The sequence below is a fragment of the Sarcophilus harrisii genome, chromosome 2 (assembly GCF_902635505.1).
Source record: "Sarcophilus harrisii chromosome 2, mSarHar1.11, whole genome shotgun sequence".
Lineage (NCBI taxonomy): Eukaryota > Metazoa > Chordata > Mammalia > Dasyuromorphia > Dasyuridae > Sarcophilus > Sarcophilus harrisii.
This window is the reverse complement of record NC_045427.1, coordinates 111,961,974-112,034,062: the sequence shown is the minus strand read 5'-3', so window position 1 is coordinate 112,034,062 and position 72,089 is coordinate 111,961,974. Positions and strand designations below refer to the sequence as shown.

The following is a 72,089-nucleotide window of genomic DNA, read 5'->3' as shown; positions in this document are numbered from 1 at the left end:
TATATTTGTAAGTCATTGTTATTGTTTCTGAGAGCTATGTGGAGTCAGGAAAAATGAAATGTTATTTTTATATCAAAAATTTATTTAATATATCAGCATTTATTAAATGTCAAACACTGTATTAATTGCTGGAGAAACAAAAATAAAACATTATTTGTCCTCAAAGAGCTTGTATTCCACTGGAGAAGACACAAATATGTGTATTTTATATGTACACATACACACACACGTAGTTCTAATATAGTTATTTGAAAATGAAGGCACTGGTACTAAAGGGAATCAGAAAAGTTGCCATATAACAGGTATAGCCCAGGTTGAGATTTGAAGGAAAAGAGAACATATTAGGAATAGCAATGAGGAAGGAGTGCAATCTAGGCATGGGGAAAAGCTGGTGCAAAGTTGTGGAGGTGGGAGATAAGTGATAGTCATTGGTTGCACAATTTTGTATCTGCACTTTTTGTCAAGTAATCATTACAAATATTTCCAGGAGAAATGAGCTGGCACAGAGAATAGGGATATCTCTCCTAAAAAGTGCAAGACTTTTGCAAAGAACTATGAGAAGGCTAGTTAATGTGAAAGGAATAATATATATAGCAAGGCTACAAAAGAAGGCAATGAGAGCTGCAGTAGGAAATTATATCTGATTTCTGATCATTATTCAGAGCCATCATATAGAGAAGAATGGCCACAATGAGGATAAAATACTATAAAATTGAGACTTTAGCCATGTAAATAAGTAACAAATTGCAGGCCTACTGCCAGAGAGGGATTGAAATGGGCTTAAAATTCCCTCAAACTAGATGTTTATAAATAAGAAGGTGCATTTTATAACTGACCCACTTCCCTAGATTTGAGAACATTCCCCAGTTTCAAATAGATCAGTCTGTTAGGAATTTAGGGTATTACAGAGATGGGAGGTGGAGTAATACAGACATATTCCCATGAATAGGAGGAAGGGGAGTTCCCTTCTATTATTCTCCCTCTTATGAGTTCTGCTGAAACAGAGTAGCTACTTGGACTGACATTTTCACCATGATATTTTAAGGATTTCTGTTAGTAAGAAGGATACTGGTTGACAAATGGTAAATATTTGGTTTGGGGTGAATCTCTTATTTGGTTCTTGTAGTCTACAGAAATGAATTTGGGTATTTGTGTTGGTCTAAATTCATGACTTGTGGTTCTTTTATATCCATACATGGCTTGTATCAAATTTGGGGAAAAAAGTGGTAGGATAACAACAATCATATGTAGTCTTGCATTGCCTGTTTGAATTGAGCCTGCCTTGGGTTTCCTGTCCATATTGAATTTACTCACATAAAGAAAGATACTCACAACCCCAGGCAAATAAAATAATGTCATGACATTAGAGACCCCTGGAAAGACTAGAGATAGTTTTGTAGCCTGGGTATTTCTTAGAATGAGTTTAAGCATTTGTTCTCTAGTCCTACAGCTAGGAATAAAAACAACAAAAATGGTAACAATGGCTAGAATTTACATAGCTCTTTAAGATTTGCAACATGCTTTACATATGGTGTCTCATTTGATTCACCCAACAATATTGTGAAGTAGGTGCAATATCCCATTCGAGGCAATATGTCGGCTATACTCCATATCCCATCTCTGTAATACCCCAACTTCCTGACAGACTGATTCATTTGAAACGGGGGAATGTCCTCAAACTAGGGAAGTGGGTCAGTTATAAAATGTAACTTCTTATCTATAAACATCCAGTTTGAGGGAATTTTAAGCCCATTCTAATCCCTCTCAGGCAGTAGGCCTGTTCTTTACTTACATGGCTAAAGTCTCAATTTTAATGTATTTATCTTCACTATAGTCATTCTCCTTTATATGACCATTCTGAATAATAATAAGAAATCAGGAATAATTTCCTACCACAGTTATACTGTGAAATAGGTACAAATATTTTGTAGATGAGGAATGAGATGAAACTCAAAGAGTTAAATAATTTGCTCAACTAGTAAATATCTGTGTATGGGAATGTGTGTATGTATATATGTACAATACATATATACATCTATCTATACATACATATGTACATATATGTATGCATAAGTATATTTATGTATGTATGTGTGTATATATATATATATCTCCAACTGCTTTTTATACATTTCAAACTGAATATATCATAAGCACCTCAACCTCAACTTGTCTAAAAGAGAACTTATTATCTTTCTGTCTCCCAAAATACCTCATTTCAATTTTCATCAATATTCTCCTGATCACCGAGGTGTACTTCATCATTGTCAAACTAGCCTCCTTATTCATGGTCACCATATAGCCAGCTTATTGCCAAATTTTATCTTTTATCCTTTCACAACATCTCTTATATCCATCCACTCGTGTAGACACCATCCTGATACGGACCCAATAATATCATGACGTCAATATTCCAAATATCCTGCTAGATGGTTTCCCTGCCTCAAGTCTCTCCCCATCATTTCAATCTATTCTATACTCAGCTGCCAAAGTGATTTTCCTAAAGCACAGCTCTGACCATGATACCCCCTATTCAATAAACTTCAGTGGCTCCCTCTTCACTCAAGGATAAAATATAAAATCCTTAGTTTTGTATTTAAAGTCCTTCACAACCTAGTTCCTTCCTACTTTTTCAGTCTTCTTACACTTTATTCTTCTCTGTGTACTTCACATTTTTTGATACTGGTCTTTGTATCCACTGTATTCTATCTCCAAACTGTTTGTTGTAGCACTACCTGCCCTCCATACCTGTATTGATCTCCATCTTAACCTCTTCTTTCTGGCTTCCTTTATGAAATTTCCAACCGCACCTTTGGGAAGATACTTTGGTTGATCTTCTACAACTCTTTTTCTTCCCCAATGCTACTCTCAGCACTCTGAAATGATCTTACATTTACATTGTATATATTTTGTTGTGTATATGTGTGTATATATACACACACATACAAATATATAATATTTATGCATTGCCTCTCTCATTAGAATGTGGACCTTTTGCATCTATGTTTTTGCTTTTCTTTGTATCCTTATCACTTAGCACAGTGCCTGACATATAATAGAAAGTCCTTAATAAATGTTTATTGTATGACTGACTCCCTGGTTATATGATCTAGTTTTACAAACCGGGGACATGTAGATAAAAGATAAGTAAGATGGAAGTATAACTGGAGAGCTGATTTCTCTTGCCTAGGAAATACTGTGAAATGCCAGTCTGAATGACAAGGGAGAAGACGAAATGAATCTTGCAGATACATGAGAAATAAAGTGGGTCTTTCATTAGGACTAGCATTCAAACCAAATCTTAAGGTTAAATGACCCTAGGGTACTTTAAAGGTAGAACAAAGAAAAGATGAAGAAAGACAGCCAGTGGATTCCCGTGCCTAGAACTGAAGAGAAAACCTAGATTGCTTTAGCAGGCAGGCTTTGAAGAGAGGAGACAGAGGCTTCCCTGAGGAGAAATGAAGAAGATTAATCAGAGCAGTGATGAAGCTCCTGAAAATGAGTTATATACTAGGAGATAAAATCACTAGTCAGAGGCAAGAGAAGGTACCAAATAAGAAATTGGATAAGGAGCCTAAAGGAGTCAAGGAAAGAAGTGAAGAATCAAAGAATAATAATTAAACCATGTACAAAGGGGGCACTTGGGAATGTCGAGGAAGAGAAATTGAAGAATAGGAGTAACACACAAAATACCTGGTTGAGTATAGTTTATTGTGAGGTGATCCCTACATCAGACATGTGATTTGATATGATTTTCTCCTCTATTCAAAATTAGCTTTTTGATGAAGTAGTTTTGCTCTGCTTCTCCTGTACAAAGAACATCTGGAAGGGGAATGGATCATCCTCAGGAAGTGAGGCAAGCCTGGAGTTTTGGAGTGTGAAGAAAAACATAAATTCAAATTTAAATTTACAGTCCACCTAGTATGTAACCTTAGGTGCTGTATAATTTCTCTGGTGTGTGTGTGTGTGTGTGTGTGTGTGTACCCATTATAACAGTCTATCAAATAGCACAGATGCTCAGTAATCTATCTTCAAAAACAGAGCTTTCTGTTTTTATTTCAGATCAACATTGAATCATATTTATTATAACTACTTCCAGCATAGGGTGCATTTCCTGATCCTGGGGAAACAGACACTATCCCTGCCCTCAAGGCATTTATATTCCAATTGGGAAAATAATATAATTGGCCAATTTAGATACAAGCTAGCCATCTCAGGCTAAGTCCATATAATGGCAAGCACTTGGCTAAGAAATGAAATCAGAATCAGTCAGAAATTAGAATTGCTAAATGTTCCTATTTAACTGAATTTTAAATCTTATATAGACAATATTTCTATGACTTTTTGTGGGAAGTTGTGATGTCAAGTAAATGTAGCTTTAAAATATGAATAATACAGAGTAACCATAAGGCAATTTGGTACAGTAGAAAGAATGCTGGATTTGGAATCAGAGATTCTATCTTGGCCACTTTCTACCTAGGTAGCATTGCATAACTACCTTTAGTTATAGTGTTAGTTCTTTCATCTGTAAGGTGGGAATAATTCATACAATTCAACAAACACATAGTAAGCATCTACTGTGTAAAGTGCATTAGCCTAGGTACATGGATACATTATAAGTTTAAATGAGGTCTGTTCTGACAATTCAAAGATAAAGTCTAAGAAGAAACGATGATATATTAATAGATAATCATAATGCAAAATAATACCTGAAGAATGTCTTATAAAGGAAAAAACAAAGTGCAATGTGAGGTTTGAGGGGGAAAATGAATATAAATTTTATAGATTAATAGAGGCTTCCTGGAAGAACCAGTATTTTATTTGAAATGAATTCCACAGTGAAGTTGAGGTTTTGAGGCTTAGGAGAAAAAAAAGCATGTGTGTGTGTGTGTGTGTGTGTGTGTGTGTGTAGAATAAGATGAGTTAATTAAATTAACAGTGTTTAGGGATTTTAATAATAGTAATGGTTAGAATTCTTATAGCACTTTAACTACATAGGATCTCATTTGAAGTAGATGCTATGAGTAGCCTCATTTACAGATAAGGAAAATGGGTCAACAGAGGTTAAATGCCTTGCCCATGGTCATACCAGTGTCTGTGAGGTGGAATTTTTACTCAAGTCTTTATGACTCAAAATCCAGCAGTCTATCCACTATGCCCTATTTTCCCCCTCCTTTAATTTTCTGGTTCATGTTGGCCACAGCTTAGAGTGTAAGGGTGGGGTTTATAATGAACTGTGGCTAGAAAGATGCCAGATTGTGGAGGGCTTGTTGTGAAGAAAGTGCTTTGTAAATGATGATGTGCTATAGAAATATGGAATATTGTTATGGAGACTAGTATGCAGAGTAATCATAGTCATTGAAACAAACCAAAAAAACAACCTTGAACTTTAGATGGTAGGTAACAAAATGCCACTGAAGATGTTTGAGAGAGGAAAATGGCTTTATATAAGGAAAATACCTGGCAGCAATATGGAAAAGGATTGTACAGTGGAATCAACAATGGAATTTGGTAAAATTATTAAATGGTAATAATAATATGAGATAATATTTATATAAAATACTTAGAGATTTCCAAAGCATTTGACAAATATTATCTCATTTGATCCTTGCAATAACCCTGTGAAGTATGAATTATGATTACTCCTGTGTAGAAAAGAGGAAATGACAGGCCTCTATAATTCATCCAGAATCCACAGTAATTTTCTGAGATTGGATTTGAATTCAAGTCTTTCTGATTCTGGATCCAGTACTGTCTGCAATGCACTATAAGAAATCATGAAGACAGAGAAGAATGGGAAAACATATAAGCCAATGGAAAATGAAATAAGCAAAATCTGAAAAACAATATATAAAATTGTTGCCGCAATATAAATGGGAAGAGCACCAACAATAATTGAAACTGAATACAGACAATTAGAGTAAGTTGTACCCTAAAAGAGAGATCCAGAGATGCATTTCCTTCCCACTTGCAGAGGTGGGGAGACTATAAATGTGGAACACTGCATATATTGGCAAACTTGATTGCTGTGTTGTTTCTTCCTTGCTGAACTTTTCTACTCCTCTCTCTATTTTATTCATTTTTACAAAGCTGAGGATGGGAGAATAGTCTGTTTAGAAATAAAAAAATGTGATAAAAAAGAAGGAAAGAAAAATGGAAGATATGAAAGGAAGGAAGGAAAGAGAAAAAGAAGGAAAGAGGGAGGAAAAAAGAAGAAAGGAAGGAAGGAAGGAAAGAAAGAAAGAAAAAGGAAGGAGAGAGAGGAAGGAAGGAAGAAGGAGAAGAAGCAAGGAGGGAGAGGAAGAAATGAAGGAAGGAGGAAAAGGAAGGAGAGAAGGAAGGGAAGGGAAGAAAAGAGAGAAAAGACCTAAAAAGAAGGAAAAGAAAGGAAAGGGAAGAAAGAAAAAAATATCAATATTATAAATATAAATAGCAATAAGAATACACATAAGAATCTTCCAGGCAAATTGACATCAAGGATGTATGGTCATAAGAACAAGGTAGGGCACACATCCCAAACAGTGGGAGTATGGTTAAATCCACCCAAATCTGAAGCTGATGAAAAATTAGAAGTGAGATAGAAGGAAAAAAGTGAAAACCTAAGGTTTCAAAAAGGGGAGATGTGCTGAAAAGTGGTCACAGAGTTTGCAAAAATAGTGAAGTCAGAGGAGGAACAAATGTTGGAAGGAAGATAATATGCTGGGCTTTTGACATGTTGGGTTTCAGGTGAAACCCAACCCAGGTGAGTGAGCAATCAAACTAGAGTCACCTCCCTCAGCTGGGTTTTTGTGAGTCTGAGCTAGAGCATGCCGTGCTGCTTCATCTCTGAAAGGGATGCTACCTGTACATTTCTGTAGGTGTCTCAAGAGAATAGAGCAAGGGATGCTCTCTGCCCTCCGCTTCCATCCCTTGCCTGGCACTAACAAAGCACCCACAAGCAATCCCTAATGAATCTGGAAGCTGAATTGAATCAGAACTCCCCTGGATCCCCTTGGAATAAAAGTGTAGCCTGGGACTCTGGGTATGATCTTCCTTTTCTCTCCTTAGCTGCTTGAAGGAGGCCATTTGGTGTTATGCAGAGAAAGGCACAGCTTGAAGACAGCCATGAAACATTCTTTCCAGGGCACACAGCAATACACCTGCTGAGTTATGAACCTGATGAATCATTTGCCTAGTTATCTTGCTAGTCATGCCGAACTGGAGGCCACTTTTCAAACCAGGCACATCCAGCCCATTCCCATTCCTGTTTTTTTTTTTTTTTTTTCATATGGAACCCATGTTTTCTATGAAGCTCCTTTTCCTTCCTCTTCAGAAAGGCTGACCTTGCCCTTCCTTGTAATAATCTTGCAAATACAGTCATCAGAGAGAAGGACTCTTCTTCCTTCTCCACTGCCCTTATATTGTTTCTAATGTGATTTACTGTATGTTCAGTAAATGAGATTGGGCCACTTGTTTTATTTACATAATAAAACAAAGCACAGATATTACCCACAGGAAAAGTTAATCACAGGGCACAGCCTCACCATTTCTTTCCTTTGGGAAAACAAAGAAACAAAATCCCAAATACCTCTTATTCATCATTTCATTACACCTTTTTGGCAAGTCTCAATAACCTGCTTGTTTAACTAGTCTGACAGTTTGTTTTTGAATTTGCTACTTGCAAAAGCAAACATCCTTTCTTTTTTTTTTTCTTTGGGCTCTCTTACTTCATTCCTCAAATGAGGGCTTGCAAAGGTCACTGAAATTAATGAAAATCAAAATCATAACTACATGAAACTAGAGGCCTATTTTGGCTCCAAAGGGCTCTATTTGGCTGTATCACATTGCATTTTGGCATTATATGATGTAAGGGCTTCACTTAGGTTAATCAAAATGTAACCCCAACCCTTACTCAAAACACCTGTTGAAGCTCTATTTACCCAAGAGAATATAAATTTCTTTTGGCTCCGGGTCCATAGCACATTTGGGTAATAATAATTTCCTAAGTCTGAAAAGTGCTTTATACTTTCCTACAAATGATAATGTTCAAAAAAATCTTTTCAAATCTTCAAACCTATTTAAATGTGAGATACTTCATAGCAATGAAAACAGCTTTGGATTGGAAGTCTCAATATGTGCTCTAGTTCTTACTCTATCATTGGCAAGCAAGTCATTTGTTTTCTCTTTCATGGATAAATTAATGAAAAAAAAATTTGCCATCTCATCTGCCCACTATTCCCCCAAATGAATAATTAAATTAAATTAAATAATCAAATTAATTAAAAGAAAATACACTTCTCATTACAAAAATGTAGAATCCAGCAGAAAATAAAAACATCCCACATTGGTCATGTCCAAAAATTAATACATCATTCTGCATTTTAAGTTTGTCACATGTCTGGCAGAAGGTAGGATTCTTTGGTCCTCTAAACTTGTAGTTTATCATTGCCTTAGCCAGAATTCTAGAGAGTTTAAAGTTACTTTTATTTATGTCACATAAATTTTTCTTCTTGTTCTACTCAATTCTACAAGAGTACATAGAGTTCTTCCCGGTTTTCTCTGAAACTGTCCTATTTGTCATCTTTTATGACACAATATATTTCATTAATTCACATACCAGAATCTTTCTAGATATTTCCCAATGGGTAGGAAACACGCTTTGCTTCTAATTTTGAGGCTGATACAAAAAAGTGTGCTATAAACATAAATATATATGTACATGTAAGTTCTCCAATTTAAATTTTATTCTTTAAATCTCTTTTGGCTAAAGACCTAGTAATGGGGAAAAAAATAATTCATTTTCTCAGCATAGTATAAGGCAATAGAATGCTATGCTTGGATTCAGAAAGATTTTGCTTCAAAAACTACTTTAGTCTCTTAAAGGCTATGTGACTATGGACAAATCAACTAACTAGCAAACCTTTACTAAGCATTTATTATGGACCAGACATTATGTTTAGCACTGGGGATATAAAGACAAAAAAAAAAAATTAGACCCTTTAACTCTCCAACCCTCTTTCCTAATATGTATAATAAGGTATAGTACCTACAATCTTGGAAATTGTGAGCTTCAAATGGGATTATGCACACACACATATATAAATGCATTTTCACAAATATATGTATGCATACATGTGTATCCAGTATGTAATCATGCATATATCACACATGGGTATGTATATGTATGTACACACACACACAAATATGTGTATCATGGTCAGTCATGGAGCAGTGGCTAGAGGACTAGACCTAGAATCAGGAAGATCTGAATTCAAATCCAAACTCAGATACTTATTAGTTGTATGATCCTGTTTGCCTCATATGTAAAATGGGCTGAAAGAATTACCAAACTACTCTCAGTCCAAAAGGAGTCATACAGAGTGGGACATAAATGAAAATGATCATACATACATATGCACATACAAACACAATGCCACTACAATTTTAAAAGAAATTTTAAATTCTCTATCGGAGAATTTCTCAATTCATTTCCCTGTATTTTAGGAAACATAGAATAAAAAGGGAAAAGTACAGAGGCAATAAAGTATAAGAGTATCCCCTTTTTAGATCTTGACTGACCCATTTGCATATGAAAATATAAAGAAATATTTGAGGGAGGACTGGCCAAAAAAGATTGGGGGGGGGGAGCTGTATCGATTCTCTTTTTTCTGGTTAATTTTTAATCAACTACTCATGGATGTTGTGAATTTGAGGAACTGAGAGCTTGAAAGAAGAAAATACAACCTTTATAGCTCCAGAGCCCATCAACAAATGTTCATTAGATAACTATTGTTTACTAGGTATTGGGGATACAAAAAAGGTCAAAAAACAGTCCATGCTCTTGAGGAGTCTAATAGAAGAAATCTTAGTCAATTGAGAAAAAGACAGCTATGGAGAATGAACCTGAATTTTAAGAATTCATTATTTACCTTCTCTTTTATGTTCTTTTTTTGAGAATTCAACAAGAGGGAAAAGGGGGGGATTTCTTTCTCCTCCCCTTATCATAGGCAGTGGTATCTCAAAGCAAAAGAAGACATATTATACCATGCAGTCTGAGAGGAGAGGCCACCTGAGAAATCTGGCACCTGAATCTGGGATTCTACTTGGAAGATGGCCCCAGAGGTAATAGTATAGATGGTCCTACCATATGGATCCTATTTGTTCTGAAAGTGCATAAACACACCTAAGCCAGAATGTCATCTGAGTCCCAAAGTGGAGATGCTAATTACTACATAGTGAAGTAGCACCATCAAAACTGTATTTAGTGGTGTTCAGTGGAATGATCTCTAAGAGATTATGATACCAAGATCCACACAGTCATTACCATTCTTGAAGTATCTTTGAAGTATATAAGACATAAATTTCCTTACTTGCCTTGGACATGTGTTCCTTATATATGGGCTTCTCTAATTTATCAGGTGTGTGTGTTTTTACAAAAGTCCATTCCAGATTAGTGGCAATGTCTAGTTGCCGTGGTTCTTATTATGTCATTCTAGCAAATGACTTTGTTTTTAGCTAAATGTGTCCTCTGAGTGACCAGAAACAAGACAGACACTGGTGGGGGCTAATGAATTATATAGTTTAGGACTCACAAAGTACTTTGAATCTGGAGCTGACATTCCATCAAAAGATCTAATCTGTGATTTGGGGGGAGGTGACCCTAGAGTGCCATATATAAATGTTAATTGCTATTTACTACCACCATCACCATCATCATTTCTGTGCCTTAGGATCCACATGTATAAAATCAGTGAATAATACATTTTCTACATTCCTCACTGGGCTGCTGGGAAAATCAAATGAGTTAATGAATATAGAAACGTACTCAAACTCTATATCTCACACAACATTAGTGGCTCTATTTAACAATACTCAACAAATTTTATTTTAATTATTAGTCCCTCATTTTATATTAGGAGAGGAAATAGAATCTATTTTTCTTATACTTAAGGCTCAATAAGATGTAGGACTGAGAAGAGATAGCTATTAGGCAATACCAATATGAAAGAAAGCGTATGACCCTTTTTTGGCTCAAGAATTCTTTCAATTCATTGGAATTTGAGTCACGTAAAACTGTGGTCAAGTCACTTAAAATCTCTGAGTCTCAGTTACCTCATCTGTCAAATGGACATAATATTATATAACATTACATAATATTATAAACTCACTAGTGTATAAACTCTTTTGTAAACTTCAAGTTCTAGTAAATTGTTATTGTTATTTCCAGGTGCACCTGACATAACCAGCTTGAACTAAATATCTCAAGGTAACTACAAACTAGCTTTCCTACTATCTTCCTACATTGGGAAGTCATTTTTTAAAAGTTCAATTTCATTTTAGTTGATCAGAACTCAACCCAGTTAGTGATCACATGGGCAGTAAAGGTCCTTGTTCGTTAATTTATCTAATAATTATTAAGTCCCTAATATGCACAAAGCATCCAACTAGGAATACAAGAACAAAGCTGCCTTCATGAACTTACAGTCAAATAAGAGAGTTCATGATATGCCAGCTCATTGATATCATTGATATAGTATTTTTTTTAAAAAAACTTTATTATAAATGATAATATGTATATGAAATTAAAAGGCCTATTCTATGATCTGAGGACTGTAAATGACTTTTCAATTTTGCATTTCCTGTTAGAAATTACAAGAAGATATACAGTCAGCTACTAGAAAACAAATCACTATCTAGTATGAATTCACACATTAGTCCTTTCAGAAATTAGATGGAATTAAAACCAGAATTAACAGAACTAAAATCTTTTCGGTGATGTTGCCTTGCTTATATTAAATAATTGACAATTATGTTGATAATTCTGTAGAAAGAAGTGGGAAAATGGCAGCATTGGATAATTAAAATAGATAGCTTCACTAGTATGAGCAGAATGATAGAGTTTTAGTGATTGATTTACAATGTTCTGGAATTTTAACCAGAACATACCAACTCTTTATAATTACTTTTTATTTAGATAGTAATATTATGGAAAGAAGACTGTGTTGGAAGATAGGAGATGTGAAGTTCAATCCTGGTTCAATCATTAATTATCATAGTATACTTTTGGGCAAGTCCTTAAAAGGTCTTCATTTGCTCCTCTGTAAAATAATATGTTTGGATTAGTTAATATCTAACTTCTTTTTAATCTATAAAATGATCCTAAAATTAATTTTGTTTTAGGAATCTTTGATACTTTTGCAATATTATTTAAGATCATTGAAGACACATTTGTACATTTATAGAGTAATAACACTGAAAGGTACCTTAAGGACCATCTGATCTCTCTCATTTTTCAGATAAAAAAAAAAAAACTAAGACATGGAGAAGTTAAGTGAGTAAGATCTAGAAACAGAATCTGATCCAGGTTTTCAAGACCCAAAAGCCAGTGATATTTCCAATCTACCACAGGTATTATGAAACTAAAGTTGAGGATTTATATTATGCAGTAAGTGATATTTTATAAATACACATTTTCTTTTCCCTTGGTTTTCCTTGCTACTTTTAACTAGTGAATTATGTATTTTTTTAACTAAACATTTAATTTTACAGAGAAATGGAATGGCCTAAAAGATTACAATTATTCTGATGGGGTAGACCAATGAGACTGAGAAACAGACTTTGTTACAAGTCATGAAAAACATTGATTTTTTTTTTATTCCCATGTGACAAGAATAAGCCATGCTATCTTTTTGCTGAGTGGTGTTGAGTCATTTGATTCACCAAAAGCACAAAATGTCACACTATCAGCTAGACTAAGAGGATGGGATAGCTATATATAAGCCCTTCACAACATCACTCCATTTAGAGACACATCCTACAACACAGCTGGTAAGAATAACTTAAGCAAAGTGTTCCTTTGCCTCCAAGGGAAAATCTATCTTTTAATAACTGAATAATTCATCTGTTCTTGATTCCCAGGACCAGATTATGACCTGAAGTTACTGCAATCCTACAGGAAATCAAGTTTGATTTTGTAATATAGTCAAATGAGTACTTTAGAGTGCCATGTCTGAGATCAATAAGGAAGCAGTAACTACATTTACTGTCATATGATGATATTGATGTAAAAACATAATGGTCAAAATTATAAAATCAATTTCATAATTTAATCAGAAATGTTTATTGATACTGTTAAAGTTGAATTCAATAGCTTCTGGTATGTAGTTAATTTCCTACCTGTCAGAAAAATGTATTGAAATGTTCTTTCTTGAAAATGATTGGAGTTAATTCAGTAGAGAAAATATCAAAGTTCCATGATGGTAATAGACGCAGATTTCTTTTCTCTCTTGCTTCTGTCTGTGTACAGACTAGAAGCTTTTTGCTTGACTTTTCTTGTAGATATTATATATTTAGAAACTACTGATATTTCAGTAGTCAGTCCCCAAAACATATCTTTTGGGGATGAAAAGAGAGTATTTTTTGAAATGAAAACACCAAATAAATAGACGATATGTGTTTGGTATTGGGATATATGTCACATTTTAAAATGTTAAGTAATCCTGAAGATATATGTGAAAAAAAAACTCTGGAGGCTGAACATCTTTGATGATTTGACTTTGCCACCAGCTACTGGTTTTGATCTATATTCATGTTAAGTGGGAAGCTTTTTAATTGAAGCCAGAAGTCACTTACTGGAGGTTTTGCAAGTATAACTGATATTTTAAAAATATAATCACTGCAAAGAGTGATAGCCTACATAGCTGATTCCATTTTAAAAGGATCAGAGGATGAACAGAAGAGAAAGAATCCCAAAAATTAGGTGATTCAGATCAGTGAAACACCTCAATATCCTAAGAATTATCACAACACTTCCTCCATCCACAATGAAAAAATATGTAAGTACCTGCTATGCACTAGAAAATGTTCCAGGGACTGGACAGACAAAAATGAAACAATCCCTACCCTAAAGCTCATATTATAGCAGAGGAGACAACAGGTAGCCTGAAGTTAGGAAGACTCCTTTTCCTGACTTCCTGATGTTCCAGACCTCAGACATGTAACTAGCTCAGACATGACCCTTTAAGTCACTTAACCCTGTTTGCTTCAGTTTCCTCATCTGTAAAATGATCTGGAGAAGGAAGTGGTAAACCATTCCAGTATTTTTCCAAGAAAACTCCAAATGGGGTCATGAAGAGTAGGACATGACTGAAAATATGAATGAACAACAAATAGTTCACCTGGTTCTGCTCATTTCACTTTTCATTAGTTCATACAAGTGGAAGTAAGATATGCTATAGAAAAAGATTCAACAAAACTTAGAAACTGATTGGATATGAGGACTGAAATAGAAACAAGAGAGGCAGAGGGAGTAGGAAAGGAAAAGGAATAATTAGTATAGTTTTCCTAAAGGAAATAGAAGGTAGGATAACCAGGGTGGAGGACTTTGCAAGAGGATGATCCAGCTATTCCTTTAAGATTAAAACAAAGGAGGAGAGAATAAGGTAGGAAGTAGAAGGGGTTGTGGACTAAGAGGAGACAGATGCTCTCAATTTTTTTTGTAAAGTAGGAGTTGAAGTTCTCTACTGAAGATGATGGAAAGAAATATAGGGCAGTGGTAACAAGCTCAAATAGAAATAGGGACCACTAAACCATAATAAGGATCCTTGTGGACCACATATTTACTTAGAAAACCACATATTAATGTTGCTTATGTTCTATTTTAATCTTATTTATTTTGTTAAATATTTCTTCTTTACATATTAATCTGGTTCTGACTGCACATGGTTTGTAAGCCGTTTTTGATACATCTGGTGTAGAGAATTTGAAAGGATAAGAAAAGGTTTAGAATATCCCTGAGTCAATCAGAAAATAATAAAGGCATTTTCAAGTTTGATGAGAACCCAAGTGAGTTTAACATAAATACTTGATGGACTTAGTTGGCATAGCTTTGTGTCTCCCTTCATATAAATAAACCTCAGGGTCAGTTTGGCAAGAACTGAATGGCAATGGAACAAAAATGTAAGGGATTCAAGGTAATTGTGACTAAGTGTTGATAGCAAAAGGAAAACTGGAAGTGATACCAGGGATTAAGGAGCATGCCTTTTGTTCATCCTTGTGAAGGAGCATGAGAGAATATGCTGGAGAGGATGTCTGGAAGGTATTCTCTTCTAAAGGAGCCAGGTTTCCATAAGCACAGGAAGAAAGAGTGAGAAGATGAAGTGGAAAGATAAGGCAAACGAGTATGGGGATTGAGGGAGGGAAAGGGAATAAGCATTTAAATACCACCTGCTATTTGCCAAAAATTATCCTGCTTTTTAAAAAATAAATATTATCTCATCTGATCCTCACAACAACCCTGTGAGGTAAGTGCTACCACCCCCAGTTCATAAGAACTAGTCATAAAACTGAGAAAATACCAGTTCATGGAGGCACAAGAGCCAAGACCCAAAGATGTTGGAGAGTTAAGCTAACGTGTTCTTATCTCTCTTTTTAGAAATTGTCCTTTTTTCTCAAAACAAGATAAGATAGAATCCATGAAAGTCAACTTAAAAAAACCCCCACTACTTTTGCTTCTTCCTAATCTCACCTTCTAATCAGAATATAATTATTTACACAATCCCACTGAGTGACTTCCATTCTATATTCATGTTTCCCCTCTTTCCTATTGTATAGCTAATTAAAAATAGGGAACTTCTTAAATAAAACAAACACTCCTGGGGGTTTTTACACTATGAATTAAGGGTCACAGGTACTCAGTTTATATTTACTCATTCCCCAGTTAAATTTCCAGTTCTTTGCCACCACAAAGAGAATTGCTATAAATATTTTAGAACATATACATTCTTTTTCTTTTCTCCTAATCACCTTGGAATAAAACCTAATAGTGGTAATGCTAGGTCAAAAGGTATACATGCTTTTATAATTCTTTGGGCATAATTTCAGATTGTTCTCCATGGATCAATTCACAATCCCCAACAGTGAATTAATGTCCTAATTTTTTCCACATCCCATTCAAATATTTGTCACTTTATCCTTTTATCATTGTCCAATCTGGTAACTATAAAATGATACCTCAAAATTATTTTAATCTCTAATTAATAGTGATTTATAGCATTTTTCACTTATCTCATATGAAAAAATAGTTTTGACTTATTCCCATTCATATATTTTGACCATTTATCAATTGGGAAATGACCTTCCTTTTTTTTAAAAAAAAAAAAAAGCTAATATTAATATTTTATTTTTATATCATTATTGCTGTCCTTTCCTCCTCTCAGAGAGTTATCCATATAACAAATAGTATATTTTATAAAGGAAAAAAAATCAGCATAAGTGGTTAATACATTGCAAAAGAGTGAAAACATACAACATATAATACATTTAACATCTCCATGAAGGGGTAGATTAGAGGTGTCTTCTATCTCTTGTTTGAGTCCTACTTGATCTTTATAATTTTGATACATTTACTTGTGGGTTTTTTAAATATAGTTACTCTTTCCACTTAAATTGTTGTAGTGACATATTTTTTGGCTCTGTTTTTTGTTTTTATTAAGTCTTTTTTCTGTCATGTCCAATGTTTTCTTATCCCATTTCAGATTTTCTTGGCATAGATACTGGAGTAGTTTTGCTATTTTCTTTTCACAACCCATTTTATAGGTGAGGAAATGAGGCAAACAGCATTTAGTGACATGCACAGATTCACACTAGAAAGTATCTGAAGCCAGATTTGAACTCATGAAGAGGAGGCTTCCTGATTCAAGCCCAGCGTTCTATCCAGGCAGGGTACCTGTCCTGGCTTTGCTTATTTCACTCTGCACCAACTCATATAGGTCTTCCCATACTTCTCTGTATTCACCACTCATCATTTTTAACAACAGTGTAACATTCCAACACATTCATGTGCCACATTTGTTTATCAGTTAATCAAATTATGACCATCTACTTTATTTCTGATTAGTATGTATTATAAAAAAGTAGAGGTATAAATATTTTAGAATATATTAGAAGGCTGTTTCACCTTCCAATTCCACAGGCAACTTTACTAAAACTATCAGTTATAGGAGAGCTGCTGATCTTCACTGGTGCAGGGAGCCTCTGATGCCTATGAGATCATAATTCCAGACATGAATGAATGAATGAATAAACAAATAAAACAAATAAACAAAATACAATTTTAGATAATGGTTTTCCTCACTGGTACAAACCCATCTAATCTACTATAATCTTCATGCTTTGACTTTTAGCTGTTTTCATTTTTTTTTTCATGTTCAGAGTCTTTTTTCTTCACTTCTGGCCCTCTGTCTGGTCCTTCAGAAATCCACAGATGCTATCCATTCAATAAGTGAGGCATTGCTTTAACCAGTTTGTCTTTTGTAGGCAGAGACTCCAAGTCATGGATTAAGTACTTTCCATTTCTGCTAAACAATTTGACTTTTTTGACAAATTTTTTGATGAGTACATTGGACAGCATCTAGTTGTATTCCAGTTAAAGAAATTGACAGATATTTCAGATGAACATGTATTGGGATTCAGAGCTGAAGAGGAAACAAAGGGCTAGGATTTATTAAATTGGAGCTAGATTTCACCCAAATAATTGCCCAGCAATTTTAGTGATCAAAAATTGCTCCCTCACTACAAAAACTCATTTCTTTAACAACAATATCCTCATGGCAATGGTATAAGTTTGTAAATCAGTCAGTTAATAAACATCTATTAAGTGTCTATTTTGTTCCAGGCACCGAGATAAGGGACAAGGATATAAAAAGAAAAAGATAGTCCCTCCTTTCAAGGAACTCAGGGTCTAATGAGAGAGAAAACATGAGTACAGATATGTTCAATAAGATCTGGAAAAGGTGATTAAAGGAGAGAATGTACCTATTTATTAAGGATGATCAAGAAAGGCTTCTTATAGAATGTGGGATTTCAGATGGGACTTAAAGGAAGCCAGAAAGTGGAGAGGAGAAAGGACGATATGCTGACATGGGAGATAGACATTGAAAATGCCTGGGTTCCAGAGATGGTATGTCTTGTAGAAAGAACAGCAAGGGAATTAGTATTACTTGATTATGGAGTATGTGACAGGGAAAGTAAGGTAGAGGAATCTAGATAGGCATATATGTGATACAGATTATGGAGAGCTTTAAATACCAACTAAAATTTTTTGCATTTGATCCTGGGGATGATTGACAACCATTGAGTCTATTAAGTGGGAAGATGGCATGGACAGAGCTGGGTTTTAGGAAGGTCACTTTGATAGATTAATGCAATTTGATAGATTGCAGTAAGGAGAGACTTGTGCTGATGATAACCAGAAACCTATTGCAATAGTGTAGACATGAGGTGGTTGAAGGCCTGCATTTGGAGGAGGAGTATCAGAGGAGAGAAGAAGGTATACATGAGAGTGGTTATAAACGTAAATCCATAGGATTTAGCAACAGATTGTACATGGAAGAGAGGTAAAAAAGATGGAGGAGTTGAAGATGATACCTTAATTGAGTGCATGGTAACAGGAAAAATAGGAAGAGAGGAAATCTTGGGGAAAAATAATAAGTTCAAATTTGGACATTTTAATATGTCTGTGGACATGTGGTTTGAAATATCTGATAGGCAGTTGAAGATATGAGCCGGGGTGGGGGGGGGGGGGAGTTAGCTATTCCTCTGTATAGGTTGAGCACTCTACCCACTATGCCATGTAACTGCCTCTGGCTACAAAGGCCAAGAAGAATGAGGATTGAGAAAATGTCATTAGATTTGGCAGTTAAGAGATCATCTGGAAACTTTGGAGAAAGCAATATCAGTTGAATGATGAAGCTGCATGCCATATTGCAGAGTTAAGAAGAGTGAGAGGAAAGGAGGTAGAATAATTAATTATAGATGAACTTCTCAAAAAATTGAATCACAAAAGAGGAGAGATATGAGATGAGATATTGAGTTTTTTTGTGGATAGGGAAGACATGGGAATTTTTATGAGCAAATGAGAAGCAGCTAGTAGACAGAGAGAGACTGAAAAACAAGGATAGATATGGACAACAGAGGGAATAATGTAATGGAGAAGATCAGACAGAATAGACTCATTTGTGTTTGCATGGTGATTAACCTTTGCAAGGAGGACTTTCATATGAGGTAGGAGTGAAGCCAGAATTTGTGGCAAAGACATCTTGGAGATGTGAGATAAGAAAGTGGGGAAAGAAGGAGTTCTCTGGGAATGACCTTATTTCTTTGGTCAAATATGATATTGAGAGGGTCCTCAGGTAAAAAGATCGATGAGTACTTAGAAGTCAAGAAAGTATGAAAAGATTTGAGAAAACTGCTGGGGTAAATAGTGTAATGAGTTAAGTAGAGAAGAATAAAATGATTGCCTTATTGCAGTGAGGTCCCATTTGAAATTATGTATTCATGGAATTCTAAGATCTTAGGCAATTCAAAAGATTCAAACATATTGGAGAGACACATTATTGTCTCTATAGAGAAGTGTGTAGAGTGTAGCCTATTACCAGTGATGACTTGAACATAAGAAATGATGCAAAAAATATCATTGAGAATATGTATGTCTGGAAAAGCAAATGGACCTGTCATATAAAAAAATGGAGAGTAATAGATTAATAGCCTGAAGCTTCCATAGGATCCATAAAAATAAGAATCACAAGGATACTTCTAGTGCATTAGGTAAACAGGATTCATGGAAAGAACAGGAATCCTAAAGAACAATAGATGAATGTGTTGTGATCTGCATTTGTAGAAGGAGAAGTCACATGAATTTGATTACAAATATATTGATATATCAAAGTAAAATGAAGGTCAAGCTGGAAAAAGCTAAGTGACTTGTTCAAAGTCACAGAGCTAGTTTGGGCAGCACCTGGTTCAAAACCTAAGTCTCCTGATTTCCCAAACCAGTGTTCTTTTCACTCTCTTTCTTTCTGGTTTTCTACTTCTTTTCCTTCCTTCAAAGTTCAATTCCCCTATAATGCCATCCCTGTCCCCTCCAACTCATCAGATTATCTCCATCTTTTGACTTAGGAGAGCATTTTTGTCTCTTTTATTCATTTGTTACTCAAGATGTCATTTTTTTTTCATTTTTTCCCCTTCTTTTACATATAATTATTATATATGATCCTGAGCAAATCATTAAATCCTCTTTACCTCATTTTTTCCTTTATAAAATGGGAATAATAACACCTATGGAACTTACTTGTTACTATTAATATCATCATCATTATCATTATCAATTATTCTAGCATTATATATGCTAGAAGAAACATATTCTCCATTAGAATCTTACACACAATGGACACTCCATTAGAAATCATGATACTTGGGAAAAGAAAGGTTTTCCAAAAGGGAGGGAATCGAAAGGCAAGATAAGAAATTAAGTGTGGTGTTGCTTCTTTTTTCTAGCATTGTTAGCCCCTGCCATTTGTCTCCCATGCCCAGTAAGTTTTCTGACCTGTTTCCTTTCTCATCACTAGATCATCAACTTCTGTCTTCAGAGACAAAAGCAAAGCAAACTACTGGACTCTTCACATTTGATTGGCAATCTGGGATGGGGGCTCAGCCAGATGCTACTATTCTTTCTCATTTTTATACTTGGAGTCAGGCTCACTCTTTACCGATGGCATTATTTGGAACTTGATGGGACACCAGCTGCTCAAGCAGCCTTTCCTTAATGTGGAGTTTCTACAAAGGGAAAGCAGAGTGGCTCTATTTGCATATGAAGCTGTTTTCTATGGTAGTGCTGGGAATATTAAGTGGGGTACAACTTGAAACTCTGGAGGCTTGAGTCCTTAGCAATGATTTAGGGAGACCTGTTGCAAATGAGCCTAGTTAAATTTGCAATCTGTGCATCCGAGGGCTTTGATTCAAACACTGAGAGTATCTTTTCAAATCAGTTAGGACTTTCCTAGAGCTGACTAGGTTCACAGCTAAACCTTTATAAACATAAAATATGTGTACTGAAAGATACATAAAAGAAGTAGAAGATATAGTTCCTGCCTTTGGTGGTTTTCCATCTAGTTTGGGAAATTGATAACTGACATATATATCACACGAAAGCTTGTCCATAACTTTATATGAAGTTTTTCTTCTGTGTCTCCCAACAACCATTAGGTAGATTTGAATTTTATAAATCATTGAGCATTTGGTTTATTCCCATGTCCCAGGCATTGTACTGGATGTTGTGGCTATAAAAGGAAATTGAGACTTAGCATTGGTAAATGTAAGTAGTAGAAGTTGAAGCCATTTCTTCATGACTGCAGTTTAGCACTCTGTCCACTATATGATACTGTCCCTCTGGAGAGCCAAGTTGTTCATGGAAGAAATAATTTGAAAACAATTCCCAGACTCCAATTATGAAAGTGTGGGAGAGATTCAAGCTATTAAAGTTCAGATGGAATTCAAAGAGAGGAGAAGATCATTATGTCTCTTCTACCACTACATGTACAATTGATTTCCCAGTAGAGTTAAGGAAAAGAATAAGATTTTTTTCTCTATGCTGCTGTATCCATTTCTAGTTTTCAGATAAGCATATGTGTTGGATTGACTATAATTTTCAAAGCTGACATTAGCTATTGCTCTTAATATAATAATCTATCATGATGTCTTATTCATTAGGGAATTTTATAGGCAGATTTCCTTTTCTTAAGAAAACTTCACAGGACTTCTTGTCTTCTCTCTTTCTTAATAATTCGAACTATCTTAAGAATTCTGGAAACACTAGGTGGCACAGTGGGAACAGTGCCATGCCTAGAATCAGGAAGACTCATCTTCTTGAGTTCAAATCCAGCTTCAGACACTTGCTAGCTATCTGACTGTTGGAAAGTCACTTAACCCTATTTGCCTCAGTTTCTTCATCTGTAAAATGAGTTAGAGAAGGAAATAACAAACCACACCAATATTTTTGTCAAGAAAATTCAGGTCACAAAAAGTCAGACATGACTGGGAAAAAAAACAAACTGAGTTCATAGAATTCCAGGATCTGGAATGATTTTTAGAAGTTTAGCTTCCTGGTTTAAATACATAATATTTATGTATTTTAGGTTTTACATGACTTTACTTTATAGATGTTAACTCATTTGATCCTCAGAATAAACCTAGGAAGAAGACTGAAGTTGAGAGAGGCAAAGAGATTTGCCCAGAATCATACAGCCGGTAGTGAGTAAATTAGGAATCTTCCTGACTCAAGTCCTGTATTCAATCCATTGTGCCTTCTAGCTGCTTCCATTCGCTTCCACAAATATGAATACTTACATGTTACTATCTCTATTCAAGTACATGGTAAACCCCTTGAGGACAGGTTCTATTTTGTTTTCATCTTTTGAGTCCTCATTGCCTAGCACACTAACCTTGCACAATGAAGGTAATTCATAAATGCTTGTAGAACAAATGATCACATTAATTTTGACTTGCTCCTTGAATTGCCAAATTTGATGCTCTTATTCTCAGTCCTTATAATTTTTAACTAATCTATTGCCTTTGAATAACCTTTCTGTTGTGATATGGGAGTCACCTACCAGTGGTTTCTGGAAGTCTAACTCAGACCTGTAGAATGGATCTCTTCATGTGAGCAGATGATGATACAAGGAGACTGAAAGGCAGTTGCTGTTCTCTGACCTCTTAACTGAGAAGCAGTTACATCATCTGACCTCTCTCCTCTTCTCTCTTGCCTCCATTTTATTTCATTCCCCATCCACAACAAACATCTGCGTCAGCAAAGGCTGCTTAGCAACTACTTCAGATGTTATGATTCACAGCTGTGGAGACTCTCAGATAATTGATCTGTCCCTTAACCTAGGCATGGTTCTTAACAATTCCCCATTTTTTTGTTTTATGGATATTTCCCCCCCACAGCATGGTCAGTAAGTTTGTGCATTTGCTGTTATATGAGTCTGCACACTGAAGAATGCAAGCAGCACTATCACCTCTGGATAAGGTGAAATAGCAGGTCTTGATCTTGTGAGATGTCATGGAGGCAAACTTTCAAAAAGAGAAGAGGATTGTAGTCAGAATAGGCTTTTAAGTCCCTCATCAGTCTCCTGGCTTTGCCCTTTGATGTGTTGGCCCATTTAATTACCCCGACTAAAAAAGTCTTACCCAGTCTCTTCTCCCTTTCCTTTCCTGCAGGTTACTGAAGGAACTCTGGGAGGATCCTATTCACAAATAACTCTTAAGTTCTGTTGCTTATAATTCTTGTGCTTCCCATGCCCCATGTTCAGGTGCCATATGTTATGATATGGGAGCTGCCTTCCAGTACCTGCTGGAGATCTAATTCAGACCTGTAAAATGGATATCTTCATATGAGAGGATAATGATGATACAAGGAGATTGAGGCAGTTGCTATTCTCTGACCTCTCAACTGAGAGGTAGTTGTGTTGTCTGACCTCTTTCCTCTTCCCTCTTGCCTCTAATTTATTTCATTCCCCATCCACAAGGAACATCTGTGTCAGCAAAGGCTGCTTAGCAACTCCTTCAGATGTTATGATTCACAGATGAGAAGGCTCTCAAAGAATTGACCTGTCCCTTCTCCTAGGCATGGTCCTTAACATCTTTCTTCTTGGGGATTCTCTCCTTTCTGCACTTCCATGACACTGTTTTCTTTTTTTTTTCTTCTTATATATCTAACCTTTCCTTGTTAATTATTTTGGCCACGTCATCATCCAAATCATACCCAGTAAATGTGAGTATTCATCAAAACTCTTGTCTCCCTACTCCTTACTCTTTCAATTATCTCATTGTATCATATGAGTTTAACCATAATTTCCATGTAACTTCAAGATCTAAATAACAATGGTCAGTGTCTCACCTGGCTTCAGTCCCTCATAACTAGCTATCTATTAGACAATTTGAGTTGGATGTTCCTGAGATACTTCAAACTCAGTATGCTCAAAATAGAACTCATTGTCTTTGCCTCCTAAACTCACCGTCTTCCACACTTTCCTATTTCTGTTGAAGCTCCCACCATTTTTTAATCTTTAAGGTCTGTAACCTTATTGGCTATCACTAAATACTTAATTTTCCTGATCATTCTAACCAATCAGTTGTTCCATCTTGTTGTTTCTACTTCCACAAAACCTTTTTCAGCGATCTCTAATCTCCATCCAAGAATTATTCCCTTATTTTAGATCCTCTTCATTTCTCAGATTATGACAACTGCTTCCTAAATGATCTACCTATCCTGTCTTACCTTAATTCAGTCTTTCCTTCATACTGTTGCCAAAATGATTTTCCTTAAGCATAGAGCCGAATGTGTCACTTTTCTTTGTAATAAACTTCAATGGCTCCCATTGCCTCTAGAATAAAAAAAAATTCCTCTGCTTAGTTTTTTTAATTTAAAAAATCATATTCAAATTGAACTTTAATACAAAAAGACAGAAAATTTTCCATGTACATAGCACAACATAAAAAGAAGCTTCAATATAAAATCATGAATCTCCATTTCACACTTTTTAAAAAACTATATAATAAATACTTCACATTATTTTCAAAGCTATCCTATTTTTCTGTTTCTTTCTAAGTTTTCTTTAGTGCTCTGTTTTTTTTTTTGTCTGTCTCCTTTCAACATCCTGCCCTAGAGAAAGCAGCCATTATGTGTGTGTGTGTGTGCGTGTGTGTAGATATATTAAACCATACTATACATACTTATGTTAATCAGTTCTTTCGTTCAATGTGGATAGCTTCTTCCTTCATAAGTTATTTATACTTGATTTGAGTTTTCATTCTATTAAAAATGACTTAATCATTCAAAGTTGTTCTACTCATTTCAAAGTATAATTTTTTGTAACATTGTTGTAGTCTCCTAGCTAGTATTTTATTTAGGATGTTTGTACCAATTAGTTAATGGATTAATTATTTTGGTTAATTAATGAAATTGGCATACAATTTTACTTCTCTCTTTTCTTACTGATTTAGGTGTCATCATCATATTTGTCTTATAAAAGAAGTTTGGTAAGACTCCTTTTCCTATTCTAAATTATTTAATATTAGAATTAGTTGATCAATAAGCGTTTTTTTTTTTTTATTTAATAGCCTTTTATTTACAGGATATATGCATGGGTAACTTTACAGCATTAACAATTGCCAAACCTCTTGTTCCAATTTTTCACCTCTTACTCCCCCACCCCCTCCTCTAGATGGCAGGATGACCAGTAGATGTTAAATATATTAAAATATAAATTAGATACACCATAAGTATACATGACCAAAACGTTATTTTGCTGTACAAAAAGAATCAGACTCTGAAATATTGTACAATTAGCTTCCATCAGAACTGGTCATCATATAATATTGTTGTTGAAGTATATAATGATCTCCTGGTCCTGCTCATTTCACTCAGCATCAGTTCGTCTCTCCCTAGGCCTTTCTGAAATCATCCTGTTGGTCCTTTCTTATAGAACAGTAATATTCCATAATATTCATATACCACAATTTATTCAGCCATTCTCCAACTGATGGACATCCATTCAGTTTCCAGTTTTTAGCCACTACAAAAAGGGCTGCCACCAACATTCGTGCACATATAGGTCCCTTTCCCTTCTTTATAATCTCTTTGGGATATAATCCCAGTAGTAACACTGCTGGATCAAAGGGTATGCACAGTTTGATAACTTTTTGAGCATAGTTCCAAACTACTCTCCAAAATGGTTGGATTCATTCACAACTCCACCAACAATGCATCAATGTCCCAGTTTTCCCGCATCCCATCCCTTGCAACAATCATCATTATTTTTTCCTGTCATCTTAGCCAATCTGACAGGTGTGTAGTGGTATCTTAGAGTTGTCTTAATTTGCATTTCTCTGATTAATAATGACTTGGAGCATCTTTTCATATGACTAGAAATAGTTTCAATTTCTTCATCTGAGAATTGTCTGTTCATATCCTTTGACCATTTTTCAATTGGAGAATGGCTTGATTTTTTATAAATTAGAGTTAATTCTCTATATATTTTGGAAATGAGGCCTTTATCAGAACCTTTGACTGTAAAAATATTTTCCCAGTTTATTGCTTCCCTTCTAATCTTGTCTGCATTAGTTTTGTTTGTACAAAAACTTTTCAGTTTGGTATAATCGAAATTTTCTATTTTGTGATCAGTAATGATCTCTAGTTCTGCTTTGGTCATAAACACCTTCCCCTTCCACAGGTCTGAGAGGTAAACTATCCTGTGTTCCTCTAATTTATTAATAATTTCATTCTTTATGCCTAGGTCATGAACCCATTTTGACCTTATCTTGGTGTACGGTGTTAAGTATGGATCAATGCCTAGTTTCTGCCATATTAGTTTCCAATTTTCCCAGCAATTTTTATCAAACAGTAAGTTCTTATCCCAAAAGCTGGGATCTTTGGGTTTGTCAAAGACTAGGTTGCTATATTTGTTGACTGTTTTATCCCTTGAACCTAATCTATTCCACTGATCAACTAATCTATTCCTTAGCCAATACCAAATAGTTTTGGTAACTGCTGCTCTATAATATAATTTTAGATCTGGTACAGCTAAGCCACCTTCATTTGATTTTTTTTTTCATTAATTCCCTTGAAATTCTTGACCTTTTGTTTTTCCATATGAACTTTGTTGTTATTTTTTCTAGGTCATTAAAATAGTTTTTTGGGACTCTGATTGGTATAGCGCTAAATAAATAGATTAGTTTAGGTAATTCAATAAGTGTTTTTTAAAATGCATTTGAAAATCCATCTGGTCCTGATGCTTTTTTCATTTATGGCTCATTCCATTTCCTTTTCTAAAGTAGGTTTATTTAGATATTCTTTTTGTTTTTTCCCAATACCTTTCAAAACTTGGCCTCTACATACTCTTCCAATCTAATTGTAAATTATTGGCTTTTTCTCTGTTTTCCAATACAACATTCCAACTCTCTTTTCCATACTTTTGTGATGATTATGTTTCCTCACCTCTGCTGAAGAAAACCCCTCTCTTCCTTCAAAATGTAGCTTAAGCACCATCTTTCACGTGGAATCTTTCTTGATCCTTTCCAATCTTAGAGCCGTATCTTTCAAACTACTTTGTATTTATATTTATTTATTTTTATATGTCTCCTTGTTGTCTTCCCATTTTAATATAAATTCCTTGAGAGTGGGAATTATTTCATTTCTTCTCTCTGGCGCATAGTAAGTACTTAATAATTGTTTGTTGATTGATTGGTTGGTTGGTAAGAGAATTAGATATTACTGTCATATATAGTATGTGGGATTTTTAGTAGTCCAATGGGTGAATTTTGTGAGCAGAAGAAATCTCAAAGCATTAGTTTTTAATGCTCATAAAACAAATTTCCCCAGACTCAATGAATCAGGACCTTTGTGCCTCTTTTAGTTCCATTTAAAGTCGATATACAGAAATAGACATAGCCTATGTATGTATCTATTCTATTCAGACAGTGAGCAAGAATATACTACAAAATTCAAAGAAACTCATGGGTCATAACCACATTATAGGCGCAAAAATGAGATACATTCTGAAAACTCTGTCCAAACTTTTAGAACAATGAGGAATTCTTTTGAGAATGTTCAGACAATGTGGGGAAACGGTTACCAAAGCCACAGGAATGCTAGGACTAAAGGCCTGAATAGTGGAATATAAGTCTAAAGAGATGATGACGAATCACCCAATTCTCTCCTAAGACCATCCTCAGAATACCATTGTGATCGAAGTTCTGGTCAACACATCTTCACAAGGTCAAAGTTGTAATTGAGAAGGAGCAAAGAAAAGGAATGAAGTTGAAATTGGAACTACAGAGAATAAACTTTGAGGATGGACTCAGATCCTTAATCTTTTAAAGATATTTTCCAGGTGGCCCAACTGAGCTATATAGCATTTCCAAACATGCAGATAAAGCTCTTCATTTATCATGTTGTCACAAAAGCCCCTAAAATCTTCAATCCTTGGTCCACCATGAAAATGTAATAGTGATGCATTTTTGGTCTGTGAAATAGGCTAAATCCAAGTCTGTAGCGTTTGGGTTCTTCTTTTATCACCACAGACTTATATTAAAGCATATGGATTTTGGAGACTAGTCTCTTTGGTATGGTTTGGGTTTTTATTGGATTTTTTTTTAGTTTGAAACTACAAGCTTTCTTTATTAAATTTGAAATCATGGGTTGCATGTTGAAGGACTTGCATTCCATTGCATTGTTTAAATTCATCTGATAGTCACTCCAGAATCATTCCTAACAATTGGGATGACTTCATTTATGTTTGTTTTCCCTTTCTATTAATCCATGACAAACTGTGAAATTTGCCATTTTTACCATAACCAGGCCATGAAATTTGTCATCTCTCTCTGTAATTTACATGGAGGCTTGGCTATAGATGAATTTCAGGCTGGATGATTACTTTCAGTCCAATGCGTATGACAGAACAAAGGAGGGATACACCCTAAATAAAGCACAAACAAATTCATAACAGACATCAGGAAGAGCTTTTCCCCCCATGCTACAAAGCCAACCAATATGTGCTGACGGTTTCTTTGGGAAAGGATGATGGAACCAATGCACTTATGTCAAATCCAAGAAACAATGAAATGACACTCCAGGGAGGGATACTTTAAAGGGAAGAAACTCTGATACATTGTTTAGTGGAGGGAATATAATGAGTTATGTGGTTGGAAGGTATTTGGAGTTACAGTTCCAGAGGCAAGGCTGGTGTAACTATGTAAGAGTGTGCAAGCTTATTCACTAGCTGTCATTTGTGGACTGGTATACCACCTTAGTCTCTCTCTTTCAAGATTTACTATTAATGAGTTCCTCCTTGTCAGAAAATCAAAGAGAAACACAATTTTTTTTCAATGATTTGAGTTAGAAATTAGACTGGAAGTCACCCAGGAAACTTCATGCCCCTGTTCTTTATCATATTCTTCCTGGCGACTTTTTTTCTTTTTTCTCTTCCTTTCCTTTTTTTTTGGGGGGGGGGAGTATGGATAGTGGAGTTGGTGGTGCACAAAGGAAAGTTATAAACATGGAAGGATAGCATATTCATATTGTCCATCTACCCAATGCACAAAATTCAATATAATCAATCAATCACTGTTACTGGAAGATTCTGTAATGTTTTCAAAATAGTTTGTCTAATGGGGCCTGAGTGCGAGTGATTGAAATAGAAGTTCAATAAGCCGGGTAGATTTTATATTTGGTGAGTGTAAATGTGGCTTTGATGTTGTCAATGCCTAATGTAAACTGAAAAACATTCTGCAAGGTAAGAATGGCTATGAAGGGAGGAGATGAAGAAACACAAAGATTTCTAAATAATAACACACTCAATCATCACACCATCTACATGAGCTGAAGAGAAAAAATTGGTGGTAAAAAAACATACCATTTGTAGTCTCAGTATTTGGTATATATGGTCTTAAACATGTCGAAATCTTTAGAGTTTTCCTCACCATAAGGAACTGTCTTTCTGTGTTGCCATCAACATGTATGACAAAAATCTCAATGACCACCTGTGACACTAGACTTCTTTAATTAACAAGAGGACATTTAGTCCAGGAAAAGAAGACTGACATGTTTTGAAGGGACTTGCTAGAAGAAGGAAGAATTATATTGACTGTTTTAGTTGATTCCTGTTATCTAAGTAAGAAAAATTCAGTTAGACTATCAGCACCAACCATCTCTTCTACAAAACTGAGGACCAGACTACCTCACAACTAGCAAAATTTATCAAATGGAATTCCATATCTGCTATTTCTGGCAAAAGTGTTAATGAACAGCAAATTGATCCAAAGAATTAAATCAGTAGAGAAACAAGAAGTCTGAACCATCTACTAGCTGCTTAATCACATCCTGAAAACTGAATATAATTTGTCATTTTTGCAAAGCTTTCCACCAAATTAAAAGGGAATAACTGCCAGATTGCATGTTGTCATGAGTTCCTTAAAGAAAAGATTATTGTCATCATTATCAAGTATTTTTCATTTAAAGTCATAAAATTATTGCAAAATATTAGTGATAGTGATGATTGTACAATTACATAGGACACTATGAGAGTTCTCCAAAATAAGATTAAGAGTTCAGAAATATATCTATCTATATCTATATATGTATATGTATATGTATATCTATCTATCTGTGTATGTATGGGAGAAAGAGAAAGAGAGAAGAGAGAAAGGAGAAGAGAGGAGAGGAGAAGAGAGGAGAGGAGAGGAAAGGAGAGAAGAGAGAGAGAAAGAAGAAGAAAGAGGAAGAGGAGGAGGAGGAGGAGGAGGAGGAAAGGGAGGAGGGAGGATGTGTTAGTGTATGCATCCAGATTTGCAATTTTATTTGGTTAGCAAACTTTCCATAAGGAAACTTCCTTCATCAGATATATTGGCAACTCCACAATATATAGTCTAAAAGAATTGTTTGGGACACTAAGAGGTTAAATCCATGTTCAGGTAGCCAGTTTGTGTCAGGAATAGGATGCGAACTAATATTTCCCTGACTCCAAGGCTAATCCTCTATCTACTGTGCCAAATTGTCCTTTATCTATATATGTACCTCTCTATGTATAGCTCAATATCTGTCTCACAGGTAAAAGACACCTTCCTCAAATAAACTTCTGGGCTTATATGAAAAATGAGCAATTTTGGAAGGGATGCTAATCCTAAAAGGATTATTATCTTTCTCTGATTTTGTGGTTCATGCTGATGGAAAAACTCTACATATATTCATAGTCTATCCTGTGCCTAGGTTTCTCCAAATGTCGTCACATATCAGTCAATAGGGTATCCAATGCCTACATAGGCATTTAAAGAACTAAATATACATCAATTATGGGACATTCTTTTACCCTGTAAAAATTCAAAACATACAAAAGTAGAAGTCCATGGAAAAATATAGAAAGAACCATCTCAAACACTCAAATAACCAACCAATTCCCCCTTCAGAAGGCAACCAAGTTTAACGTTGTTATGTAAGCAAAGTCTTGATCGTCTGGTGAAATCTCTCTTTCATAAGATCACACATAATCTCCTCCTAGACTCATGGTGACATTTTGTAGGTTAGGTTTTCCCTAGAAGGTTTTGGGAACTGCTGAAGAGTTTCCCCAACTCTCAGTTACCAATCAGTTAGAATTAGTGCCAATCACTAGGAATCAGTGAGAGAAGTGCCCAATGTTCTTTCACCTACAATTAGTATATTTGCCTAACCCTGTGTAAAATGTGCTTTCAGATGTTTCCAAATAAAATCTATTCTTATAATTCATGAAATTGATTGTTCAGTAATTTTTTCAGTAGAATCCAACTCTTCATGACCCCATTTGGGGTTTTCTTGGTAGAAATGTTGGAGTAGTTTGCCATTTCCTTCTCCAGCTCATTTTTCAGATGAGGGGACTAAGGAAAACAATTTTAACTGACTTGCCCAGGGTCATAGCTAGCTAGCTACACATAGCTTAGTAGCTACACATAGCTAGCTACTAAATGTCTGAAGCCAGATTTGAATTCGTTCTATCCACCATACCACCTATCTGCCCGTTAAATTGATTTGAAGCTCTTCATTACACATTCATGCTTGCATTAATATTCTATCTATCTATCCTGTCTGACATATAAATGTTCAATAAATGATTATTGATATGTAGATGTAGACCTCTATAGAGCAGTTGATGATAGATTTCTATACATTGTTTTATTGCCTTTATTTTGAAGATGAGATGCATCATGGCATAATAGAATTTTGGTTCAAGCTTTTCTAGTAATGAGCTGTGTAACATTGGGCAATTAATTTCAGTTCTATGAATATTGGTTTCTTCTAAAGAATAAGGAGTTGGACTAGATCAGTGGTGTTAACTTCAGAATCTTGGCTAGGCATATTGACTTAAAAAACCACAAATTAACATTAGCTATGTTGTCTTGTATTTTTATTTATATTTTTAAACATTTCCCAATTGAATTTTAATATTGTTTGAGCAGAATTCTTGAGTGTTTTGATCACAAATGGGAAACCTCTGCAATCTATAACTTCCTTCTAACTTTCTGAAGGATACTTACTTCTTTGTTAATAGGATAAAAAATGTAATATTTTTACTTTTCATCTAAGGAATATGCCTTTTCATCAAACATTATCATGTGTAGTTGAAATTACTGATATTCTAAATGCAAAGAATACATGAATATTATATAAAAAATAACAAAATAAAAAGTAGAGTTCATTTTAATTAAATAGAATGCTTCAGAATGGATGTTTACTTGAGTGAGGAGAAGGTAGGATAGCAAGACCAGTATAATCAAATCCTGGATGATGTAAAGGATATTTAAATGATAACATTTGGGAAAATGGTCACTAATCGGTATTTTCTAATAAAGCCAGGACTTGATATATACTCTGAATCTCTCCTCTCAATATATGAAATAGTTTGTTTTGTTTTTAATGGCCATAGTTTATGTTCTTTACTTACAATCAAATCAACAGTTATTTATCCCTGATTTTGGGAAAGTTTGAGGGCAAAAGAAAAAAGAGAATGGTAGAGAATAAGATGGATAGATAGTATTGTGAAAATATTGAATATATATATTTGAACAGGCTTTGAGAGACAGTGGAAGATAGAAGGTCCTAGTGTCCATGAGATCATAAATAGGCACAAGTGAACAACAAAAATGCAATGGAGTATTGGATTTAATGCAAGAGCCTGGATTTGAATACATCTTACTTTCTAGCTCTAAGACTTTGAATAAGTCACTCTCTGGGCACTAACTCTTAAGGAGTTTACATAAAGCTTAGTTGCAGACCCAAGAGCCAAAACACATGAAACAGTTCCAGGAAATGAAGAACTCTTCTGAATGTTCCAGATGGTGGTGCAATAGGAGCCCAGGAAAGCAGCTGGAGGAGTCAGAAAAGAGGAAGAGTGATGCCATAGGAAGTGAGTAGATTCTTGGATGGTAATATCAAAATGCTTTTATTTGGGAATTCGTCTGAAATCACAATATTTGTCCAAAGAAAATAACATTTTCTAAGGCAAAGTGACTAGATGATTGAAGTACATGATCTACAACCCTAAGAGCCACTGAGGGAAGCGGTGGGGGTGGTGAGGGAGAAAGCAGAGGACACTTCAACCAATTTAGTGCTTATGTTTTTCTGTTAACTAAAAAGCTTTACCCTTGAGGGTCTTGACTATCTTCACTAGTGGCAAAAATCTACCCATTAACAGCAGATCTAATTTTGGGAAATTGATAAAAGCCTTTCAGAGCCATCAACTAGCTAGGGTAGAAGGGTATATCAAACAAAGAAGAGATAACTATGAAGTAATAGAACTGGGGGTTTTTGTGTGACTTTTAGACTACCTTTGAAGACAGTGCTAAAAAGGAATCCTTTTATATCTAGAGCTGGAAGGGAACTTAGAGGTTCTATGAAGTACACAGTCTTCATTTTCTGCATAAGGGCACTAAACTTACATAAGTAAATGATAGAGTCAGAGTTCTATGTAGTACAGTCTTCATTTTCTAGAAAAGGGCACTAAAGTCACATAAGTAAATGATAGAATCAGGGTTCTATGTAGTACACAGTCTTCATTTTCTGGAAAAGGGCACTAAAGTCACATAAGTAAATGATAGAATCAGGGTTCTAGATAGTACACAGTCTTCATTTTGGATATGGGCATTGAAGTCACATAAGTAAATGATAGAGTCAGGGTTCTATGTAGTACACAGTCTTCATTTTCTGGAAAAGGGCACTAAAGTCACATAAGTAAATGATAGAATCAGTTCCTGAACCCAAGTCCTGGGACTCCAAATTCAACTTCTTTATACTACATGAATATAGCATTCCAGACATGTTTGAAATAACATTATTAGAAGAAGCCATCTCCTGATGATTAAGTTGAAAAGTCACCCTCATGTTGATGCACTTGTTTTGAAAAATTCATAAACAATCCTCAGTATTTTCATTTCAGTGCTTTGTAGCAATTAGGTAGCACAGTGATTAAAAACTAGATTTGGACATAGGAAGACTTGAGTTGAATCCAGCCTAAGAAATGAAATTTCCTGGACAAATCACAACCTGTCTGCCTCAGTTTTCTCATCTGTATAATAGGGATAATAATAATACCTGTCATCCAGGGTTGTTGTGAGAATAAAATAAGTCTGTGTTATACACCATAAAGTGCTATGTAAATTATATTTTTTTTTATTAATAATAATGACGAAAGGTCATGTTTTTCATTACAAAGAATATTGGACTTGGAATTTGATGCAGGAGTGCTGGACCTGAATTCTGTCTCTGACCCATCTCAGCTATGGACCAGAAGTAAGTGATGATATATATCTCTCTTAGCTTTATTATCTCAACTAGAAAATGGTAGGGGGAAAGTAAGAAAGAACCTAGGATGTGCCAGGTACGGTGCTAAATGCCTTATAAATGTATTGGTTCTTTTCAATATTACTGTGAAGAAAGTAATTTGTAAATCTCAAAAGAGCTATAGGGCAGAGGTGTCAAACCTGGCTGCAGGCCACCTGAGGTATAAAGAACTCCTGAGCCAGATTAAAATATAATTGGTAAGTATTTAACAAAATATGTAAAAAATACTATAAAACACAGATGCATATTAAGTATCTAGAACATAGAAGCATGTTAATTTGTGGTTTTCTAAGTCAATGTATGGTCCACAGGGATATGTTTGAATTTGAGTTTGACACTGCTGCTACAGGCTCTCTCATTATGACTCCTAGAGACAGAAAGTTAGAATTTTTTCCTTCACTATCAAAGTCCTAAAAGGCAGTTTGATTTAGGGAACAGGAAGCTGGCCTTGGGGTCAGAAATCAGCCCCCTGTCTCTTACAAAAAATGAATGGGTGTCATTGGTTATTTAGTTATCTTCTCAATGAGTTTTTTAAGTATTAATTTGAAGAGTGATTGTTATAGAGAGAGGTAGTTTTCTAATGGGATGTTCCCTAAACCAATAAAAACAGGTCTGCCACCTCCAAAAAAAAATTGGTCCTCAGTATACCAGTCCTTTGAATCTTCTAGGATTCAAATATATTGATAGATATAAATCAATGAAAACAATACAAAATGGAATCCAAGTAGGTGGGAATTATGTAGAGTACAATGAAAATTTAGAAAAGAGAGAGATCATTAGATGTTGGAATAATCTGGAAAGTCTCTATGGAGGAGTTTTCACAAGTTTTAAACATGCAGGAATGTGTAAAAAACATATAAAAGTCTTAGAAAAAACATAACAACAATAGAAAATGGAAGAAAGTTATAACAAGGTTTGGTGCTAGTAATTGTGTCTAATGACACAGCCCCATTTAGATGTACCCAATTTTGAAGATGAGTCAAAAAAATTCTTTAGAATGCAGAGAGTATGAAAACAAAAGGACTCGGATCAGCAGAGGTCTACCCTTGGACAGCAATATCAATAGCATCAGAGCTTCAAGAGAAAGGGAACCATTTGAATTTTTCCCAATCCCATGAGCAAATACAAAACTATTCAAAAAAACTAACAATAAAACGCCTAACATTTAAAGGGCAGGAACTCTGTCTGTAGGTGCTTATGTATATGAATGTATTTGTAAACATATAGGAAGATTGCATAGGTTTATTATTGAAATCATATTTTCTTGCTTTTTAAATATTTTGCTGAAATTCTTTCCATTTCCCAAAGCCATAACATGAGTTGGTTGTAACTATTCTAAAAAGTAGGAAAGAAATAGATGGTTTCAGAATGTTAGTACTTGAGTTGGATGACCCTCAGAGCTAATTATAGGCTTGGCACATATTTTTTTTTTCTTTTAACTATAATAAGATATGGAGTGACAATGGAGAAGGCTAACATATTTTAATTTTCTTTAATCATGAAAGTCTTGCCTATTGATGAAGTGAAATAATAGGGAGTGGGTGACATGCATGGAATTGTAACATATGGAGAGCTATGCTATAAAATAAAAAACAAGAGAGTGAAAAAACAACTTTGTTGTGCCAATATACTCTTCTAGTTCTTACTTCATAGAATCATAAATAATTCAAGCTGAAAGAGTTATACATTTTGGTTTCACATTTGTTGCCTCTGATCCTTATATGCCATGTGACTATGGTCAAGCCTTTTAAATCCTCTAAACCCATTTCCTCACCTATAAAATGTGGCTAATAATTGTAACTATCTGGAGATGAAAGATGGAGTACAGAGTATCAGGAACAGAGAGGTCAATTTAGTTGTGTGAAAGGGAGTAATATCTAATGAAGCTAGAAAGGTTGAGGTCAGGTTGTAAAGGACTTTATAAGTTAAAAAAAAGAGGAGTTTCTAGTCAAATGCTTCTCCTGACACTCATTTCCTCTTCCCAGGATAATGGAGACATCTCTTCTGATAGAGAAATGTGCAAGCTGTGTTTTCAATTCTAGAGCTTGACAAATGGAAAGTGTGGACAGAGTGTTCTGAGAGATTCAAACCACTCTTTGGCTCATTGTTCAATTGCATATGTGTCTATATGTTTATTCACAATTCATCTCTGAGTGTTTTCAAATATTTTGTAATGTTTATGACATCATTTGGTTCTTCTAAGGTCTACATAACTCTGATGCTTCAGTCTTCAAAAACTGACCAAAGGATTAAATAAAGCCACCATTTTATTTGCCTTTTATCCTAATTCTGAAAATTATAGAATTTAACTTTTTAACTTAGCAAACATTTAATTAAGGTACTGAAAATGTGTTAAGTTGGTATAATGCACGATATAGAGTCTAAAGATGGGGATTTGATTGTTGTTTCTGATACTTAAAAGCTGTGTGACAATGATAATTCATCTCTAAGCTCCCCAGGTCTCAACTTCCTCACTTTTAAAATAAGGAAATCAATATTAGTAGTAACTAACCCATAGAATTGTCGTGACAGTGTAAATTTACTTAGCATTTACAAAATGCTAAGTAAACAAAAAGATAGAAAAATGTAGCTGAGGAGCAATCCAATCTGAAGATTCTCATATAATGTCAGAAAAATGACCACTATGAGACAATTTTTATCAGGAGCCATTGCAACTCATGAAGGTCATTCTATTATGGAATGGAAGGATTCGATCCTCTAGGAATGGAAACTTTTGTAATATGCACACATGCACACACACATATGCACACACACACACATACACCCACCTATGGAGGGTGGCGAATAATTTAGTTGATCAAAAGAATAAAATTCACAAAACAACACAGTATGAGAAATAGTAAGTTGCTACAATATTATGGAGGACTTTGAATGACTGAAATACATCTATTCTTGGAAAGTAATAAAAAGCCATCAAATTATGTTGAACTGAAGCATGATCATATCTATACATATTAAAGATAAGTGTGTCTATGATGTAAAAAAGCTGGACTGATGGGTGAAGAAAATAAAACAAAAAGACCTCTTAGGATGCTATAATTCACTGTACCTGTAATTTCCAGGGCTATATTTCAAGAATTCATAAATAAAAATGGGGAAAGACTTTAGCTTAAAGGGGCTAAGTTAGTCTCCTTTTGCATCCAAAGCCATTGCCAGTCATCATGACCCATGTCTTGCCATTGAATTACAATGACTCTGGAGGAGAGAGTGAGGCTGATGACTTTGCACAGCTCTGAGTCACTCAGATCCAATTCTCTTACAAGTCAAGAAACCCCTCTGATGTCATTGACCCACTTTGAGAATGAAGGACTAACAACAACTACCTGTAATAGATTGTTGGCAGTATGAATAGAGAGATGGGAACAAATGCAAGGTAAGAGATGAATATGGTGCGAATGTTTTACAAAATGAAAGAATGGGTGAATAATGATACTACCTAAAGAAATAGTGAAATTCTGAAGAATAAGAATAAGAAAGATTCTTAGTTTCTTATTTGGTGGGAAATATCAGCAAGTTTTTTTTTCAGTATGCTCTGCACAGTGTTTGCACATAGTGAGTGTTTAATAAATTATCTATCTATCATCCATCCATATTGCTAAATTTGAAATTCACAAAATGCATTAAATATTTTGCTTCATCGTGATTTTAAAGCAGAATGCATGAGTATGGTGAAGGGGGTTATTAAATCAACCAAAAGTTTGTCACACACCCCCATTAGCTAGGAATCATCGACCAAAAGACATATGGCCTGAGTTTTCTTTGTTTATGCTATAACTGATATCACAGTCCTTGAATTCAGATTATTTTAAAACTTTTTCTTGTTTAGTATTTTTTGTTAAACTTAAAAGAAAGATAAGTAAATTTTAAAATTAATTCAATGTTTTATTGGTTTGGTTAAAAATAAAATTAAAATGTCTTAATTGATGTAAAGTAGTTTAAATAAAAAGCTGAACTTCCCATAGCTGGAGGTCAAGAGGAAGAAAACCTGAGAGGGTTTCAAGATGATACCATATAAAAGCCAATTAAAGGAACTGGGACTGTTTAGTCGGGAGAAGAGAAAACTTGAGAAGGAACATGGCACTCGAATTCAAGTGTTTAATATGAAGGAATAGAATGTGGAAGAGGGAATAGACTTGTTCTGTTTGGCTCCAAAGGGTCCAATAGGGAAGAACTTGAAGCAAATGGATATAAAGTCAAATTTAGACTAGATATAAGAATAGATTTTGAATGATTAGAGCTATCCAAAAGTGGACTATACTGTCTCAGGAGGTAGTAGATTGCCTTTTATTGGAATTCTTTAACTAAAGGCTGATTGACTATTTATTGGGCATAATATAATACAGTTTATTTCATTCAGATTCAAGTTGAACTAGCTGGCCTTTGGGATCCCATCCAGCTATAATCACACGATTCCTGTGCTGTTATGCAAACAGTATCCGTTTATGACAATTCAATGTTTTAGGAACAAATCCCACTGTGTCATGGCCTTAGATTTTTTCATCCTTTAAATGAATGTTATTAGTTTTTAATCACCTAATATGGAAAGGTTATTTAAATAGTTTGAAGTAAGAAGTTTTTGAGCATATCTATACTTTTGAAAGATTAGGTTTCCTCAGACATTATTTTCATTAAATGTGGCTTTACTTGACCAAGAAATTGAGCCATATCCATTAATTTCTCATGAGATAGCAATTCATTATTTTTTCATCAAAGCTACCTGGTTACCAAACTTCTATTTATGTCATTTGCACTATCACATTCCCAATTACCCAGGCTTGAAATCTTAGGGTCATCCTCTTCTCCTCAGTTGCTCTCACTACTCATATTTGTTCAATTCTCAAGTTTCACTATTCCTACCTTCATAATGTCTCCAGTTATAGCTGCCACTGTGGTTTAGGCTTTTATTATCTCAAATCTCATTGATTATAATAGCCTTCTGCCTGCTCTTTATGTCTCAAGTCCTTAACTACTCTGTTCTACCCTCCTATTAGCTCCTAAAGAGCAGATCTGACCCTACCACTTCCCCATTAATATGCTCTCCATTTCCTTCAGGAGCAAATATAAAAGCCTTTGACTTTTAAAACCCGTGACTGTAATGACTGTGCTAGCATCCAGGACACCCCAGAATCAGCCAGAGTCAGGATAAGCAAAAGTCCTTAGTCTTTATTTTTGTTCATTAGGGATAGAAGTGAACTGGATGGAAGCAGAATCTCTGCAACCATCTTCTTCGTCATCTACCACTAAAGTGACTCTGGCTCATCTTACTCCACCTACAATCCTCTGTATACACCAATCATTGAGCCAGCACAGGATAATGGGAAGGACCATTTTCCAAGCATAGGCCCATAGAATATTGTCCAATCATTAATTAGCCCTAAGTGCTTGACCCGACCTCAGTGCAACGACTCAAGAGTTTCAGCCTTCTACACATGACAACCTGCCATCTTCCTACATTTCCAGATTCCTTATACTCTCACCAACACCCCTCCATAATTATTATCTTATTCAGTAACCCTGACCACCTTGCTATTCTTTCCACATGACATTCTTTCATCCAGCTCTGTGCTTTTTCACTGATGATGTTCTGTCTACAATGCTTTCCCTTCTCACTTCAGTTTACTGTTTTTTTTCAAAACTCAGTTCAGATCTTACTTTTCATATGAATCTTTTCCCCCAGGGTCCCCCAGACCCTTTTCTTGATATAACTTCCCGGAAATTAGCTTCCATTTGCACTGTATATGTATACAGGATTATATGTACAGAATTATTTTGGTATCTTTCCTACCAATAAAATATAAACTCCTCAAAAACAAGAACCATGATTAGTTTTTTTTTTTTTTTTTTTTTTTTTTTTTTTTTTTTTTTTTTTTTTTTTTTTTTTTTTGCTTTTCTTAGAACTTAAGATAGGCTAGTGCCTGGAATGTTCTAAGTACCTAATACATGTTTCTTATTAGAGCTGATGATGCTGATGCTGTTATTGTGTACTCTCCATTGAGGCTTTAGGAGTGCAATGTTTTCAAAGTCCCTTAGGATTCAACAATTTTATTCAGTTTGAAAAACATTAATTAATTCTCTACTATTCTCTATACTGTACTAGGCTTTGGAACTACCAAGATAAAAATAAAATAATCTCTACCTTCAAGGAGATTAATTCTAATGGGAGCACATGACATTCATGTAGAGTTATTACAAAGTAGGATGTGATAAAAAGCAAAAAGAGATATTCAACCTAAGTCCTCTGGAAATATTTGAAAAGAAAGAGAATGCTTTTGACTGAGGATCAAGGAGCTACTAGCCAGCCCTTACTCATTTCACCTCCAACAAAACCATCAATAATAATTAGCATCAATGGAAATCTCTTTCATTGCTGATACCCCATCTCCTTACCATAGGACTACAATTTGATTTGTAGTTTAAAATATGTATTAAATGAATAAAGAATGAAAATAATAATTTACCAAATCTTGCTAACCAATTACTAAAGAATTTTGCTTTTTAAAATAAAAATAAACATTATTAGTATTAGCTTCATTTCAAATGTACTGATTCTTTTTTTTCATGTAATTATTTTAAAATATGTTTGGAGACCATTTGTGGTATCTTTTTCATATCTTGTTTTTTATAAAACTTGATCCCAAAAGAAGCATTTGTAGTCATGTGAAAAACAGTTTTTAAGCCTGATATACTGTAGCAAATTAAGGTTTCAAAGGAAAAAAGGACACACCCAAAGTGACAAGTTTCAATCCTGAGTAATATGAGATGTCAGAGACATAACTTATTAACTGGATTCCTTTACAAGAATGCTCACCAACCAATATCTAGTCCTGTAACTGGCTCAACCACATTACTGTGTTTCACACACAGTTCTTAGAAATTCTTTTCATTTAAGTTGGGGATGTTGCCTTCAAACTGGGGGCCTCAGGACTTTAAATAAAAGGCAAACTTTGCAGGTAGTTTGTTTGTTTTAACTTTTCTGTCTAGAAGGGTGATAAAGGAATGATAAAAATCAGTTAGATCTATTTCCTTGAGATTTTTTGTACCACCCAATAGTTCTTTCTCTTACAATGTGGTTTTAATGAAGGGTCTTTAGTAGATAAAAGCATTCTTTGCTGGGGTATTACAGAGGAAAATTTGGTGATACTCAATACTTGTCTTTGACAGTGTAAATTCTATCTCTTATGAGTTATTGATATTATTTTAGCTGCTTTCTTAAAAATGAGCATTGGAGTCTTTAAATAATTATGCATAAAATCTCTGGCATGGTATTTAATCAATCAAATCTCTTTACAGTCTCTATTCAGGTTGTGGTCAGCTGTGGGGAAGATGGATTTAGCTGAGGGTGGAGTGAAGAACATCCCTATCCCTGCTAATCAATGATTGTTTGGGCTGGCTTTCAAGATGACCATCTCCTTCTGGGAAGTCTGTTTCCTTGAGCAATCCAGTCACATCAGTGATGTCTCTACATTTGTTTATGGTTCATCCTTTTAGTTCTTTTTAGGCAAAAACTTGAGCTTTAAAAAATATAGCAGCAAACAAATGAAAGTCTTTGAAGGTTTTCCCCTTTGGGGGGAAATTTAGTAGTTATGAAATATAGCTATGATTCCAAGAAGGCTTGGAAAAGATGATGAAATTTGTAGAGGTTGGTTAAAAAAATAATAGCCTGTGAACAAGGCTCATTTCTGAGGATTTTAGTTTATTACTTTTCATTAATTAAGAAGAGTAAGCTCAATAGAAAGCAGTATTTCTAAACCCACATGTGTTTATTTTGAGAGGAGGAGGCAAGAAGGAAGGATAGTGGAGCTCAAGCAGAAAGAGGAATACTAAAGACATTTCTAGAGTTAAGACTTAAAAAATATAAATGAATAAACAATGAGCTAAGTTTCTTAATAAGATAAATGAGAGATCATTGAGAAATATTGCCCATAACTGTCTATTATGTTGAAAGGTAGCAGGACAATAGAACCCAAGAAGATGAATATTTACATTCTACCCTTAACACTTAGCAATGTGACCATAGGTAAATTATTTAACCTCAATGAGCCTTAAGTTTCTTTGTTTATAAAATAGGAAAAATAATCACTATAGAATTTATTAAACAGGGTCGTAAAGATTAAATGAAATAATGTATATAAATCACTCGGCAAATATCTAAGCCCTATAAAACTATAAATTGTCATTATTATCCACATCTTGGTGGCACGCTACTGATTTCTGTCTGAGCTATTATGTTTCACCTGGAATAATCCATCTCTTCCCCTTTGCAAACACCTATCCACTGAGAATTTCCTTGATTAAAGTTTGTCAGAAAAATTCTACTTCCCATCAACTCATTAAGTTTTTTGTAAAGGTGGTGGGGAATGGGTTTAGCTCAGCTTCCCCAGTACACAGAAGGCTCTCTTAAAGAGACAGCTGAAAATAAATTATCACATGAGTGGAATGCTGATAATTTTATTTAGCTGATTTGAGTTTGGGTGAAGCTTGATCATGTTTTATAAATAATACCTTCTGAGGATGATTGAAAGGCAAAGAAAGGAATGGATAAAGTACATGAAGTATTTCCTGAGAACTAAATATCTGGTTTGTTTACTGCAGATTTTTTAGGGTAAGTCAAGTCCAAGCAAAGTGCAAGACACTTCACAAATTCTCTGAGTTTTCACTGATTATATTACATCATGTCTCAGGCTCCAGGAATTATCTCACAGCACCTCTTTTTGACTTACTGTAATACTGGGAACTACATTCTAAAAATCAATGTATATTTGGTTTCACTTTAGAAAGCCTCAACAATGGCAGTCTAAAATACACTTTAGTACATTCATTGCGTCATTAAAGGTCAGCTGCTGTTGACAAACCTGAGATTTCCTGTAACTCCATAAAGGACATTCAGCATCTATGATGCTTTAATTCACAGGGGAGCAATTGGTAAGATCTTTAGGATGAAATTCTTTCAAATTTGGCATTTGATTGCTGTCTTTTCTAGCTATTCCTCTGCTGATTCAACGGTCAGAATTTGTGAATTGAGTTCATGCCCACTTTGACTTTTATTTTTGCGTTTGCTGTGTAAGGCTTTTAAAAGTTCAGTCTGGGAAGTGTATCCTATATTGCTCTCTCCAACACTTCCCCGATTTTAATGATAGATTTCTGAATAGGCACAACAGGATTCATGTGAAGATAAAAGAGTATAATAGAAATAAAAGTGTTTTGAAAACCTAAATGTACTCTATAAAAGTAAGATGGTGCTATTGTTGTTCAGTTTTGTATTTCAGTATATTTTAAACATTCCAAACCTAATGATTCTAGCAACCTCAGAATGTTAATATATCATGTTAAAATAGGTTTATCACATCTTCTTCATAACCTCCAAACTGGAATTAAATTGTAGCTTTAAGAGTGGCTTCCCAGGACTTTTTCCTTTCATGAATTTTCATTGTCCATTCTTTATATTTAAGCAAATCCTCAATTTCAATAACAAATCATTTCAATACTCAGTAAAATTTATGCAATGGAGACATCAAGTGATCTTTATTTATTTGTTTATTTATTTATTTTTTTTGCCAATCGACAGAAATTGCCTTTGGAGGGATAAAGCTGTATGTTTGGGCAGAGGATAGTATGTTTGTATATATGTCTATGTGTGCACTCAAGTTTGTATGTATTTATTTTTATAGTTGTATTCATTCATGCATATATATGTGTATGTTTATATATTGTCCTCCCTGATGATATAGCCATTGTTATTTTCAGAAGATTTTTTTTGTTAAGTCCAGAAGCCTGTAATTCTTAAAATGATCTCTGAACCTTATTTAATGCAGCAAACCACAAAAAGAACAGTGTTGAACTTTGGTGTCTGCAAGTCAGAAAGTAATAACTTTCCTCATCTTTTCTGTAAGCGACTTGGGCCCTATGATGAATGCAGACCGTTTCCTCACAAGGTTTTCTTGATATTATACACTTGTAACAAATAAGGTTAGAACCTTTAAAATATAGCATTTAGTAATGTGCTGGAAATAGCTTCTTCTCGATTCCTTTAAAGGTCACTGCATTTGCTTTCCAGTGGTAATTTTAGCTCTGTCCTCTACAGAGTGGAACTGAGAACATGCCTGCCAATGCTCCTTCAATTTTCCAAAGATTGAGAGTAAAATGGCAGGGTCTTTCTCATAACATGTGTGTGTGTATAGGAATAGATATTTTCACATGAATTTTCAGTTAGAGATATGCTATTTCTACCAGCTTACCTGTCTAGCATATATTACTGTGGGACTTAGTGGCAACTAAAAGGAAAACTGAATTAAAGGTGTGATGCTATATGAGTAGATTTTGCATCTGGTGCTCTATGAATGCTTTTCTTTCTCTCCCCTTACACTTAAATAAAAGTAGATGAGTAAGACCATAGCAACACTTCTGTACACTTTGTTTACAAGCTCTGCTGTCTATATTCTGACCAAATGAATGCATTCTTTAAACCTACAACCCTAGAGCAAAACACATTAACTATTGCCAAATTACTGAAAGCAGTATTTGGTGGAGGGGACTGAGAGAATAGTGTTTTGGTAGGGAATGACAAAAATAAATGATCCTTTCAGCATGATAAAAAATTGTTTTCAGAGTCATCACCATCATCATTAATCTTAGACTACCTATAAGAATACACATGGTTTTATTAGGGTTATAGTTAGACTAGATGCAGAGCTTCTTAAACTTTTTATATCCACCATCCTTTTTCACACAAGAAATTTTTTTGTGCATGATACTAGATATGTAGATATATAAAATAAGTATACAAATCAAACATTTGCTAGTAATAAATCATAATTTTGTGACCTCCACATTCAGTTACACGACCCCATTTGGAGTTGCAACCTACAATTTAAGAAATCCTTGGGCTAGAGGTACTAGCCTCTACTTTCAAGGATCTTACAGAGTTTCAGTTTCATTTTTCTGTCTTTGCTCACCCTGTTCTCCACCAGGAAGTCTTTCCCATCTCCCTCTCCTCCTATTTCTACCCATTTTTCTTTTTTGTTTGCTTGTTTTTTTTCAAGGAGCTTTCATTTTTTTTATTATAGCTTTTTATTTACAAGATATATTCATGGGTAATTTTTCAGCATTGACAATTGCAAAACCTTTTGTTCCAACTTTTCCTCTCCTTCCTCCCACCCCTTCCCCCAGATGGCAGGTTGACCAATACATGTTAAATATCTTAAAGTATAAGTTAAATACAATATATGTATACATGTCCAAACAGTGATTTTGCTGTTCAAAAAGAATTGGACTTTGAAATAGTGTACAATTAGCCTGTGAAGGAAATCAAAAATGCAGGTGGACATAAATAGAGGGATTGGGAATTCTGTGTAGTGGTTCATAGTCATCTCCCAGAGTTCTTTCCCTGGGTGTAGCTGGTTCAGTTCATTACTGCTCTATTGAAACTGATTTGGTTCATCTCATTGTTGAAGAGGGCCACGTCCATCAGAATTGATCATCATATAGCATTGTTGTTGAAGTATATAATGATCTTTTGGTCCTGCTCATTTCACTCAGCATTCTACCCATTTTTCAAGGATCAACTCTATATTTCAAACTTTTTCTCTCCTTCCATCTAAGCGATCTCTCTTTCTTCTGAATTTACCATGAAACTCATTTAGCCCTTAGCAAATATTGCTTTATATTATTAGTTTTGTGCAAATATATTTTCTCTGGTCTTGAGAGGAGAGACTGTATCTTATGTTTAATTTAGTTCAATAAACATTTATTAAGTACATCTTATTGCTGGGCACTGTGCTGTTAGGAATACAAAAAGAGACAAAAGATGGTCCTTGCTCTCAAAGAGTTTACAATCTAATGGAAGAGACAACATGCAGAAAAATACATACAGAGCAAGCTATATAAATGATAAAAAGGAAATAATTAAAAGTTAAAAAGCACTGAAATTAAGAGGGATTAGGGAAAGCTTTCTTTAGAAAGTAGTATTTTAGTTATGATTTAAAGCAAGTCAAAGAGGTCAGTAGTTGGAGCAGAGGAAGGAGAATATTCCAAACATGGGGAACAGTCAGAGAAAATGCCCTGAGTCAAGAGAGGAATTATTGGGGAGTAAGTTGCAGAAGACTAGAAAAGTAGGAGAGGATGAAATTATAAATATATTTGAATAGTAGACTATTTTGTATTTCCCCCTGGAGGCAATAGGAAGCCACTAAAAGTTATTAAATAGGGAAATAATATGATCAGACCTGCATTTTAGGAAAATATCTTCAATAATTGAATGGAAAATCATTTGGCTTTGTAATTTAAGTGATTTCCTCCCCCCATCCCAGCCTTCTGCCAGTGCCTATTCTCCTTAAGTGGATAACTCAGACACTCAAAAATGTGACTGCAATTTACCTTTCCATCCTGATCTCAGGTAACCCCTCTTTATATACTTTATATATCTCAGTTAAACTGGGTTAGTTGCTGTGCCTTCTCCCATTTTCATGACTTTATTTTGAATGGTACCCATGGCTGGAATGGAGTCTCTCTTTCAGCAGCCTCATCTCTACATATATAAGTCCTCCCTTTCTTCTAGGCTTCAACAAAATGTCACCTTCTCCCTAAAGATTCTAAGATTATCAATTAATTTATTTTGAATAAAAAATATTTATCCAGAACTATGGTCCAATCATTCTTTTCAATTTTCTATTGTATCTGCTTGATAATATAAACTGGTATCCTCCCAGACACTTTTTAGTATATAGCTCTTTTGATTAGATTTGTATACAAATACATTCTTATCCAGATTGATTCTTCACTTCTGTTTAGGAATATCAACTTTATATTGTAAATATATGATCCAGAAATTTTTTAAAAATTAACTCTATTTGATTATCATATTCTGCAATTTATGGCCCATTGACATAATCCCCTATTCTCTCCTACTTTATGCCATTTTTTTGATAAAGGGTAATCTTTCTCCTTGCCAAGAACTATTTTTTTTATATATGTCTGTTCTCTTCTCATAAAATCCCCAGGAGATTGGTTCCAGGATCATCCCTTTCTTTTCTTTAATCTAATCTTTGGTTGTTCCCTAACTAGTTCCTTCCCTGCTGCCTTTAAATATTCCCAAATTTCTCCTGCTCTTAAAAAACCCTTAACTAGACCCTACTATGCCCTCTAATAATCATCATATATTTTTTCCCTTCCTCAGACAAATTCCTAAGAGAAAAAAATGCATACAATTATAGCTTTCATTTCTCTCACTATCTCACAATTCTTTGTAAATTGGTACCTGATCTCATTATTTAACTGAGAATATTCTCTCCAAAGTAACCAGATCTGATGGCCTTTTTTCAATCCTCAGTTTTCTTGACCTCTACAACACTTGATACTCTTAATCACTGTCTTACAAAAACCTATCCCTTCTCTAGGATTTTCTCACTTTGTTCTTCATTAGTTCTACTTATTTGAACATTCCAGTTTCCTTTCCAATAAGATGATTCATATAATTCCCCTAACTGTGGGTATACTCCATTACTCTTTCATATGTTATCTTCTCATCTATATATACTCCTTTACTTGATAATATCATAAATTCTCACAAATATAATGATCATTTCCATGAAAATGACTTCCAAATCTTCCCATATATGTACAGTCACTTTTCTGAGCCCCAGTCCCCCATAACCCTCTATCTATTGGAAATTTCTAGTTGGTTTATTTGCAGATACCTCATGTATAAAACAGAACTAATTTTTCTCTTTCCAACTCATTCTTCTGAACATTCTTCTTCCTCTTGTTCTTTCTATTCATTCAGGGTCATAACTAGATAGCATATTAGATAAAGCCCTGGGTCTTGAGTCAGGAATATCTGAGTTCAAACCTGAATTCAGATACTTACTAGATATGCAACTATAGGATAGTCATGTAATCTGTTTGCCTCAGTATTCTCCTGTGTGAAACGGGGATAATAACAGCATTTTCTTTCTGTAGTTGTGGTGGCAATAAAATAAGATAATATTTATAAAGTGTTTAAATAGTGTCTGTCACATAGTAGGTATTTTTTTAATTTTTAACTATGATTATTGTCTTTAACATAGCTCATATTTAATTAGTTGTTATTGTCATCTTTGTGTCATCTCTCCAATTCAAGCTTTTCTTTTTATCCATTAAACTATAATCCTGCTTGAATCCCCCTTCTCTTCTCACCTGAATTATTTCAATCACATCCTAACTGGTATCCCTGCTTCAGGTCTTCCCCTACACAGTGCCATAATGATTTTCCTTCCTTCCATGTAGGTCTGACAATGTCATTCTCTTTTTCTGTAAACTCTAGTGGCTTCCTATTAGTTCTAGGATCAAATATAAATAAATTCCAAATATGTAAATTCCAAATAAACTCCTATCTTTGTCATTTAAAGCTCTATACAACCTGGCTCCAACCTACATTTCTAGTTTTATTATAGATTATTTCCTCTCATATTTTCTGTGGTCCAGTTACACACACAACTTTCATTCCTTCTTATTGCCTTTGCACTTACTATCCTTCACGCACTGTTTTATCATCAATACCTCTCATACACCTTGTCTTTTTAAAGACACAGGTCAAGAGCCACCTTCTACAGAAGGGCCTTCCTGATAATCCCATTATTAGTTCCCTCCACAATCATTTTGAATTTACATTGTTTCTCTTTTGCATATATCTATATATGTACATATTTTCCCCTCATAGCTCCCAAAATTAATATTACTTGGGAGGCAGGACTTATTTTATTTTTGCAATTATGTCCTGACATAGCACCCCACTAATAGCGGGATGAATGAATGTTCATTCATTCACTCATTTAGTTTAAAAAAAATGGAAACACAATTATCCATCACTCGGGTAATATCTGAAAAAACTAAATGTTATTGACCTAAAAAGAACATTTAGAACAACACAGGACATGTACTGAAACATAATATGGAACAGAATCAGGATGACAACATACCGAATGACTCAATGACATAAATGAAAAAAAAAACATTGAAAGACAATTAAGTTTAATTAGTTGTTATACTTAATTTAGTTCCTGAAGAACTGATAGTATAACCCAGCTCTCTCTTCTGAGCAATGAGGGTCTTCAAATATGGAATGTGGCATTTAATGCCAATTTCCATATTTATAAAATGAGGGAGTTGAATTAAATGACCTCGAAGTTCCCATCCAGTTTTCATTTTGCTTAACTTTTTCCTTTTTACAAGATAATCTTCAGTACTGAGGATAAATTAATAAGCAATGACTATGGTGTTTTTGTTTTTACAAATATTATGAATCAACTTTTAAAACAAGAAATGATATTAATAAGTCAGCAGTAAGGAAGCCTTTTTTTTGTTTGTTTTAGCTGGTAGCAAATGAAACAGTGATATACAGAATCTTAGAATCATAGAGCTGGAATTCCCTTTTGAATCCGTTACTCTGTCTGGTTTCAACCCTATAGTCCCAGATATCTCAGATAAGATCACCTTTAATCTCATCAGTCATGCTGCTAACTCAAGTCTTGATTGAAAATAGAGTGTCATGTAAAAGGAAAAGCAAATAGGCCAGTGTTGGGGAATCAAAGATGGTGAAAAAGAAAGTAAAGTATAAGAAGATTGAAAAAGGTAGGAAATGGGCCAGCATAAAAAGGGTTTAAAAGCTTTTGAAACAACTTTATATTTGATTCTGGATGAGATATGAAGTCACTGGAGTTTATTAATAAGGTGATGGCATGATCAGATCTCTGTATGTCTAGATTATAAAAGGAAGTCAAATTTGTAATCCATTTTCTGTGTCCGTTTTCTAATTTTAGACAGATGCTATTTTGTACAATGAACTTGAGCCAGATTTGAACAGGAAGAAGTGATCAAATGAGATCACATTTGGAAGACTGCAATATTTTTAATGATTATATATCCTGCTTGCTTTTATTAATGACCATCTTTTAAAATTGAAAAGCATTGTGAAATTCTTGTCCTTTGCTTTTTCTTTACTTTCTTTTCTGACTAGTAAAGGTTATCTTTCTTTTTCAAAATTTTTTTTATTGAAGCTTTTTATTTTCAAAACTTATACAAGGATAATTTTTTGCCATTGACCCTTGCAAAACCTTGTGTTCTAATTTCCCCCCCTTTCCCTACCCTCTCTTCTAGATGACAAGTAACCCAATATATGTTAAACATGATAAAAATATATGTAAATCCAATATAGGCATATGTATTTATACAATTATCTTGCTGCACAAGAAGAATCAAATCAAAAAGGGAAAAAATGAGAAAGAAAATAAAATTTAAGCAAACAACAAAAGAAGTGAAAGTACTATATTGTGATCCACATTCAGTTCCCACAGTCCTCTAGGCTCTCATCATCATAAGATCATTGGAATTGGCCTGAATCATCTCATTGTTGAAGAAAGCCACGTCCAGCAGAATTGATCATCGAATAGTCTTGTTGTTGCCATGTGCAATGATCTCCTCGCTCTGCCCACTTCACTTAGCATCAGTTCATGTAAGTCTCTCCAGGCCTCTCTGAAATTCCCCTGCTGATTATATAACAATAAATTCCATAACATTCATATACCACAATTTATTCAGCCATTCTCCAAATTGATGGGCATCCACTTAGTTTCCAGTTTCTTGCCACTACAAAGAGACCTACCACAAATAGTCTTGTACATACAGGTCCCTTTCCCTCCTTTAAAATATCTTTGGGACATAAGCCCAGTAGAAACATTGCTGGGTCAAAGAGTATGCACAGTTTAATAAAAAAGGTTATCTTTCTAATGCTAACATCAATAACATTCTTCTGGTGATGCCATATAGTTGTTATCCATGGAATATCACAATCTCAGTTGTAGATGACTCAAAGGCTATGTGGTTTTAGATAGTCACTTAACCTCTCTGTCTCTCAATTTCCAAATCTATAAAACAAGGAGGTTGAATTAAATGACCTTGAAGTTTCCATCCAGTTCTATGAATCTATGCTCAATGACAATCGAGGAGCTCCCAATGGCTATCAGAAGGGTTATGTATTGATGATGACTTGTATATAACAATTAGCATTAAAGATAGCATCAAGGACATTTATTCATATTTTTTAAATTATTCCTATTTTTAAAAGAGGGGGGGCTGATAATATAACAAGTAAGAACAGAGGATAATGGATGTATAGTCTATGTAATGCACATAGTAAAAAAAAAAAAAAAAAAAAAAAAAAAAAAAAAAAAACTAAGGAAAACCTCCAGGACATTGTATATCCTTTAGGAAGAATGCATGGAAAAACTTGAATGAGAACTGTTGATGATGAGTTATCATATATGGGTTCCCCTCTGCAGTAGTGGAGACAGTGCTTCCTGTGAGATCATGAATCTTTCAAAGTTCCTTGTTCATGTCTCCTCAGATGAAATGAGTTCCTTGAGGGCAGGTATAATTTCATTTGGATCTTTATATTTCCAGCATCTATCACAGTGTTTTGTTCATAGTAGGCCCTTAATATATGTTCGTTAATTGAATGATTCATAGACATTGAAGCAAAATAACCCAAAGAGTGTGCCTGTTTTTTCAGTTGCAAAGAAACTAGCCAGCTCCTGCTGAAGCCAATGGGAGCAGGGAGTTACCTCTGACAATCTCAGAGTAAAAATCTAATTTCTTCCCATTTTCTCAGAGGGTGCATTTTATTCCATTTCCTCTCATCTGCACGTCTATCATTTGCATATTAAACTAATGAGTGGATCAATTATTTAAAACTGGTGGTACTTTATTATGTCCAATTAAGTGTTTAATCAGGACATTGTGGACTTTAATCCTCCAAAGGCACAATCATGCTGCACAAATTAAACGGCCCAGCAAAATTTCACTAACTACTTCTTGTGCTTCAAGGGCCCAGGGTGGAATTAATCCCTGGTGAAGTTTTTACCCAGGCCTGAAGGTGAACTTGAGGAAGTTTACTCACAAAAAAGGGACATGTGCACCAAATAATTGCTCCTTCCCACCACACCCACCCCCAACCTCTGCTAGTCTTGAATGGAAATAATAATAGTAACAATTGGCTGCAGCTGAAGATGATAATTACGTGGTCCTGAACTGAATGTTGACTGTGGAATGGTAATTATTGCTGGGGCTCCAGGGACATGGCTCATGGAATCATTGTCATACAACAAACTCAGAAGATTGTTCTCAGGTGAAACATGTATTGATTTTGCTGTTTTCTAGGCTCCTGTAAAGCAACCGACCATGCAATTTAAATGTCTATTAGCCAAACATCAATATGAATAAAGTGTTAAAAAATTTTAAGTAGAAATTATCTCACAAACAATTATACTATATCTGACTGTAAGTGTAGTCAGCTCCATTTTTTTAAAATTACTATGTCACTTCCTTTTTAAAATATGTGAGAAGTTGTATTTATTGTCATAAAATCCTCTTCCACATAGACAGAAGGCATGGAGTCACAGGTCAACCCTTTCCCATATTAGCAGCTGTTCTTATTGAAGAAGTCACTGTCCCAAGCAAATACTGGGAGCCACATAAAAAAATAGATAGGAATAGACTGGAAGAGCATTCAATTCAGTCAAATCAATTCAATGAACATTTATCAAATAATTCCAATATGTTCAGCATTATACTAGGGACTGTGGATACAAAAACAAAAATGGTAGAGCTCCTGCCCTCAAAGAGGGTATACTCTCCTGGATGAAAAAAGTTAAGTTAAAGAGAAAATAGGGATACATGGAATTGAATTGAGTCAGGACTTCATCAACAACCCAGAAATGGAAAATTGATTCTGAGCATCTAAAAATTGCTTAGCGTGACAATTAGTGAGGCAATTCTAATGTCTTCTGCCCTCTTTTGTTGTTGCCTATGAGCAACATGTATGACCATTTCAAGCAGGAATGCCAACCAACAGAATACAGAAGGATGTTTTTCTTCATTGCTTTAACCAATAGGAAAAAGCTGCATTTGGAACAAGGAGGGTCATTAAACCCAAAAAGTTCACATATATGGAAGGCTTGGTGGCTGCAGATCATTTTTTATCAGCTTGGGAAGAAATGTATTGTTAATAGCTTAACAGCTAACATGTTTCTTGGTCATTTTGTGGTTAGGCACTCTATTCCTTAACTATAAATTTCCATTCTCCCTTCTTTTAAGGAAAAAAACATGTAAACTAGTTTGTTTATATGAAAGACCTCAATAAAAATCAATATTGATAGTTTTCAACTGTGAGGTAGTCAGTCCCAAAAGAAAAATAATCTGAACAAGCTTTTCCTAAAATTCTACCTGAGTTTTTTATAGCTGTTCCCCTGAAAGACATAAGATTCACACGTATAAGTAAATTTTCAGAGCTAGCCCAAGATGTAATTAAAAACACATTTTTTTCATGGATTAAAGTATCATTTAGAAATGCATTTGTAGTATGCTTTGTTACACATTTTTTCCACAAATGTCCCTTTCATACTTTCTTTCTGACTTGTCTGTTTCTCTGTTTCTGTTTCTCTGCCTCTGTCTGTGTGTTTCTGTATCACTGTATCTCTTTCTCTGCCTGGCTGTCACTCTTCCTTTCTCCACATCTAATAGTATAAGAAGAGGTTTGTTGTAGTTTGGGTTTGGTAATGCAAGTTGTGGATCTTCAAATATTAACACACTAGAAATACTGTATCACTCTTCCTTCCTTTCTTCAAAACTGGAAATCACTTAATTTTCTTCACAAAAGTTCACCAAAGGGTCAAATTTTCCCACCATTCCCTAAATTCAGGTCAGTCTACAGGAATAAACATGGGTAAAAATTAAGATGTGCAATATGGAAAAAAAGCAATTTTACAGCTGTTTAAAGGGCGGCTATAAATCCCCTATGTAACAGAGAACTACTCTTGATTTCTTTTATTTATCCTTCACTTCAATCATAGTGCTTATTTACCAGAAGAGAACAAGAGTAAAGGCCCTCCAATTGCAAAAAAAAAAAAAAAAAAAAAAAAAAAAGTGCCATCTAGTCCCAAATTCTAATAGCAAATGAATATTTCGACTCCTTTCAGTTACTTAGGTTGACAACTTCTCAGCATTATCCCTAATGCTTCATTTTCCTTTCACCTGTGACTATTTAGTGAATTCCCAAGACCAGTCAATTCAAACAGTAATTACCATTGCTCAGGCCTTTACCATCTCTTGCTTGATTATGACAGTGATCTCCTGCCTCTAGTCTCTCTCAACTCAGATCCATCCTTCAAACAGTTCTCCAAGTATTCTATTCCTTTAAAAAAAACAATTATTTTTTACAGTCATTTAAAACATTTGAGTTTCAAATTCTCTCCCTCCTTCCAAACCCTCACCCACCCCTTAGAAGGCAAGAAATACAAAATTAAGTATGTAAGTGAAAAAATGAAAAGCACATATTAACAATATTGACCCCCAAAGAGCAAGAAAAATGAAGTTAAAATTATACTTCAATCTGCACTCAGAGATCATTAATTCTTTCTCTCGGAAAGTGGAAGCATTGTTCATCATGGGTCCTCGGTAATTATCTTTGATCATTGTATTAATCAAACTAGCCAAGTTTCTCACAATTTGTCATTGTTACAAAATTGCTGTTGTTATCTACAATGATCTGCTTCTGCTCACTTCACTCTGCATCATTTTATATAGGTCTTTTCCAGTTTTTCTAAAATTGTCCCCCATATCACTTCTTTTCTTTTTTGAGTTCTCCAAATACATGCAAAGATAATTTTCAACATTCATTTTTGCAAAACCTTGTGTCCAGTTTTTCTCTCTTCTTTCTCCATCCCCCTTCCCTAAGCAGCAAGCAATTAACTATAGATCAACATGTACAATTCTTCTAAATGTATTGCCATATTCATCATGCCACACAGGGAAAATCAGATCAAAATGGGAAAAACATGAGAAAGAGAAAAAATAACAAGGGAACCAACACCACCACCACCACCAAAAAAGGATGAAAATACTATGCTTTGATCTACGTTCAATCTCCATAGTTCTCTCATGTGAATGGCTCTCTCCATCACAAGTCTATTGGAATTGCCTTGAATCAGCTCATTGCTGAAAAGAGCCAAGTCCATCAGGTGATCATCACATAATCTTGTTGCTATGTTCGATGTTCTCTTGATTTTGCTCACTTTACTTGGCATCAGTTCATATAAGTCTTTCCAGGCTTTTCTAAAATCAGCTTGCTTGTCATTTCTTATAGAACAATAATATTCCATTACATTCATATACCATAACTTATTAAGTCATTCCTCAACTGATGGTCATTCACTTAGTTTTCAGTTCCTTAACACTACAAAAAAGATTGTTATATTTTGCACATGTGGGTCCTTTTTCCCTTTTTATGATTTCTTTGGGTATAGATCCAGGAGAGACATCGTTGGATCAAAGGGTATACACAATTTCATAGCTTTTTTGGACATGGTTCAAAATTGCTCTCTAGAATGGTTGGATGAGTGCACAACTCCACTAATAACATATTAGTGTTTCAGTTTTCCCACATCCTCCCAACATTTATCATTATTTTTTCCTGTCATATTGGCCAACCTGAGAGATGTGAAGTGGTAACTCAGAGTTGTCTTACTTTGCATTTCTCTAATCAAAAGTGATTTAGAGCATTTTTTCACGTGACTAGAAATAGGTTTAAAATTGTTCATATCCTTTTACCATTTATCAATTGGACTACATTGGATTTGTTTGTACAAATTTACTTTAAATTTAACATAATCAAAATTATCCATTTTGCATTCCCTAATGTTCTCTGGTTCTTCTTTGGCTATAAATTCCTCCCTTCTCTGCAGATCTGAGAGGTAGACTATCTCTTATTCTCCTAATTTGCTTATAATATCACCCTTTATGTTTAAATCATGAACACATTTTGACTTTATCTCAGTATAAGGCATTAGGTGTCGTTCAGTGCCTAACTTCTGCCTTACCATCTTCCAGTTTTCCCAGCAATTTTTGTCAAATAGTGAGTTCCCAGAGGCTGGGGTCTTTGGTTTATCAAACACTAGACTACTATGGTTGTTTACTATTTCTTCTTGTGAACGTAACCAATTCCACTAATCCAGTACTCTATTTCTTAGCTAGTACTCCAAATGATTTTGGTGACCACTGATTTATCTATCTATCTGTCTGTCTGTCTATCTATCTATCTATATACAGAGAAAGAGAGAGAGAGAGAGATATCTAGGCCACCCTTATTTGCATTTTTTTCATTAATTTTCTTGAAATTCTTGACCTTTTGTTCTTCCAGATAAATTTTATTATTATTTTTTCTAGCTCTAAAAAATAATTTCTTGGCAATTTGATTGGTATGACACTAAATATGTAGAATGATTTATGTAGAATTGTCATTTTCATTATATTATCTTGGCTTAATCATGAATCCTTGATATACTTCCAATTGATTAGATTTAACTTTATTTGTGTGAAGTGTTTTTTTTTTTTATTTTATACATATAATTCCTGGCTTTGTCTTAGCAGATAGACTCCCAACTATTTTATGTTATCTACAGCTACTTTAAAAGAAATTTAAATTTCTTTCTATTTCTTGCTTCTAGACTTTGTTGGTAACATATAGAAATGTCAATGATTTATGTGAGGTTTATTTTATATCCTGCAACTTTGCTAAAGTTGTTAATTGTTTCTAGTAGTTTTTTAGTTGAATCTCAAAGATTGTCTAAGTTTCCATATCACTTCTCAGAGCATTATTCCAAAAGTAACATATTCCAAGACAACCAGTCTGGCTATATTATTCTTTTGCTCAAAACTCTTCCAAGTGATCCTTATTACTTCTAGAAGTAAAAAAATAATATTTCCTCTTTATCTCATTTCATCCTGAAACCAGATTGCTAGCCAATTAATCTATAGTTTAGTCAAATTTGTCACCTTGCTCTTCCTTATATGTAACATTTCATTCTCATATTCACTCATCTCCCCAGTATGTGTCTTTACTCATGCTAGCTCTCACACTTGGAACACTCTATCTTCTTAACTCTCTTAGAAGTTAACTGTCTTAATTTACTACAAAATCCAACTTAAGCAATACCTCCTATAGGAGATCTCTCCTGAATTTTTGAGCTGTTATTGTCTGCCCCACTGCAAATTACCTTGTATTTAGTTTGTATTTTGTTTCACTTACTTAGACGAATATATGTTTCTTCGTAGATTGCAAGTTCTGTTTCTTCAATGCCACACTAATCAAACTCCCAAGAAATTATTTTACAGATCTAAAAAATTAATAACAAAGTTCATCTAGAAGAACAAAAGATCAAGAATTTCAAGGGAATTAATGAAAAAAAAAACTTGAAAGTGGTTTAGCTCTGCCAGACCTAAAACTATATTATGAAGCAGTGGTCATCAAAACAATTTGTACTGGCTAAGAAATAGAGTAGTCTATCAGTGGAACAGGTTAGGTTCATAGGACAAAATAATCAATGACTACAGTCATCAAGTTTTTGACAAACCCAAAGACCCCGGCTTTTGAGATAAGAACTCACTATTTGACAAAAACTTCTGGGAAAATTGCAAACTAGTATGGAAGAAGTTAGACACTGACCCCACACTGTATACCAAGATATGGTCAAAATGAGTTCATAATTTAGACATAAAGAGTGATATTATAAGCAAATTAGAAGAACAAAGAATAGTCTGCCTCTAAGATCTGTGGAGATGAAATTGAAATGATTTCTAGTCATATGAAAAGGTGCTCTAAATCATTATTGAGATAAATGCAAATTAAGACAACTCTGAGGTAACAGATTGTTTAAAATGATAGGAAAAGATAATGATGAATGTTGGAGGGAATGTGGGAAAGCTGGGACACTAATATGTTGTTGGTGGAACAGATTCAACCATTCTGGAGAGCAATTTGGAACTATGCCCAAAGAGCTATCAAAAATGTACATATTCTTTGATCCAGATCTATTGGGCTTACATCCCAAAGATAGCCTAAATTAGGGAAAGGAACCTACATGTGCAAAAATATTTGTGGCAGCCCTTTTTGTAGTATCAAGAAACTGGAATTGACTGGATTTCATCAGTTGGAAAATAGCTGAATAAGTTATGGTATATGAATGTTATGGAATATTATTGCTCTATAAGAAATAATCAGTAGAATGACTTCAGAGAGGTCTGGAGAGACTTACATGAACTGATGCTAAGTGAAATGAGCTGAACCAGAATCTCATTGTACATGGCAACAGCAAGATTATAGAATGATCAATTCTGATGGATATGGCTCTTTTCAACAATGAGATGATTCCAGACAGTTTCAATGATATTGTGATGAAGAGAGCCATCTGTATCTACAAAGAGGACTGTGGTAACTGAGTATGGATCATAACATAGCATTTCGCCCCTTTTTCTGTTGTTTGCTTGCATTTTATTTTCTTTCTCATATTTTTTCCCTTTTTGATTTGATTTTTCTTGTGCATCAAGATAATTGTATAAATATCTACGCATATATTAGATTTAAGGTATATTTTTATGTGTTTAACATATATTGAATTATTTGCCATCTAGGGGAGGGGCAAGGGACAGAAAATTGGAACACAAGATTTTGCCAGGGTCAATGTTGAAAAATTATCCATGCATATGTTTTAAAAATAAAAAGCTTTAATTAAAAAATGTATGTGTATAAATATATGTGTGCATATGTGTACAAATTTAATGCCTACTTTATTTAACTTGCTGCTGGATTTTTTGGGAAATAAGGAAAATGAATAAACTATTACTGCCTTCAAGAAGACAAAATTAATACATTTAAATAATCAAAGAATAATAAAGAGTTAAGCTGTACTATAGTCTGTAAAGGAGCTCAGAGAAAGAAAAATGATATGTATCAGATACAGTAGCCATATATAGCCATATAAGTCTCCATGACCATGCATCACTAGAGAATAGAGGACATGGACTCAAGAGACTTCAATTTAAAGTCTAATTATTAGTTTTGTGACCATGATCAAATCCTCAAATCTCCTTGAACCCAATTTTCTTCATTTCTAAAATTTCTAATAATAGCTTCTATGTTTATGAGATTCTCATGAGAATTAAATGAGATGACATGCATAGGCTACTTTGTGGACATTATAGTTCTTTTTAAAGGTTTGGGGCAGCTGGGTGGTGCAGTGGATAGAACAGCAGCCCTGAAGTCAGGAGGACCCGAGTTCAGATCTGGCTTCAGACAATTAACACTTCCTAACTGTGTGACCCTGGGCAAGTCACTTAACCCCAATTGCTTCAGAAAAAAAAAAGATATCATAAAGGTTAGTTATTATTATGTTGAGGATTCTCCTTCAAACATAAATTAAGCTAGATGGTTTCTGAGTTTGCTTGTAACTGAAATTCTATGGTTCTGTGGGGCTACTTTCTGAACTAAATACTGTGGTACATGCCCAATGAATATTGACTTGCTAACACAATTGTGAATTCTTTTATGTTAGTGTATGTAATTGTGATTTTAGTATGTTTTATGACTAGACATGTAACAGCTAATTGTCACTCCCCCAGAACCAACTTCATGCCACCTGTGTTGTACTAGCCAAAAGCAAAGCTACAGATATATTCAATGCTACCTAGTATACATATGTTTTTGTTTCATAATTAATCGGCATGTCTCTTTTGTCTGTTAGACTCCATATTTTGTTGTTCTTCCTTTGCAATATGTATATTCTTTGTTACTCATCCAATTCATTGAGTTATTATTTGTTGAAATAAAGGAATTTCTTAGGACACAACTGAGGTTTTATGAGGATAGTGGAAAAAATTATTTAAAATTAGTTATGTTCAGGTAAATAAAGAACATGTGATTCTATTAAGGCTGAAGTTGTTTTGATTTCGAAGAGAAGGTAGACTTTGAAGAACTGATAGAACTTGAATAGGCAGAGAAATGAGGGGAACTGCAATTGGGGCATCAGTGGGAGCAAAGACAAAAACAAGAATGATAATATCATGTTCCTAAAATAGTGAGAAGACTGACCTATCAGGAATGAAATAGGGAGCGTCTTAAACCCTTGCTATGGTGAACAAGATTTCTATCTTGCTATTAAACCCAGACAGCTCTGGAGGGGAAAGTGAGGCAGGTGACCTTGCATGGCTCTACTTCAAATACAATTCACTTGCATGTCATGGCATCATTTCCCTGATTTCTTGATCCTCCTGGTAAATGAAGGAAAACACAATTGTCATGATCTCTATTTGAATATAAGCATTACTATTTGTAAGTTCCAGAAGAGGGAATAAGTATTATTAATCTTTCTGTCTTCTCAGCACCTAAAGTACTTGAGAAAACTTATTCTTCTCAATGAATTAATATAAGGAAGTAATCAGAGAAAAGAATAACCAAATAGTATGTGTTCAACTCAATGGAAGGCCTTGAAAGATATATACTGAATATTTCATACTGACTCTAGAAAGAAGAATTTTTTAAAAATTTTCTCACTTGGCCATTTATTACCTATGTTATGGTCGGCAAGTGTGAGACATTGGTTCCTCATCTAGACAGTGAGAGATTTGGTCTGGATAGCCCCCACAATCTCTTCCAAATTGAATGTTGAATAGGAACATATACTACTTTTCATGTGCAAGTAATGTCTATGTTATGGCTAAAAACTGTCTAAAGCTCATGTCTGTGGCATGGAAGAACAATTGGCCAATTCAGAGATCAGAATTATGTTTATGCTTCTCTGAGGGTTAAAGCACTGCTTAGCTTACATAAGAACCCCTGAGGTGATTTCAGGTGTCAGCACAGGAAAGTGTTAACTGAGCCAAGGGCCTGCTATGAGATGCAAAACAGCACATTCCCACAACCCAATCTAATTTGAAATGCATTTTCACTTTGTAGTTAGAGTATCTTAAGATGATTGAACTTAACTTTAAACAAGAGTAAAATGAATATAATTAATATATCTACTGATTGTTCTTCCTTGGTGAAGATATGAGCCATAAACAACCAACCAATTGAAAAGTGAAAATTATCAAACTAGTTATAAGATATTACACTTCTATTTTGCTGGAAAATTTAAATTTCTTAAGAAATAGATGCAGTAATCAAAGAGTCTATTGAAAATGAAGTTTAAGTTAGTGAGATATCAAAAGTCCAATTTGTCTTTTTTTCTTTTTTTTGATCAAAACTTTACTTGTGTGAGGCTGTGGGGTCATCTCTACTTTTCTTTTACATGAAATACAGCCTGCAGGGAGACAGCTGGCTGCATAGCTGACCTCTGGAGAAAAAATGTGCTCATTTTATGAGTGAATATGGATGGGTCCTTCATCATAAGCAATTTGCTTTTGAAGTCTGATGAAAGGCATGTGTAAACACACCAAGAGAGTACCTTCAAAACTACAGACTTAGTGTTTGTATAAATCCATTCATTAGGGCTGCCAACTTGCTTTTTTTCTTAAACCATTCTAAATCTAGACTTGTTTCTAATATTTTCTGTACACTTTTCGTGCTACATCATAGACATGCTTATTTTGGGTCCAAGGGCAGATAAACATCTCAAGGACACAGAAACCTTCTCTTTCAGTCATAGTACAAGCTCTGTGTGAATCCTTTAGAATCCTGGTAAATCTTGGAATACTTTAGAAAACCAAAAGTGATTTCCTTGGAAAGAAACTTGGTGTTGGGGAAAGACCACTGGATTTGGGATTTAGATGTACTCCATATCTGACATTTACTAGCTATTTGACTATGAACACTTGATCTTTGAATCTATTATCTTATCTATTATGAGTATAATAATGCTTGTATCTAATTCATGAAAAGCAGTACTGCAAAGTAGATAGAAAGCTAACTTCAGCATCAAGAAGATCTGACTCAAGAAGACTGATTTGAATGATAAATATGGACTATGTTATTCTGGGCAAATCATTTCATATCTACCCAGGTGACTCCAAGATTATAAATCGCAGAACAGGTGCTGCTCTACATTGCTGGAAAAAGTTCCCTTCTCTGATGAAATCAGACATCTGGTTAAAAGAAAAAAATATATCTCAGAGGCTTGTTGTAACAATCATATGAAGTAATGTTTGTAAAGTATTTCACAAACTTCAAAGCAATGTATCCATTTTAGTTATTATTACTATTATAATTTATTTCTACTAGCTAAATAGTATATGTTTAATAAATGTGTCTATGATATTTTCTTATACCATTAACCATGCAGTGAATTTCAGCTATATATTCTAATCCATAGTATTGCCTTTATAAAAGATGTAATTTAGATATGTTTTCAATCATAGCTTGGGCAAGTGTGCATTTTGAAGTCTGCAGAGAAGGATAATTAAAATATCTGACTTATATGTCTGAAGCATTTCTATTAGATTACAAAAGCAGCCCTATCAAGAAATAAGAAGTAAGCAAATAAGGTGATCCTTAGGAGAAACCTTTTTCCTTAGGAGAAGATTCATTAACTGATCTTTTTATTGGCAAAGACTTAATAGCAATGTTCTGATAATTGCTTCTCCAAAAGAAAACACTTCCGAGAGAAGAAAATATCAGGTGAGTAACTATAAACTCCATTCACTGCATTCTGCTGCCTGAACATGTTTTAGACAAAAGAAGACTGTGATTAAAAAAAAACTCAAACATTTCAAATCTGGTGGTGAAAGCCCTTTTCATCATGTTCATAGATACTATCAAACTTTTAAAAATACCGCAGTTTACTAAGATGTATATTTTTGTATTCCATCTAGATGACAGCATCTCAGGCTACACTGTAACTCCAGGCCAATCTGAACTCAATTCCTAAATTCCTTAAAGTTACCCACAGGAAGAGGCTCCCAACATGGGTGGTTGATATGTCAATAACTTAATTCTCTATGACAACCTTCGTTCTGGAGTGAGAAAAGTCAATAGCCTGAAGTTTGCATCACCTTGGACAGCGGCTGGGAGAGTACAGTACACTAAAGAAAAAGGATGGCCATAAACCATGATAAGCAATGATTTACCAATTAGATGTGAGAAAAATAAAGAATCATTAAAATGACAAAATACTCTAAGTCATTAAGAGCTGCCCTAATTAAATAATATCCTGATGCAGACCAGAGATTTATGATCTACCAGCTGCACAAAGAGGGTTTATCAAAATAATGGAAATAGACATACATAGCAGACACAACCTCTTCTAGTTGCTTCCTTTGGCACCTACTTTGAAGGCAGTACAAGGAAGTGGCTTTCAAACCTTAGTCAGTGACTGCTTTCAATCTGATGTAACTCAGTCTCTGATGGATCATTTGAAGACCATTCTTCCCTGCTGGGCAGAGTGATAATTTTCTTCTTCCAACAGCTTAATACAGCATTCATACAGACTGCCCTTGGGTATTTGAGGTATTGTGCTATCAGGTGATGGTTCTGTTCCTTCCTGTTCCTCATCATTATTTTAGCTCTTGTTTCTTTTGGCACGGATTCAAGAACAGCAGAGTTATAAGCATTTCCCTGCAGCACTCTTGATGAGGGTGTGACTGGGTTGGATTTCTCTATTCTGCATCCTTGTATGTCATTGGTCCTGTATACTATCAGTACATTGTATCTACCAGACACTGGCGTCATGGCTTCTATTGACCATGACAGCTGGGTGGATTAGGGCATAAGACTGAATACTTCAAGATAGAACATGTTAGCTTAGGAAGAGGGTTGCCCTTTCCCCCTTTCCATTGTTTTTTTTTGTCTTTAGCATGGATCCCTGATGGCTCCTTGGGTCAGAAAGTCCACCATAATGACTTTTAGATGTGAAGGAATAATTTTGTTTGTGTTTGTTCCAGTTTATGTTTCATCTGCCACATTTAAAATATATATCCATTTCAGGGTAGCATCACCCCTGGCACCTGTGGTACTTATGCACATCAGTAACCTGGGCATATGTCACCTCTTGTACATTTGGCTGCTTTTCCATCCCCACCCCCTCCAGTGACCTGAATGTCTCCTTCAGTGTCCTAATTATGAAACAGTACTGCCCTCCAGGGTTCTTAAATCATTCTATGTGGTGTCAGCTCCTTTGAGAGAACTCCTCTGTTTCAAATCCTTCTGATCAATTATCTGCAATAACAGTTGCTGTAATAAATACCAGGATGCTGTCTGATAAATCTCATCCCATCTATGAGTATATTGCAGGTCATGACCTTCTCTGGGCTTGTATCTTCAGGACCTGGTGAGGCATGATTGGTCAGACATATTATTTGACTTATGTGTACTATTTCAAACAAGTAAGTTTGATCCTAAGAATGGAAAATTTTTCCTTGTTTTCCCCTATTTTCTTCTGAGTTCTTTTTCTTACTCATGTTATAATAGTCAAACATTTACCAAATGCTTTGCCTGCACTATCTCCATTTCAGAGACAAAGAAATAGATTCAAAATGATTAAGTGACGTATAGGGGACATAGAGCTAATGAGTTAGTGAGGTAAGATTTGAACTCAAGTCCTCCTGATTCCCAGTCACTTAGCAGCCAGTTAACAAACAGTCAACTTGATAAAAAGGTCAAACTGGACTCATGTATAGATGTAACTTTTATGCTTCTGTTACCACTGCATTCTGTAAGTGATTTTTGGAAAGAGGAAGGCACTCACCTGAGATGTTGGGCTGAGTTAGTGTGCTATAAGACAGGGCTTCTTAAACTTTTCCCATTCATGATCCCTTTTCACCAGAGAAACTTATGTGACTCCAGGTATATAGATATAAAAATAGGTATGTAAATCAAATATTTATTGAAAACAAATCATATAGAAATGTATTTTAAAACAATTTGGTATACACATATTTTTATAATTTATTAGAGACAAAAACAAATTTTCATACTAATGAGATGGATGTGCTTGCGTATTTTTACATAAAGAATTAAATCTTAGTGGAATATTTGATATCTTTTACTTTACCATATTTTTTGCACCCCCCCTCCCCATATTTAGTTACATGACCCATGCGGGGCTGTAATCCATACTTTAAGAAGCTTTGGTAAAGGAGAGAGAGGGGAAAGGGAATAGAGTCAGAAGAGACCCAGGTCTCTCTTTTTTAATAACATTTTATTTTTCCCAATTACAAATAAAGACAATTTTAACATTCATTTCTTTAAAAGATGGATTTCCAAATTTTCTCTGCCCCTAAGACAGTAAGCAATTTAATATGGGTCATATAAGTTTAATCATGTAAAATATATTTCCATATTAGTCATGTTATGAAAAAAAAACAAACCAAAAGAAAATAAACCATGAAAACAAAGTGAAAAACAGCATGCTTTGATTTGCATTCAGACTCCATCAGTTCTTTCTCTGGAGGTGGAGAGCAATTTTCATCATGAGTCCTTAGGAACTGAAGAAGCCCAAGTTTCAGTCCTCCCTCAGCTGTGACTAGTCATGTGACCATTTTCTTCTTAGATGAGCTACTGAGTAGAAGTGCTTTGTGAATCTGAAAACACTATATAAATGTCAGCTATTGTTATTGTTGTTATAATTATTATTACTATTACTACAACTACTATTGCTATCAAAATTTGCAAAGACTCTTACTGATTCCATTGCCAAGATGAACAATGCTTTGCAATTTTAGTCAAAGAAAAAACCAAAATACCTTCTGTATTGATAAAAGTAATTGAATGCTCTGATATGTACTTCTAGTGATAAATACTATTGAATGGAAGCTCTTTTTAGAGATTATGTGATTGGTGCAGTAAAATATAGGAGATAGATTTTATATAGAAGATGGGTTTTAAGGGACATAGTTTAAGGATTGCTCCAAATCCTGGTGATAGGCTTCTAGATATTGTTATCTAGCCTTCTGATTTTTATTCTGTTATTAAAATGTAATTTAAAAAACCTCCATTTGAAATCTGAGGACATGCTAATTAACACACTATGCTAGAGCAGCAGGTAAATTTTCACCTAATTTTTTTTACTACCTAATCAATTGATTACCATCAATTGAAATTTTCAAAGCTCTTGTATATCAGTGATCTAATTTATTCTTAATAATAATCCTTTAAAGTAAGTTGTAAAAGCATGATCACAGGTGCAGTGGATAAAACACTGGCCCTAGAGTCAGGAAAATCTGAGTTCAAATTCGGCCTCAGACACTTAACACTTACTAGCTCTGAAACTCTGGGAAAGTCACTTAACTCCAATTGCCTCATAAAAAGTATGATCATAAAAGTAAACAATCACAAAGAGATTAAGTTTTTTTTTTAAGGTTGTGTCAGGTAGAATGTAAGTTCCTTGCTGGCAGGAACAATATTGGTTTTACCTTTATATCCCTGGCACAGAACACTAGGCCTTATGCATAGTAGATGCCTAACAGATATTTATTCAATTGAATTAAAGTTAGAGAATCTGTGTTTAGAAAGGAGATCAATGAGAATCTTGTACAATCTATATATGAAAGGAATCTCCATTACAAAATGCTTATCAAGTAGTCATCATCTTTTTGCCTAAAAACATCAAAGAACAGGAAACACATCATCCATCAAGGGAACCTATTCTAATTTTAGACAACTCTGATGCTTAGGAAGCTTATTTTTCTGACATCAAATCTAAATTTATCTCTACAATTTCTACCCATTTTCCAGTTTCTGTTCTTTGAGACCAAATAAACCAAGTCTTATTCCTTTTCTACTTGACAATCCTTCAAATACTAAAGACAGCTCTCATGTTTTATTAAGTAGTGGTAAAGCTAGAATTGAAACTTGTGTCTAATTCTCAGTGTTGGATGTCATCAGCTATATGCTGCCTGTGGTTACTTTGCACCCATTATACTCTTCAATATCATCACTCAGGCAGTCCACAGTTCTTACTTACTATGTGAGTCCTAGAGTTGGAACAAGGGTTTTCCCCAGGGAACAATAGAAGGAAATAAGCATTTATCAAGTGCTTACTCTGAACCAGATACTATGATAAGTTCTTTCCAAATATTAGTATTTTTGATTCTTGTAACACCCCTTTGAAGCATTTATTATTTCTATTTTACAGTTGAGGAAACTGAGGCAAGCAGAAGGTAAGTGATTTGCCTAGGATCATAGAACTAGTATCTGAGGTCAAATTTGAACTCAAGCCATCCTAGCTCCAGGTCTACCTCTGTCTACATAAGCTTTGAACATTGTGTGATTCTCCATCCCCACCACACATTGAACAATTTTACTCTTCTTTGTTACTATTACTATCCAGCAGATGCTTTGAGTCTTCACTGTAATGTAGTGAATCTCAATTTACCACAAAATAAATACTTATGTTTTAGGGAGGGTAGAATATGGGGGCATTATACTATGTGTCTCTAAAAAGTCATTCACAGATCCCCATATGTTGCCTCCTAGGCACCTACATTGTCTGTCCCTAGTGCCATTTTTGGTCACCCCAGAGAATTACTGGTGCCCATGCTTGATGATATCCAGCTGCTGAATGTATCAAGTGTTCACCACATCTCTCTGAGACCTCAATTATTGAAATCATTGTTCAGTTTCAGTCCACCATCTGTTGTCCGGGTCTTCCTAAGTGATTTTCTAGGCTGGGTTCCTTTGTCATGGGGAATGTGAAGGAGTTGTTAAAAAGCACAGCACATTCTTTTATGCATTGTAAAGCCATCAGGACTCGATTAGAGGAGTATTCTTTAGCAACAATTGATTTGTTCAACTATCATTCAATTTCTAATACTCTGGTTTTGATGAAAATTTTTTGAGAGGTTGGTGGGAGCATAGTATCAGGCTCCTTTGAGCTCACCATCTAGTTCATAACATTCTCCAAGCCAGTTTTCAGTAAGAGAGTGCTAATGAAGTGCCCCCTTTATGACCTATAGAAGCTAGAAATGTGACTCAGATCCGGGTCTCAGAAACTACCAGTTTTTTGTTTGTTTGTTTCTTTATTTTTTTGGAGATTGCTACAGGTTGTGATACCATAAACCAATAAATAGGCTTGGATGAACCTGGCAACACTTAAAAAGTAGCTTAAACTATTGTTCCAGGGTCTGGGACTTGGCAAAATCTGCAATGGATTTTGTCCCCAGCCATTTCTCCTTGAATTTTTAGTCAATCCCCCCCTCCCCGCCCAGATTTAGAAGGAAGTTTCAACCATATGTTTCTGATTCTTTTAGAGTTAGCTCTAAAGTTAGTTCTAACTCATGAAACTTGTTCTGTAAGAGCTATTTGATGTCTTAGAAACTTTTACTAATCCCTTTAAAATCTTTTGCCTTATTCAGACCAGAGAGACTCTTGTAAGTCCCGAGGAACTTTGTTTCAAGGTATATTGTTATATGGCATAGAACTTCAGAATGCTGCCATCAAGTGAACACATAGCCCCTTCCTGCCCATCACTTAAGTGCCTATAGATAGTACATCTTGGTCTTCACAAGGCTTAAAGTAATATGTGCATGTTCCCATTTGAGGCTGTGCTAATGAATACCGAGCAATAGGATAGAAGATTTTCTTGCCCCCTTCTGATAACTTGTAGGATGCACAAATAGACAGCTGGAAAATTAAGATAATTAAGATAGAAGACCATATACTAGAGTATTTGTGGGAACTTCTTTTGCTTACTTGTCCTATTCCCAGGCTTTTCTCCCCCATGTTCGCTCTCATTCTCTCTTTTCTCTTGTCCCTTAATCCCAAGCAATCACTTTCCCAGGTGACTCTCTGCTGGTTAGCTGGCAAATGGGTCATCCAGGCTCTGAGCTTTTGATATATGCAGCGGAATGCTTGACAATGTTGGCATGAGTGGAGGTCCACAAAATGCCAATCACTTTGCCTTTGGTGGTCCATAAAGAAAAACTCATAATGTAATTATAGAAGAATTTTAGAGTCTTTAAAGAAAAAACTCATAGTGTAATTAAAGGTTAAGCTTCATTTTGTATTATCAACTATAATACTTTTTCTACTCCTAAGTGCCCCCCTTTTTCTCTTCAGATTTAATTTCTTGAATTGCCTTTCAATGAGCTGTCTCCAGCTAGATATTTTGTCAATTTTCTCCTTGTCCATAAAACTAGGAGATGATGTCAAATAGATTTTCTGTAAGTCATGCAACTTTATATCTTTTAACCATTTGGCTGGATGATTTTCACGACAACTTTCTCGACCCCATTCCCCCATTCTCAGCCCCCTTTGGCAATCCCAAAATTGCCAAATTTACCATGTACTTTGGAAGCTATCTAGGACAGGCTAAGCAATACATCCTAGCATTCCTGCCCTAAGATTTGAGATGCCCCTGATCTGACTTGCATTCCTACATTTAAGAAAATAGAAAACCAGGCTCTGCATTTTATCATCTCTTACTTCATCTATTCAATAATCAGTGGGGAAAGGTGGACACTAAAGAGGAATGAGAAGCTCTGAAAAGGACTTGCCAAATCTTACACCAGAGTTGCTGTTCCTTCTTAAACATTCCAAACAACCCTCTTCTGTGACTTCAAAAAACTGTAGTGTATACAGTGGCCACATCCTGGTAAATCTATCTTGGCAGACAAGTAGCAACTGACACACCTTAAAAGATGGGTGAGATAGGAGGATTTCTATCCCAAACATGTGACAACTTCCCCCGGTGGAATGGGTAGATGAAAACAATTTATTCCAGTATCCATGAATATGGCTGAAGCAGTTACTGTGTAACACTTAGAGCTTGATCAGACATAAAAAATGACAAGATCATCCACTGCATCCCAGGTGATTGCCAGTAATCCTGACTTTTGTTCTGTCACTGGACTTCAGTGACTCTGGAAGAGTGAGGTAGCTTCCTTTGTGCAAATTCTGCCCCACTCAAATCCAATTCACAGGAAAGTGATGTCATTGGTCTTCTTCAAAAATGAAGGACAAAAACCCAATGACAACAACCAGGGAAGATTTGGATTTTTAGTGAGACGATGAGTTCATTTGAACACTAATACTGGGATCTTTCCTGATCTAGAAAGAGGCTATAAATATCATCTATCCCAGAACCTCACTTCGAGACCCTGATGTGTGAAATCATCTTCCTAATGTCACCTCAGCTACTTATCAGTAGAGCTGAAGTTATAAATATGGTTTCCTAACTCCCAATTTAGTGTACTTCCTACTACACCCCAATATTTCCCATTGATCTTAAAGCAATTTTATTTGAATTTTGAATACAGGATCTTGTTATCATACTTAAAAAGCTGTTCATTGGGTGGAAATCGTTTGGCTTATAATTAAAAAAAAAAAACCAAGCTGAGTTCAAGGCACTGCTCTGTCACTTATAAATCTTATTTTAGGTAAGACACATATACTTCCTGAGCCTCAATTTTTTTGTTTATAACAGTGATATTAAACTCAGTTGAAAACAGATCCCTGCAGGCTATATATTAATTTAGAAAACCACAAATTAGCATTATCCAAGGTTTTAAAATTCATTTTGTTAGATTTCACAACTATATTTTAATTGTGTTCAGACACACTGTCACAAATTTGACACCACAGATCTAAAACACAGGGAAAATTATAGATACCCATTAGTAGATTGGCTGTAGGATGATGGATTTTTTGGTATAATGACACTCACAAATCTTCTACCAAATTGTATAAAGACTTTATGCTCAAGGTGAGACTAACACAATTACATATCCTTGAATTTAGAGTGATGTGATATTTATTCTCATATTAAAGAATAATATTCTTTGTGTGTTTCAACCATTTTCTATTCATGATTCATAATCAATGAAGTTTTAGGAATATCTCCTAAAATTCTCTTTTGGCATATTTCTATCCTCTTTGTGGGAGGAGTAAGTCAGGGACAAGGGAAGAAAAAGAGAAGTTTTATCTCCATAGGAGAGCTTGGAGATACAGTGATCTGCACTATCTTAACCTTTTATTTCTAGCTTAAAGTAATATATTTTTCTTGTACAGACACTGGAATGGGGAGGAGAAGGAGAAAAAAGACGTAGAGAAGAAGAGAAGAGAAGCAGGAAGAAAGAGAAACAGAGACAAAAATCAGAAAGAGGAAAAGGTATGGAGAGGGAGAGCAAGAGAGAAAGGAAAATGGATAAAGAGAAAAGAAAGAGACAAAGCAAGGGAGGAAGAAAAAGAAAGACAGGAGAGACATAGAAAGAACAAAAAGACAATGAATATGGTGTCTTTAGTATAGTACTAATATATGTCTAAATCCTTTGAAGTAGGATTTTATCATACACATTTCTCCAGTCTTCTGAAATTCTCTCAGTGCTCTGAACGGGAAAGTAATCTTGCATAAGTGAGATTGATCAAATAGGGTAGAGGTAGCACAGAGCCCACCTGGGTGAAGTGGAGCTCTGCCAAATTGTGTTTCATGACTTCATATTCAACACTGATCCAATGGGACAATCCCATTTACAAATCACCCTCCACCATGCACCCTTCTCCACAGTTTCCAATTATATAACACATTCCTGCATGTAGCCCTGGGAACCAGGGCCAAGATTGTCAGTTCCTCTCAAGGAAATTTTTGGGAAGAAATCTATCCTTGGTTGCAGCAATTAAACTTGCCAGGTGAGAGCCACTCTGATCCTTTTCTTAGACTGATGCTTTCATCAGCCATTAATGAGAATAGTGCCAGGCAGTTTTATAAATTAAGGGATTCAGACAATAACCATGTGTAAATCCTTCTAAACTGGCATGTTCTAGATAGGCGGCATAGGTCTGAAAAAGAAAATGATAATGTTTTGGAAAATGATGACATTCTGTAAATAAAATCAGGCAGCATAAATACTTGGCAAAACTATTGCTCAAGTCGACATGCTCCAATTTATTGCTACATGAATCAGGAATTAATTCTCCTTCCATCATTCCTCTATTTTGAAGTGTGACATTGTTAGCAATGTCTGAAACCTCAACTGGTACTGAGCCCCTTAATGCAATAAGGCAGAATGAATATAAACATTTGGGAGGGGAAGTAAATTAGGTTTCTCACAATTTTCTGGGGAATTGAGTTTACAGTGACTAGGATATATGAAATTGCCAAAG

The 72,089-nt window shown here is 34.8% G+C and overlaps 1 long non-coding RNA gene across 1 annotated transcript; it reads left to right on the top strand.

The window, feature by feature from the left end:
* The first annotated feature begins 24,817 nt into the window (after positions 1–24,817).
* Positions 24,818–36,453, top strand: LOC116421096. Its single transcript, XR_004231412.1, has 4 exons — positions 24,818–24,855; positions 32,677–32,747; positions 34,053–34,129; positions 36,166–36,453. It is a non-coding gene; the product is annotated as an uncharacterized LOC116421096 (long non-coding RNA).
* Positions 36,454–72,089: the final 35,636 nt, after the last annotated feature.